This window comes from Callospermophilus lateralis, chromosome 16 (assembly GCF_048772815.1).
Source record: "Callospermophilus lateralis isolate mCalLat2 chromosome 16, mCalLat2.hap1, whole genome shotgun sequence".
NCBI lineage: Eukaryota > Metazoa > Chordata > Mammalia > Rodentia > Sciuridae > Callospermophilus > Callospermophilus lateralis.
Genome location: NC_135320.1, coordinates 21,149,508 through 21,221,596, shown reverse-complemented (window position 1 = coordinate 21,221,596; position 72,089 = coordinate 21,149,508).

Genomic DNA, 72,089 nt, shown 5'->3' with positions numbered 1-72,089 from the left:
GTTCTTTAAGCTAAATTTCTGGTATACTTGCAGATGTGTTGTAACCTTTCCCATCCATTTCTCCTAAGTCAAAACACCCTTATGATAGGTTCAAGTTGGGGTCACAACCTGGGGTCTGAGTGGCTGGTCGTATTGTAGTATGCATGTAGATGACAGAAGCTACAACTGTATTTGCAGCCGTAGCAGGTGACTTAATGCTGTTTGAATTCAGTGCCTTGCAACCTGAGTTTTCCTGGGTTTGCTCAATCTCTCACACAATGCTGCAGCATTTCTCCATACTTCCAGTGAGTATCGCATGTTAAATTAAGTGCCAGCTCTAACCAACCATCATGCTTTATCAGTCCTGCCTTCTGTTAGCCAACACCTGGAAAAGACCCCAGAGGACATCCCTTTGGTTTTCTTTTTCAATCAGGAAAGCAAATGTGGAGAATCTGATTGAGTTTCATAATGTTCCTCTCTTAATCACTGCCAGGCTTACTCTGCTTCCACGGAAATCAGCCACTGCTACTGCTTTCAGTCCAGTTATTATAACCCTTCACTCAAATTTTAGAGAGTCCAGTTTACAACTTCTCCATCTTTAATTTGTGACTTTGAAATCCATTACTGGTGGGTGACACAGTTTTTTTTTTTTTTGTCTTTTTTTATTGGTTGTTCAAAACCTTACAAAGCTCTTGACATATCATATTTCATACATTAGCTTCAAGTGAGTTATGAACTCCCATTTTTACCCCAAATACAGATTGCAGAATCACATCGGTTACACATCCACATTTTTACATAATGCCATACTAGTAACTGTTGTATTCTGCTGCCTTTCCTATCCTCTACTATCCCCTCTCCCCTCCCCTCCCATCTTCTCTCTCTATCCCATCTACTGTAATTCATTTCTCTCCTTGTTTATTTTCCCATTCCCCTCACAACCTCTTATATGTAATTTAGTATAACAATGAGGAGGGAGACACAGTTTTTGTTTGTTTGTTCCCACTTTTGTAAAAACAAAAATGGTGCACAATGTAGAGCAGCCATGTTTAAAATGAGTACAAGGGCACACATTTCTCCTTGGCTATACTGTTAAGTTTTCCCCACACGTCTCTTCAAACCCATCCTTGGAAATTTCTGCAGCAATATTTCTGGGTTGGGGTCAGTGAATTTTAAATTTAATAAGCCATATAGAAGACTCCTAGTGTCACTTATGTTTAGATAACACTAGGCTCTATGACCTACTGCCCTGATTCTTTCCTTGTTTGTCTTCTTCATCTGTCTTTTCTTGCTTCTTTTACATAATTTTTGGTAACTGAAAAAAGTTCTGCTCCTGCCAATTTGGAAAGCAGTATGGAGATTCCTTGGAAAGCTGAGAATGGAACCACCATTTGACCCAGCTATTCCCCTTCTCGGACTATACCCAAAAGACCTAAAAAGAGCATACTACAGGGATACAGCTACATCAATGTTCATAGCAGCACAATTCACAATAGTTAGACTGTGGACCCAACCTAGATGCCCTTAAATAGATAAATGGATAAAAAAAAATGTGGCATTAAACACAATAGAATATTACTCAACACTAAAAAATAACAAAAACATGGCATTTGCAGGGAAATGGATGGCATTAGAGCACATTATGCTAAGTGAAGTTAGCCAATCCCTAAAAAACAAATGCTGAATGTCTTCTTTGATATAAGGGGAGCGACTCAAAACAGAACAGGGAGGAAGAGCATGAGAAGAAGGTTACCATTAAACAGGGTCGAGAGGTGAGAGGGGAATGGGAGAAAGAAGGGGAATTGCACGGAAGATGGAAGGAGACCCTCATTGTTATACAAAATTACATATAAGATGGTGTGAGGGAGAAGGGAAAAAAGAGAGAGAGAAATGTGTTACAGTAGATGGGGTAGAGAGAGGTGATGGGAGGGGAGGGGAGGAGAGGGGAAGGGGGATAGGAAGGGCAGCAGAATACAACAAACACAGTATGTATAAACGTGGCTGTATAACCAATGTGATCCTGCAATCTGTACATGTGGAAAAATAAGAATTCATACCCCATTTGAATCAAATGTATGATATGTCAAGATCATTGTAATGTTTTGAGCAACTAATAAAAAAAAAGGCAACTAAAAAAAAAAAAGTTCTGCTCCTTAAGTATTAGCACAATTTTGTTCCTGTCCCTTAAACTATTCTAGGCCTCCTTCCATCCTTTCTTGTAGCACGAAAGTAAGAACCATCATCCTTCTAAGGTTAATCTTCTGTTCCCTGAGTCATTTATGCACTCAGTTACTTATAACGGGACTGTGACATGTCAGGCATTTGCTAGAGGATGGGAACAAATGTGAACAAATCAGGGTGTTCTCGGCCTATAGGAAGCAATTCTCTCTCTGAGAGGGACTTTTTCTGGCAAGTTAACTGTCCCAGTCATCAGCCACTGGGCCACTATTCGCCCATCTTTTTAATTACTACTTCTCTTTTTTATTCCTTCTCCTCCTCCCAAAGTATTTCCCTATTTCAAAAAAGAAAAAAAAATGCTTATTCTTAATGCCTCATTTAACTACTCCCTACTACTATCTGGTCACCCACTGTTCTTTCTGTGGTTTTCAGAAATTTGCCAGATGCAGCATTACATATTTTCTGATGAGCTTGTCTCATCATAAGGATCAAAAGAGGAACTTGTTATAATGTCAGTTCCTGAGACCATATTTTGAAATTTCTATTATGCTATGTCTGGGTTGGGACATCTGTAACTTTAATAAGCTGCATAGATGACTCTTAAAAATCACTTACGTTGAGGTAACAGTGGGCTCCACAGCCTGTAGGCCTGATGCTTTCCCTGTCTGTCTCCTTTATCTGATGCTTTCAGCCCTAAATCCACAGCTCCTTTTTCCTGTATCCTTACCTGCTTTCTTCCAGAGAGACCTCCCATATGCCAAACCCTTCACTTTATGATCCAACTACTGGATCCACATCCAGGACCAGAGTCTTTGAAGTCGTTTTATTTCCCAGAATTTGCTTCTACTCTTTCATCTGCTTCATGGGTATTTTCAATATGTCTTTAACCATCACTCAAATCTAGCCTGTCTAAATAAACTCTTCAATTACCTCATTCCCCAATTGGTTTCTCTTCTTGGTTTTCTGCTTTCTGTTCATGATGATCAATTTCTCATTTGACTGGACTTGAAATCCTGGTGTCATCTTTGATTCCTGCCCCTTTTCCATCCCATCCAACCACTTTGTCCTGCCAATTTTCTCCATATAATGTCTCTTGTATTTCTCTTTCTATTTTACTGCCATTGTTGAGGTCCTTTTTGCTTCATTACTGTGAACATAGCCACCTGCCTTGTCTCCCTGATTTCAGATCATTTCCAGAGACTCAAATTTATCTCACATTGTCCTAATGCTGTATTTTCCCTAGGATGCTAATGTTTCAATTTAGAAGAAGAAAGCTGAGGGGACATTGGCATGCTGTGGCTAGCTAATTTGTTTCTCAAAGGCAAGCTACAGGGAAGCCAAATTGTAATCAGAAGGATGTTTGGTGTGTATGGCATCAGAACAGAGGAGTTAATTATAAAATTAAACTGTCTTATGGCATGAAGAGAAACTAGTAGGATCTACCTACCTCCACAATGAAGATAAATGTACCACACAGATATCCTCTTCAGGACAGGATACTCTCTTCCTGGACAGTGCTTAGACGGACACTGCTAACACTGTCTCTGTGGTTCTTATTTTTCTATGCCTCTTTAGCTGACCCCCTACTAGGCTGCCCCTTAAAGACATCAACACATTCATTCAGTTCTGTCAAACTTGTCTTGGCGACAGTTCTTCCATTTATTCTACCTCTGCATATTCTTGCTTTTGTTACAGCGCACAGGACTTCTGCAAAATGGAGGTAGCATGAAGGCCCTCCTTCCCCCCCGATTCTTGCAATCATGCCCAAAAGATGCTCAGAGTAATAGACATGAGTTTATTAAAAGGGATTAAAAAAAAGGGAGAGAGGACACTTTCAAGGGAAAGAATGGGTCTCCACAGAAAGAAGAGGGATGGCACATTCCTACTGAGCTTCCAGTTTTATTAGGAGTCCCAAGGAAGTTTCCAGAGAGTTCCACCCAGGTCCACCTCTTGACTTTTGACTGATAGCAGGATGACATTAGGCTTTCAGGTCCCTATTGTGCATAACAACTGTAGGTCACTTTGATCCATGCTGCATTTCTAATTGGAAACTATTCTTAACAGATTTTATGGTCTCTCTGAGTTCTGGGATGTGGTCTGGACAAGGGTCACAGATCAAGTTCCTCCCATCAGGGTAATTGATGTTCTTCTTATCAGCATTTTGGGGCCTGCATTTCTTCTACAGAAAACAGGTGGTTTGCTGGGGAATGTAACATACCCTGTCGACTTCAGTCAGACAGGGCTACAGGTAAAGTGCTTTTTAAAAGTGAAAGCATAGTGGGCTCATTTTCTAGAACTACTCACTTAACCTTATGTTCCCACCACGCACATCTCTTAGTTCCCTTTCACCCTGATCCACTACACACTGATTATAAATTCATTTCGTGGGTAGTGGCCTGATTCTCCTTCTTCCAAGTTAAGAAGTGAAAAAATTCCAGTAGATACAATTTACCAAGAATAATAACATAATAACCTTACATAAAACTGAGAAAAAAAATCACCTACCATTGTATACCCTAATGTGATTATTATTAACCTTCTTGTACATTCTCTTTCTGTCTTAATATGCATTTTGTGTTATAATTATAGAATAATATCCACATATAATGCAATTTCCTTCGTTTTTAACTTTCCCAGAAAAATACAGTGACTGGAAAACATTAAGAAAGCAAAAACTGAGGAATGGGAAGATCAATAAAGGCATGCATAATAAAGAGATGATTAAGTAGAGAATTACAAACAAATTGTACATGAGATGTCTAACTGAAGCGATTGGCATACACTTTCCACAAAAATAATTAAAAAATTTGACAAATAAACAAAAACATTTCTGGGCTTTGGAAATTGATCGAAAGAAAATAATAAATTGAGTAGCATCTATCTGTGAAGAAAACTTCTGAATTTCATGAATGAACAGCAAAAGTGTGGAATTTTAGTCTAGAAATGGTCCTTTTTCATGGCAATTCTCCTCTGGTGGGGCTGACCTTGAAAACTAGCAGCTTCTCTGCTGGTGAGGGATGATTGGATGTAGAGTGGAAGGAGAGAAATCTGCTCTCAGTAACTACCAGTGAAAGTAGCAAATTGGATAAAAAGTGAATGGGGTTTACCTGAGTTTGCACCCTTGGTTAGGGAAGTGGCAAACTAATAGGATATCCAGAAATTTAAAAGGGAGATCCTAAAATGCAGCAAGCCATAGAGGGAGAAAATAAGCTCCTTTATTGGCTGGTTGGAATGCTATGCACTCAATGCAGGAATAACCTAAGAGAAATCCAAGCATTCCATACATCCCTGGCTGTTATGGTTTCGATGTGAGGTGACCCCTTCAAAAGCTCCTGTGTTAATGCAGGAATGTTTGGAGGTGAAATCATCAAATTGTAAGAGCTGCAACCTCATCTGTCCATTCTACTCTCTCATCTGCTAACTGTAGGCGAATGGGGTGTAGATGGAGGATCCCGTCATAGGGGATGCGCCCTGGAAGGGTTCATTTTTTTTGTGGCCCTTTTCTGCCCACCTGCTTCCTGATCATCTTGAGTTGAACAGCTTTTCTCCATTGGTCTTTTGCCCCATGATGTGCTGCATCACCTTGGGCCCAGAACAATGGAGTTGGCCCTCTATGGACTGAGACCACTGAAAACATGAGCCCCCAATAAACTTTTCTTCCTTTAACTTATTCTTATCAGGCATTTTGGTGATAGCAATGCAAAAGTTAACTAAAACGCTGGCTAACTGGAAAGCTATGTGCATGCTGGAGAAAGATGTGAGAAAGCACCTCCCACACACACACACCACACGCACGCGCACACACCCACCCACACACACACACACACACACACACACACACAGTAGAAGCCAGCAAACTTGAAAATACCTGAACTTCACATGTATTTCCCAAACCACTCTTGGATCTGTCGACACAGGGTGAAAACTTTGCTGGCTCAAGGTGTTTGAACATGATTTTTAACCAGTCATTGGCTACCTAATAAACCATGCAGACACTTGAGAAAACCATAGAGAATCAGGCTAGAATGTAAAACTAGGAATATAAAAATCAGAGACATCAGCAGCTGCATATCATGGGGCTACAGAGATGGCAAATGAAGTTTAGGGAAGTTACTAAAACCAAAGCAAACCAAACAAACAAAAACCCCCTAGCAATAACAATCCAAACACACACACATGAACTTAAACATACTAAGATAGATAATCTAAAATGCCCAATTCTCAATAAAATATTATGCAAAGACATTTGGAGAAACAGGAAAGTGCAAGCCATGCTCAGGGGAAAAGCTGACATTATAAATCATCTTTGAGTATGCCCAGATGTATTTAGCAAACCAGGAAGTCAAGGGAACTATTTTAAATATGTTCGGAGAGCAAAAGAAAACCTGGGAAAAAGAACAACGGCAAACAAATCAGAAACACTGGTAATAATGAAAGAGAAACTATATAAAAGAAACAAATAGAAAATTCTGGAATCAAAAGATATTAGTTGAAATGAAAAATGTAATACAATTCAACAGTAGAATTAAAATGGTAAGAGAAAGTATCACTGGTCTAGAAGATATATTTATCCAATTTGAATGTATCCAACTTAGAGATCAGTGAGAAATATTTAAGGAAAATGAATGGAAGCTCTGAGACCTATAAGAAAACATCAAGCTTATCAATGGGAATTCCAGAGGGAGAGGCGAGAGAAATGGACAAAAAAACATATATTTGAAGAACTAGTGGCTAACATTTTTTCCAAATTTGATAACCAAAATTCTGAGAATTTATGAGCTCCAAGTAAAACAAACAGAACAAATGAACAACAACAACAAAACAACTCTCTATTTAGACATACCCAGCCGTTGAAACAGTAAACTTGAAAGCAGAAAGAGAGAAAAAGCAAAACTTCCTCAGGTGTGGGAAAAATACATGAGTATTTCATGAGAAATACAAATCGAAGCTAAACTGCAGTGGAATGGCATGGGTGAAAAAGTAAATCAGAGAAATCGGAAAACACTTGAACTGAATGAAAAGGAAGACACAATATATTAAAATTTTCAGGGACACTGCCAAAGCAGTGCTTTGAAGAAAGTTTATAGCTTCAAATGCCCATTATAGAAAAGATAAAAGATCTCAAAGCAATCATCTGAGTTTCTATCTCCAGAATTTACAAAAGTAAGATAAAATTAAGTCCAAAGCAGGCAAAATCAAGAATTAACAAGATGGAAACCAATAGGTAGAAAACAGAAAAATATTAGAGAAAATTTGTGAAATCAGAAATCTGTTCTTTAAAAACAATAGAATTGATGAACCTTCAGCTACATTGATCTAGAAAAAAAGAGAAGACACAATTTATCTGTCTAGGGATCATACAAGGTTATGGGTTAGAAAAACTAGTTCAGGATGTCAGTTCTTCTCAAATTGATTGACAGATTCAACAGAATCTCTATCAAATTCCCAGCAGTCTTCTTTTTAAAAATTAAGAATTGTATGCAAAAAAAAGAGAGAGAGAGAGGTTATGTATAATGGCATAATTTGGTGTGAACATACTTTATATACAGAGTTACAAAAAACTGTGCTGTCAATGGATGATTATCAATGTAATGCACTCCACTATTATCATGTATATAAGAAATAAATGAAAAAAATGCAACCTAAAAAATTGCTAAGATGATCTTAACATATTTAATGGAAATGTAAAGAACTAGAATTGCCAAATAAATTTTGAAAACTAAGAACAAATTTGGATCATTGACCCTGCCAGATTTAAAAACTTAGAATAAAATCACAACAATCAAGAGAATGTGGAATTTGCATAAAGAAAAATACATAAATCCTCAGCACAGAATTCAGAATCTAAAAATAAATGATTACATTTCCAGTCAATTAACTTTTATAATTAAACATTTTAAATTTGAGATAATTGTAGATTCACATGTAACTGAAATAAAACAAAGAGATTCCAGGTTTTATTTATTTAGTTTCCCCCAGTAGAAACATCTCACAAAATTGCAGTTCACTATCACAGTTAAGCTATTGACATTAAAGTAGTGGAGCCCATCTGTAATCCTAGTGACTCCCAAGGGTGAGACAGGAGGCCCCAAGCAACTTAGTGAGACCCTGTCTCCAAATAAATTGTAAAAAAAGGGGGGGGGGCTGGGTATGGGGCTCAGTGGTTAAGCACCCTGGATACAGTCCCCTGTACCAAAAAGAAAAAAAAACGAATTGACATTAATAAAATCAAAATATAAAATCAAGAACATCACCACAGAGATCCCACCAATTGCCTTTTTTTTTTTTTTTTTTTTTTTTTTTTTGGTGGTGGTGGTGGTTGGGGTACCAGGGATTAAACTCAGGGGCACTCAACCACTGAGCCACATCCCCAGCTCTATTTTGTATTTGTGCCTTTTAATAATCTCAAACCCCCCTTAACTCACTCTATGCTTGACTTCTTGCAACAAGTAATCTAATTTTATAATTTGCTACTTCAGGAATGTTATATAAATGAAATCAGATAAATGACCATTTGGCATTAGGTTTTTTTTCACTCAGCATAATTCTCTGCAAATAAATTCAAATTGTTAAGTGTATCAGCCTTTTTCCTTTCCTTTTTATTGCTGAGTATTATGCAATGGTATGAAGGTACTAATTTGTTTTGCCAAGGACTTGTTAAATTTCCAATTTTTGGCTATTACAGAGGAAAAAAAACTTTTAAGAATATTTGTTTTTGTGTGAACATGGATTTTCATATGGAAAATAAATGCCCCAAATAAATACTGGTTTATATGGTAGTTAAACGTTTAGTTTTTAAAAGAATGGTTGTACTGTTTTCCAGAGTGACTGTACTATACTATTTTATATCCCACTGGAGTGTATATATGTTCTGGTAACGGCATATTATTCCCAATAGTTGGTGTTATTACTAATTTTTATTTCAGCCATTTTGAAATGTGTGATAATTTACTGTGTGTTATTTTGCAGGGAGGAGGGGTACCCAGGATTGAACTCAGAGGCACTCAACTACCACACCACATCCCCAGCCCAATTTTATGTTTTATTTAGAGAAGGGTCTCACTGAGTCACTGTGGTTTTAATTTGCTTTTCCCTAATGGCTAATGATCTTGAACACCTTTTCATTTACTGGTTTACCATTTGTATATCCTTTTAGCTTTGAAACACCTGTTCATGATATTTGCCCATTTTCTAATTGGATGATTTCTGTCATTGTTGAATTTGGAAAGCATCCCAATCTGCAATGGTTCAAAATAACCATTTCCAACTTTACAAGTTGCAAAAGCCATATGCATTCTGTAGAAACTGTACTTTGAATTTTGATCTGTTTTGGGGGCAGTGGGGGTACTGACATTGTCTTGTAACACTACACAGTAAACCCTATCTCCACAGTCACATGATCATATCGTGAAAACAACAATGCCCAAAGTTGTACTGGGTTGCTAAGCTATGATGTTCAGTAGGTTAAGTGTATAAATGTATTTTATTTTTTTTAGTATTTATTTTTTAATGGTAGTTGAACACAATCTTTATTTTATTTATTTATTTTTATGTGGTGCTGAGGATTGAACCCAGGCTCTCGCACATGCAAGGTGAGTGCTTTACTGCTGAGCCACAACCCCAGCTCCTAAATGTATTTTCAAGTAAAGATTTTTTCAATTTATGTTGGATTATTGGGATATAATTCCATTGTAAGTCAAGGACCATCTGTAATAGAAGAGACTGAAAATACCAAAAATTAGTGAGAATGCCCATGCACTGCTAATGAGCATTTAAAATTGTACAGCTAAACTGGAAAACAGTTTATCTTATTCCCCCACAATTAAGAAGAAATTGACCATCAATTCATTAATTCCTCTTAGAGTCTACCAAATAGAAGTGAAAACTAATGCCTTGATAAAGACTTGTACCAATATTTATGGTAACATTATTCATGGTAGCTTCAAACTGGAAACAATATAAATGTCTATGAAATCATGTCTGGATAAACAAAATGGGATATACAGTCATACAGTGGAATACTGTACACCAAATAAAAAGTAAAGAATTACTTTTTCCATGCTACAACATAGATGAATCTCAAAAACATTATATCACATGAAAGAATCTACACACAAAAGACTACATATTTTTTATTCCATTTTTATGAATTTCCCAGAAAAGGCAGGTCTAATGGATAGACAAAACAGCTCAGGGATTGCCTGAGCCTGGGGTGGGAATGGAATTAACTGAAATTAAAAGGGAGGAACGTTTGGGGGGTAATAGAAATGCTCTAAAACAGCATTATAGTAAGAGCTGCACAACTCTTCAAATTTACTTAAAAATCATTGGTTTATTCACCTATGATAGGTGGGTTTTTTTTTTTTTTGGTATATAAATTATGTACCATTGAAGCTGTTGAAAAAAACAGTGTGTGAAATGCCTTACTAATCCTATTTTTCTAAATCTTTCCTTATAGCATCAGTTTAACAGATTATCACCACCTTTCCATCCTGTTTTTAGAAAAATTAGACCGGGGAATGAGGACAATAAAAAACCTCAGTGATTTTGTTCTAGATTCTTCTATTGCTCTTCCAGAATAAGGAAGCACTGATTAATTTAAGGATTCCCCTGAGTAGTAGGAGTTAGTAAGCTGGAAGAATGAAGCCAGATAGATACCAAAAGACCACTTTTCTTTAAAGCAAACTTTCAAAGCTGGCATTTACTTTGTAGCCCAGCCTTTCCCAAGAGTGCTGAGCTGAAATACTGAAGAACCGCCACATCATCGCACCTCCCCATTGTCACGTGTGTAATGATAGAGAGCAAGTGATTATTTTTGCTTAGAGAGCTTACACTCTCTTGTGATGAGTAAATAATATTCTTAGAGTAAATAATATTCTTATTCTTAAACACAATTATTTACAAATCAATTACTTAGCATATCTACTTCCTTGCCTGGATAGATATCACATGACTCTGAGAGAAATGCATGATTATTTTTCTTTTTACCTGCATTAATTTAGAACACAGTTTTGTGATCATCAGTTTGAGTTCCTCACACAGAATAATCAAAGAGTTGGTAGCAAGAAATTATAATGCAGTTCTTGTCTGCTGCAAGCATATTCTGTATTCTGTTGATGATAAACTGTAGTCTGTTGGCATTAAAATGGTTGCTCAACAGGATGAATGCAGTAGATTATTTTCTGTTTATAACCATGAAACTCCTGTCTCTGAGATTGCTTTGTGTATACCAGTCGCCAGCATTTCCACACAGAGCCGCCAGTACTTATGGAATAATCATCTGTGCCCAATCACTTAAGGGCGACTTCGTTGGTAACCTTGTCAGGGGCATTTTGCTTGGCAAGCAGGATTGATGGAGTCCTGGCAGCACACAAGTGACAGAAAACACTTCTGTCACAGTGAATTCCCTTCTCTGATACACAAAGTTCACATTAGAGACCCAGCTGTAAGATATATTTGGCAGAATAGCAAATTATCTTCTGTGTACCCAGCTCAGTCCTTCCCAAGGTGTCTTGGGTGGTCTCTGTGGCTGAGCCTGGCAGAGTGACCTCCTTATAAAGACATAAAAAATTTCTGGAGTTGATGTTTTTGCATTTCACTCTCCAAGTGATAGTCTTTTCTCTTTTCACAGAAACCTAACTGATTAGATTGGCAATCTGGTCATTTTGGCAGGTCATGTTCAAGAGGGAAAAGGCGTGTGAGGAAAAGTACAAATGAAGATAAAGCTATAACCACACAAGTTCTGATGTTGGATATTCTGTCCTCAAAACTGCTCAGGCTTAATCCCTGAATAGTCAGGTTATCGCTGTGAGGTCAGTTAATCTCTCTAAGGCTTATCTGTGAATGAGGATGGGCTGCTATTTTATCCCCTCTTTAGTAAAAATCAGATACTATATGTAAAGCAGTTAGCATATGTCCTAGCCTACAGTAAGTGTTCAATAAATACTAGCTATCATTAGTATTCATTTTTCATGCATGAAAACTAGATATTCTCAGGCTAAATTATTTCCTTCACTAACGGATAAAGTCATAAGAACAGTGATAAAAGAATGGGCCCCATCTTTTTACACACCAGAGCTTTGAACAGGAAATTCTGCTTGACTTTATAGGTTGCACAAGATGTGTCTAATCCTCAAATTATAAAAAATTGATTAGCATATTGCTTGTATGTGTTTAAAAATTCATGTAGCTACTGCAAAGAGATTGGAAGTAACTGATTTGTCTGACCTCATAAAAACTCAAAGTAAATTTTTCATCAGTAATGTTGGATTAGTTGTTGTTTATCACATGACTAAATCAATAAGTGAACTGATGATAATATCAAAAGACTAAACCTACCTCATAACCAAATTTTGGAGATCATGAATAAAATTAATATCCAAAGGAGAAGGTAAGGGCTCTAGAACTTTGAAGATCAAATATATATACAATTAGCAATAGCTTCTGTGATGGTTAATTTTTGGTGTCAACTTGACTGGATTGAGGGATGCCTAGAGAATTGGTAAAGCACACCTCTGGGTGACTCCGTGAGGTGTTCCAGAGAAGATTGGCATGTAGGTCAGCAAAACTCAGTGGGGAAGAGTGGCCCCAAATGTGGGTGATGACCACCAGATAGGCTGGGGGCTGAGATGGACCTAGAAGCAGCAGGAGAAGGAAGTTTGTAATCTCTCTGGCTCTTCCTTCCTGAGTGAGCAAGTTTTCTGCTGGTGCTTTTTGTGAACTTCAGATTCTGGTCCTTCTGGCTTTAGACTCTAGGACTAGTTCCAGTGGCCCTTAGTGGGGCTCTCAGGCCTTCAGGCTTGGGTTAGAGCTGCATCATTGGTCACTCTTTTCCTAAGATTTCCAGTTCCTTGGACCAAGCTTTTAATTCTTGTATTGCATTTTAATTATTAAAATCCATATTATGACTATAAGTCCTTTATCACATATATGAATTGCAAACCATTTCTCTTGAGGTTATGCCCATAAAGGTATCTTTTGAAGAGTACCCCTTTAATTTTGGTGAGGTCAAGTTTGTCTTTTTTTTTTTTTTTTTTTCCATTTTCTTTTATTTTGGTTACTGTCATTTGAATCTTCTTTACAAAATGTTGTTCATGGTAGTAATATCCATTTTTTTTTCTAGAAGACAAAAGGTTTGCTTCTATGATTAGGGATATGATCCATTTTATGTAATATTTTATGTATGGCTTATTTTTCTCATATGTTTATCAAATTGTTCAAGCATCATTAATTACAAAGACATTTTTCTTTTCCCCATTGATTACATTGGTATCAGTTCCTATAAACACACAGGCACACAGACGCATACATGCATGCAGGTGTATATTTTTGGACTCTAGGTCCATTGATCTAAATGTTTATCCTCATGCCAACTCCACACAATCCACAGATTCATAGCACAGCCCTTGACCAACAACTTAAGATTTATATAGCTTTATGGGGTGACCTTCTGTATTGCTCCCACTTTTCTAACCTGTGAATTCCAGGTGCCTCAGGAGTTTGGAACTCTGTTCTCTTTATCTAGGTTCTTTGGGACTGCAGTTTTACAAGGTGCTGCAGTCCGGCTGCAGCAAAATAACCAGGGGGTGACGAGCAACTTGTGTACATTGATACAGCAGAAGTGGGAGCCGTTTATTGTAGGACAGGAGGGTTATATATACATTCCACACAGCTTATCTTAATTAACAAACTAGATAAGCAGTCAACCAATAAGGAATCTCCACACTTAATGGCTTGCTGGCGTTACTTCACAAACTATTCCCTCTGGCAAAATGCCAGGCATCATCTTGACTTGTTTACAGACCCTAACAACAAGGACTCTTTCAACATGAACTACAAAGGTATGTGCCCCCAGATAGAAAATTAGGATTATCGTGGAGCTTATTTTGTGTGATTTCCCTTTCCCACAGGACATAGTTCTGTGTTGTCTATTTTTCAATACCTGAAAATTTTTTCCTCATGTATTTTGCCTGTTATCTTTGGTGAGACAGCAAGTCTCTAAGTTATTTTATCAAGGATGGAAGTGAAAGTTCTATATTTAACTTCCATATTTTAATTCCAGATTATAAAAGGTGAGATGTAAATTTTAATATGATTTATACTGACACCTTTCTCCTTGGGCAACTCCCCGTCTATTAGAAGTGTGCTGTGAATAAAGATAAAAATATCTTAAACACTGTATTTTCTTAAGAAAAAACAGTTGACAAGATAAATCTATGAAATATTATAAATATCAAAGCCTAGCATTAACCACTTTTACTGTTTTATTTCTTGATTGCTATAAAGAATGAGTGTTTTATTCTAGGTACAATTTCTTTCTCAGACCTTTTGTTAAATGACAATCTTTTTGTCCCCTTTTATATTTGATAATAGTCTTCAGTCAGAGGTAGATTTAAATATCTACTCATGTAAGATTCACCAGATGAATGCTCTCACACTACTTGTATGGTCCTATAAAAAGACTAGTCTTTGTGTAGATCAGAATTAATAAAACCTCAGATTATAAATTCAATATTTGCTGTAGATTTCACCTTCTCGGCTCAGTGGTGGAACATATTGTCTTCCTAGAGTTTCCAATGAAGCTTGTAACCAGTCAATCTCGTTAATTGTAGACTTTTGTTTGTCTAAGACAGATAGGATGCTGAAGCATTAACATTAAATTTATTTTTGTACCTTGCTGTACACATTAGGAAAAGAGGTTGAATTTCATTCAAATTCAGTACATCAGTATATTGGATCAAACGTATTTTCATATCACTCGAATTGCAGATTTGCCAGACTTTTACTTTACTGCTCTCTTCCTATGAGTCTTTTAACTGCATGCTTTTCTTGGTTCATTTCTCATGTACACTTTTGGGTCAATTACAAGTCTGCCTCACTGCTTGCCTTGTTCTCTGGCAGCAAGATAAACAGTGAACAGAACCTTTTATCTTAGCAGGGCCTCTCCACATACAGCATTCAAATGAATTTTCTCTCTTCAATGTATTATTTATGGGATTTGAAGTTATTCTTTCACTTTGGGTGTGAAATCAAAATTTCTCATGTGATGTAGCAGATGTGGCAATAAGTACATGTGACTACCTGTCTTCCTGTGACTAAGGCTGTGGTACTTCCTCTGGTTAATCACTTTCAGCTGAGCTATTTTCCAACATCAACATTATGAACTGAGTTTGTGACTGAGCAAAAGTGTTAAACTCTGGCATGTTGAAGAGTGACTGTTATGGTTTATATGTGGTATCCCCACAAAGCTCACATGTGAGACAATGCAAGAAGGTTCAGAGGAGAAATGATTGGGTTGTGAGAGTCTTAACCCAATCAGTGAATTAATCCCCTCATAGGGATTAACTGAGTGGTAACTGAAGTGGGAGGCTGTGGCTATAGGATATAGGAATTGAAGGCATGGCTTTGGGGTATATATTTGTATCTGGCAAGTGGTATTTCTCCTCTCTCTCTCTCTCTCTCTCTCTCTCTCTCTCTCTCTGCTTTCTGATCACCATGTGAACTGCTTCCCTCTGCCTCACTCTTCTGCCGTGATGTTCTGCTTCACCTCGAGCCCCTAGGAATGGAGCTGGCCTTCTAAGGATTGAGACCTCTGAAACTGTGAGCCCTCAAATAAACCTTTCCTCCTCTACAGTTGTTGTGGATGGGGTCTTTTAGTCACAAAAGCAAAAAATGCTGACTAAAACACTGACATACAACTTTGTTGGACAGAGGCTGTTTATGGTGACAGTGAACACTGTCACTCACCATTGCATTCCATTGCTCTACTTGCCTAGATAAGCAGTATCTAGTATTTGCCTAGATAACCACACTAGAATGCACTGCATCCTACTTTTTGGTAAATAATTCACTCAATGATGTTTATCAAAGAATGTCTATTAACATCTCCATCAGAGTCATTTTGGGGTAGTTGGGATAAATTCACAAGTATACCAAATCTGTGGGGTTGGATCTTGCAATTTGCATTTTAAATAAACATCCAATGCTAGGAGAAAAATTGAGAAAAGTGGGAGGATATCATAAAAATAGAATAAGTGGAATAGAGAAAGGAAACTAGGGGAAAGGAGGAGGAAGAGGGAAATATTGGAGAGTGAAATCAATCGAATAATATGGTATTCTTGTACAGATAGGTAAATATGAGTCCAACTATTATGTATAATTAAAGCATCAAGAAAAATGAGAGAAAAAATAAGTATCCATGGTGGTCCCCATGACAGGCAAAAATTTTAGAACCAATTTGTTTTTTTTTTTTTTTAAAGAGAGAGTGGGAGAGAGAGAGAGAGAGAGAGAGAGAGAGAGAGAGAGAGAGAGAGAATTATTTTTTAATATTTATTTTTTATTTCTCGGCGTACACAACATCTTTGTTTGTTTGTGGTGCTGAGGATCGAACCCGGGCCGCACGCACACCAGGCGAGCGCGCTACCGCTTGAGCCACATCCCCAGCCCTAGAACCAATTTCTTGAGAGGATGCACCTTAAAATCTGAAATGACAAAATGCTTATTAATTAAATCTGTGATCTGATGAATTCATATACCAGATTATTGAATGTTAAATTTCTGGTCTAGAACTTTGCATATATACCTATTGTACTTATAGCAGGAAAGCTTTCTGTAGCCTGGACTAAAGGATGTCTCCTTCACACGGTGGGAAAATTGGCATTGCCTGTTTTGCCTATATTATCAGTTGCAATGAACAGCAACACCATTTCCCTGCTTTCTAAATGGAATATAGCAGTGTCACCCTTAAGTACTTTGTAAGATGACAGTTTTCTGGGCCAATTTATTGTTGTTATTGCAGCAAGTGATCATGATGTGTCTTTCTCTGAATCTGGAATGGTGATACCTCCTGGGATCCTTGTAACTTTCTGCAGATATTCTCGTTGATTTTACAAATAATGGGATCCTCTGATAGATGCTCTGATGCCGTGATAGGAATACTTGAAAAGTTTCTTTGGACACTGATCAGGCTTCATACACTGCTTCCTGTATAATTTTGTAGATAGTGCAAGGCCAGGAACCCAAAGTTGCCACTTACCTCCCAGTTGGTCACCTTGCTCCCAACCACCATTTCTCAGTGCAGCAGCCAGAATGATCTTTAAAGTTGTGATTCCAATCATTTCGCTCCCTTGCTCAAAACTCAGTGGTTTCCTGTGTCAGATGCCCAGGTGCAGTACCCAGTTACCCCTCTCCAGGGATGAAGCACTGATTTCCCCAGGTGCCGGCGCTAAAAACCCTTAGCTGAATCTCTATTTAGACTCATTTCTGCTAAGGAGATTTGTCTGATCCAGGTCACCCTCATGGCAGCCTCACCAATGATGGTTGATGCAGAGCTATGAAGCCTGCATCTTTTGGAGATTCTAGCTCCAGACTCCAGTGAGACAGGCTGCATCACAATTCAATGTGTTCCACTGCTCAGTCCTGCTTTCTTCACACTTCTGTGTGTGTAGATGTCTGAGATCTCTTCTTAGAAACTTCCCACCTCAGAGTCTGCCTCAGGGGACTTTTATCTCTCTCAGAAAAGATGCACACTCCTTCCCTACGGGGCTCTGTGTGGTCTGAACTGCCCTTCTTTTCTGCCTGTCTCCTGTCTTATATGTTCCATCATGGCCACCATAACTTCCCTGATGTTTCTCAAACACTCCAAGTTTGATTCTATCTATGGATTTTTGGAGTTCACTCTAACTGTCCTAGAGGTAGGACCTAGTTGAAGGGAATGGATCCTTGGATATGTGTCCTTGGGGACTCCATCTTGTTTCTGGCCCCCTGTTCTCTGTTTCCCAGCAGCCATGAGCTCGTCCAGGCCTTTCCACCAGGTAAGGATGTTCTTCCTTACTACAGGTCCTGAAACTATAATAGAGTCCATTCACAATGGACTGAAATATTCCAAACCATGAGCTAAAAATAAATCTTTCTTCTTTGGAGTTGTTTTTTTCAGATATTTTTGTCACAGCAATGAAAAGCCAACACAAATTTTACCCCCCTCATCCACCCATCTTTTCTTTTCTTCATAGCATTATTAAGCTTGGCATTTATTACATACATATTTTTTGTATTTCTCTGACTTGAATAAAATGTCTATGTGGCCAGCTTTGTTTCAGGCTTAAGAACAGTGCCTCATGTGTAGTAAGTACTCAATAAATATTTCTGAATGGATGCATAGATGGACGGATGCATGATAATCCCCAATTGACCCAATCTGCTCATACAATGTAATGGGGATAAGAGCATATACCTATTTTTCTCTCTGCTTTTAAATCTTCATATCTAATGTCTTTTCACACATCATTACATGTGCATTTCTTAGCTCTGTTATTTACTGGCCATGTGACATACTAATCTCTCTGCCTTGGTTTTCTTATCTGTAAGGACAGATAACAGAATTGTAAAGATGAAACTATTTAGAACTGCTTGGATGGGGCAACTGCTCTGTAAGTGTTAATGATTATTTTTTAAAACAATTGTTATATTATTCAATTTAAAACTAAAAAACTTATTTTAAATGCTTAAAATAATCTATCACAAATATATTTTACTTACTGAACTGACTCTGGTATGATACTTAGGTTGTTTCTAAGTTGCTTCACAATCATAAATAATGCTGCTACACGTGATTTTTTTGTTATCTTTGATTATTTCCTCCAATCAATGCCTGTTAGGAAAATCATTGTTATATTGCTATATATTTTTATATAATAGGATGGGTTATCTGCTGTAACATATAGACTAAAAAAAAGCATGGTGACTGAAATACAGCAAAAGCTCATTTATTGCTCAGATTTCAAAGTTTGTGTTGTAGATTTCCTCTGTAAGCAGCATTGAGCTCCATCTTCTTCAGGATGTGGCCTCCAGGTTATCAAGCTAGTGTGCCTGGGGCCAGCGGATAGAGCGGATGAGAAAGGAACATCTCTTATGCTGCTTGGCCCAGAAATTATGCTCTTCATATCCGCTTTTATTCTACTGATAAAAGCAAGTTATATGGCCTTGCTCAGATGTTACAGGAGCTAGGAAAAAAATGGCTTTGGCAATCTTGGCCACTCTTCCTTAGGGGAGGGAAGCAGAAATCACTGGTGGACCTGTAGCTGTCTGAGCCACAGTGCATCTTTAATATTGTTGTTAGATCATGTCAAATAATTATCCATGTAGCACCTTGAAGCAGAATCTATATTTTTAAAGCAGATATAATGTAATTAAATAAATACTTATTGTATCTATAATTTTTATTTTTGAGAAGTTGCCTTTTTGTTGCAAAATATGCCCTAGCTATGTACTCAAAGATGAGAACAGATTTTGATTGATGTTCAGCTGTCTCTATTATACTAACTTGTATTCCATTCTTTCTCCTGTAACATTGATTTGCTCTTCTGAATTACTCTTTAGTAACTCCTGCCCACCTAAGTGTAGGGATATAGGGAGAAGAAAGAATATTTCTCCTTCTTCTTCTGCTCTTAGAATAATTTCAATACTGCTTTAAGGTAGGGATGATATTAAATGCTGTTGGTCACTATGGCCGTGTTTTACCTACTAGATTTGGAAGGTGAAGCTTGTACTTGGCAGACTCACTAGTTGTTTCTTGTTTTTCTATTCCTTAAGTCACAAATATGTGGTCTAGAAATGTCCAGTGTCTGGATTCAGTGCCTCAGTCAACCTGTGGAATATTAATCTGCTATGAAAATTTTTGTAGGAAGTAAGAAGTGTTCATTAACTTACTAATGCATTCAAACATGGATAATAATTTAGATAAACCTTTTGTAGTTAAGAATTTATCGAGAGATATTCTAGGAATTCAATTCCAACAAGGATTCTTGGTATAACTAGGGAATTGCTGGGAAACTTTAAAACAGAAGTACTATTCTTGCTCTCAAATAGCTTAGACTTTAAGTTTAAAAAGTCATTTATGGAAAATGAAAAAAAACCTGTCCATTTTATAAATTATATAGCATATAATCTGCCTCTACTTGATGATCTTAAATAAAGTTATTTAGCTTCTACTTTTCTTAAACAGAGAACAATAGCCATGAATAATTTTAAGACTTTGAGTATCTTAACCACTCACACAGATGTCAATGAAGATAAGATTTTATTCTGAGCAGATGACAGCTGAATGATTTGCAAGCCTCAGGCCTAAGTTTCATAGGATAAGCCAAAGTGTGGACAATATTTTTAACTGTAAAATAAACTTTTATCATTTTCATTTGGAGTGGCCCCAAAAGCTTATTTCAAATATCTCCATCATGAAAATAAAATATTTTATCTGTGAGTAAAATTATTTCCTAAAGGTAATATTACTAAACATAGATCTAATACTCTACACACTTTTCAAAGTGATTTAGAACTATAAATGCTCTCAAGCATTAAAAAAATGCCCACAGCTATGTTATTACTGACTATCTCAAGTAAACACTCATGTTTCATAGGTAAGGACCAAATCTATCCTATTTCTGCCAGAGAATCTATTGTGATAATGCTGTAGTTTGAATCTTGAATTGTCCCTCATGACCCATGTGTTAAAGACTTGGTCCCCAGGGTGAAAGATAGTGGGACCTTTAAGAGGTTCAGCCTAATGAGAGGTCACTAGGTCACTGTGGACATGCCCTTCATGTGGGTTGTGGTCTCTTCCTCTTTTTCTTTTGCTTCATGGCCATGACATGAATGGTTTTGCCCTACCATACTCTCCTGCCATGGTGCGCTGCTGATGCACAGGTCCCTAAAATGGGGCCAATTGATCATGGACTGAAACCTCTAAAACTGTGAGCCTAATCGGATCTTGTCTTCTTTGTAAGTTGATTGTTACAGATAGTTATTATGTTGACAGTAAGCTGACTATCACAGGTAAACTCACTCTTGGATACTGGTGAGGGATTCTGTATTAACCACAATTTTGTGCTGGATATAGGCATCTCCTCGTGGACCTCTTTCAGACTCAGAAGCCAGTTTAAAGAATAAACTGGGCTGAAAGGAGAATCCTGGGCTCAGCAAAAAAATGCAATCCTGTGAAGCCTTTACTTTCCTGCAGATCCCAGAGTGACTGCTTTATTCTAATACTCCAACACTCACTATTAGTATTCACCCTTGCCTTTGAAGACATGTTAGATCATTCAGGAGGAATGTCTAATAGAAAGAAATAAACTCTTGGAGTGTGTTAAAGGATTGCCTAATGATATACCTTAAGTTTACCTGGTAAATATTTGGCCTACAATTTTCTATATTTAATGCTATTAGAGTTTCCAAAAATGGTTCATATGTTTGCAGAAAAAACATTTAATATTTTTCTTGAACATTTAAGCTATACTATGCTAAATATAGAATATAAGAATATATTAAACCTTTTACCCCATTATTCAGTGTTACTTATTGAGCTTTAGAAAATTAACTATTTGGCTCTTAAAAATTTGATCAATATTACAGTCTTCCTCAACAAACACAAATAGTTTTGAAATTAGTGTGATCTTTGATATTTGTGTATTCAATTTGAATGATTTGTAAGGTGCTGTTTATATTTAACAAATATGAGGAATCCCATAATTATAAATGGTGAACATCTAACTTATCTCTACCAGGATGCTTTTGAGAGTAAAAAGGGATATATTAGCAATTATATTGAGATAATAGGCATGTACTGAGACTGTCCTGGCCAATCTGGAAGATGGGAACTCTGTTTAATCTTTTTGTAAATTTACTTTGCCTGCATATATGAAGTGATTGAGTTGGATTAGTTCAGTGGTCTATAAACTTATAGACCATAGGCCAAATCCAGCCTGATGCATATTTTTACAAATAAACTTTTATTATAACATAGCCACATCCATATATTTATATCTTGTCTGTGGCTGTTTTCACTTCATACCAACAGAATTGAAGTATCACCACAGGAACTTTGTGCTTCCCTACACCCAAATGTAAAATATTTACCAACTGGCCCTTTATACAAAAAGTTTACCTGTCCTCTAACATTCTGCAATTTTTTTATTATCTTTGTTGCTTCAATTCAGATATTGTTTGTTTAATAAAGAAGTAGCTGTGCTTGGCAAATTTTATTTCAAAATTGCTAGAATAAGCTTTTGCAAAAGCAGCTGGTAGATGTGCAAGCCTGGGAAATTCACCTGCTGAGGACTTGCTGCTGTGTTTCAGGGAAGGTATGGCAGAGGGGCAGCATATGGGATGAAGGGCAGAAGTGGATCTGAGGGAGGAGTGGGAAAATGACTCATCAACAACCAACCTGGGTGGGAAGGATTCCTTGATCCCAGGGCTCTGAGAAATTTGAGGAGGCAGTCATTCATCAAACTTGGCCTTCTATGAGAATATGTAGATAAAAGCCCTGTGTCTTGTTTACTGATCTGAATTTTAAAGTTTTTTTTTCCTAAAACTTTGTTTCAGTTATAACCTTCTGAATGCACTTGAATAATTAGATTCTTTTGCAGCATTAGCCTTGAAGAACTCCAACAGTGTCTTGGAAGTAAGTTTCTGTGTGTCTCAGGAAGAGGTAGTCAGATAACCGATCATGTAGATCCCTGTGTAGACTTTGACTTTGCTTGCAGTGAGCTGGGAAACCACTGCAGGGGCTTATACAGATGCATGATACATCTGACTTGTGTTTTAAAAATGTTAAATACAGCCAATGTGTGGAAACTAGAAAGAATGGGTTCAAGATTAAAAGTAGTAAGAAAGAATGAAGTTATTGCAAGAAGCCAGGCGAGACATAATAACAGTTCTGACCAGGGAAGTAGCAGTGGAGATGATAACTGCAGATATAATCCAGGTCTCTTTTGAAGGTTAGTTTGATAGGTGTGGAGTGATATAGAGTGAAAGCACAGAGATATATCAAAGATGACTCCCAGGACTTAGGTCTGAGCAACTTCATTCATGGGGATGTTATTCACTGACATGGGTAGGGTTGCAGTGTCTCACATTTTTAAAAGGAGAGAAATATCAGGACCTTTGTTTGAAACTTTTGAGTTTGAGATGTGTATTTGACATCTTAATATGGATATGTTGAAAAAATAATTGGACATATGAGGTTGAATTTCAGGATGGAAGTCTGACTAAAGTGATAATGTATTCCAGTTGAATGGAATGAATATTGAATCAATATGTATTTATTTCAGTTCATTGAGCTTTTCCCCAAACATATATATGTATGTATGTATGTATGTGTATATATATACAGTTCATTAATTAATTTCTCACCAAACATATGTGTGTGTGTATTTCAAGATAGAAAGAATGCATATACACACATCAGAAATAGCATAAATCATATTTAAAAGCATGACACTACAGATCACAAAGGGAATAAGCACAGGTAAAAGCACAGACCTAAGCCCTTGAGGCATAATCTAGGAAAAGAGACTAAATAGGAGTTACTGGTGAGGAAGGAAGAAAATAAGGTTTCATAGGAGCAAAGTGAAGAACTATTATCAGCATCAAATGCTACTAATTGGTGAAGATTAATGTGAGAACTGAGATTGGCCTCTGAATTTAATTGTGTAAAAGTCATTGGTGATAGGAAGAGCAGGTTTAGGGGCATAGTATGGATGAAAGTCTAATGGACATGTATTTAAAAGAAAATTGAAGAAAAGGAACAGAAGTCATTGTGTATAGACAATTCTTTTGGCTGAAGAACATCAAGAACCCAGCAAGTCAGGCATTTGCCCACTAAGATAGGGGAATGATACATCATGGAGGAGAGTGGGTATCTCAGAAAGAGGATGTTCAGTAATTTGGGAAAAGTTTTAAGAAAAAAAGTTCTTTGTTTTAGAGTAAAAGCTGTCTGAAAGCAGAGATGATTACATGATTGAATTTCTTAATAAATCTTATCAGTGGGGCAAACATAAGGCCAAAGCTGTAATTAATAAAGAAGTAGCAACCACTCATATTAGGAGGGTGTATGGTGCTTTGTATAGTGACCTTGTTTTTATCTGTGCTTAGATAAGATTGTGAAGTGGACTGTTTTTCAAGTCACTTTATCATAACAATATCACAGAGTAACCTTGTGTGATAGTGATGTTCTGTAAAGTTGTTTATGTTCCAAGGGAAAACCCAAGGTCTTGCAGGGGATGACTCAGTAGATCATCACTGAGCAGGAATCAAGAGAACTCAAAGGTTTGAATTTTGTAACTAAATTGTATTATTTTGTGATTCATTCATTGTTCAAAAAAAATTAACATGTTTGGTTTTATTTTGCTTTCTTTGTTACTTTTCTAACTCCAGGGCTCCATGTTTGGGGGTTTAGCCATTACCTAGTACGTAGTACTCTAAGAGTTATAAACAGGGCAGATGATGGTGGTAAAAATTTATATGTCATAATGCAATGACTTGTTAGTTTTATTTGGCCATAGAAACAAATAGATCATCCATTCCAATCTGATCAATAATGCATCTGAGAACATTTATTTGAATACATTGAGGCCCAAAGTCTCTGGGTATGTGGTCTGTCTAAAACTCTACCCTGCACTGTCCTCCAGACTGTTTCTTACTTATGAGAGATGTGTTACCTTTCCTGTACTCATTACCAACGCATTTAGCCTATAGGTCAGTGCCTATTAGCTATAACTAAATTTTACTGAATGTTAAATTGTTTATTAAAAATTGTTTTTATTAAATTAATTGTTTGGTAACACCATCACATTAATAATAGTTCTGGATAGAAACATTTTTATCTTCTTCATCTTTTTTTGTGCATTTGATGAGCAAATCCAAAAACTATATTCAAAAAGTCAAAATTAGTATAAATTTGCATAATCCCATGTAAAGTTTAATTTTATCTACCACAGTATAAGTGATTTTTTTTCTGATTTTTCTAGTTGGACAAAACAAGAGTAATTACCATAACAACTGTAATTATTACCACTGAGATAAGTGATTTTTTTCTTATGACACATTTATCAATATGTTCATAGTACAAAAGTTAAAAATTCACATTGTGGAAAAAAAGTCTCCCTCATATTCCTTAGCCACCCAAGACCCATCTGTATATACACTCATGGTTATAAACTTTAAACATCATTCAGAGATATTCAGTACTTAAGCAATATACAAGCATTTATAAATTGCGCTTTTTATTTTACTAAAATGCTCTACACTTTCTTTTTTACTTAACAAAATATCTTGGGGGCCCAAGGATTGTTCCATTCAAAAATATAGAGTGATGACATTATTTTAGACAGGTAATATCTGTGTATAAATATGCAAAAATATTTCAATAATGTCCTGTTATTGAATATTTAGGCTATTTTTAAATTTTTGCTATACAAATAATTCATGCACACACACACACACACACACACACACACACACATATACTTTTTTTGTGTGGTGCTGGGGATCGAACCCAGGGTATTGTACATGAAGGCAAGCACTCTACCAACTGAGCTATATCCCTAGCCCAACATATATTTTATTCTGAGGAAAAATACTCCAGGAGTGAAATTTCTGAGTGAAAAGTGGTAGACATTTTTACATTTAGTAGTTATTATTGAATTTGTATGTAAGGAAGTTGTACCAATTTTTTGTCTTACTAGCAGAATATGAGGGTGTCTGTTCCCCACTCCATTACCAAAGAATTTTATGAGCAAACATTTTTGTTATTGCTAGTCTGTTGAAAGACAAATATTACTCCAATTTTATTTTTCTTTTGAGTTTCTAGGCTTTCTTCTAGATATAAAATTGAATTGTTAAGTATAATATTTTCCACAGTTTGTATCTTTTGACTTGGTGATATTTCTCCTATGGAGACATTTTTTAGTTTTATGGAGTTGATCAATTTTTGATTTTGTGATTTTTGCCTTTTGGGTTATGTAGTTTCCCAATTCTACAGTTATCAAAAATGAAAGAATCAATAAGCAAAATGTCTTTTATGATATTTTCTAGTATTTTATTTTATTATTTTATTTTTAACAAATGGTTTTTTCACATGGAATGTTAAGGGGCTATAAAATGTGAGACATGGATTCAAATCAAAGTTTTCCAGTTCCTATTTTATTTTTCATTATCTTTTATTGACTAATTTATCTTTTTATCATATAGAACGACTGTTAAAATTTCAAGAAATATTTTCGCAGCCAGCATCTATCCAGGTGATTCCCAAGAGAAAACAATTTGTATATTTCTAACACAAATGCTGCTTAATCAGATATAATCTTCTTTTATTATAAGCATAGGTTCTGTTGGCTAAGTATATTTTATAACCTTTTCATAAATATTTATAAGTAAGATTGATCTCTAGATTTATTTTCCTGTGCTATCTTTTATGATTTTAAATATCAAGAGTTAAGAAAAAATTTTCCTTATAATAATGGGGAGATCTTCATGTCATATGCAGGAACAGCTTAAAATCACATTAGAATTATCTGTAGAGTTTGCAAATTTCCCCTGAGAGCACATCTGGACCTATTACTTTTTGATGAGAAGAAACGTTTTGAAATTTTACTTCTATGAAAAATAGTATGTTTATGATTTTGCTATGTATACTGAGATCAATTTTGTTAAATTATCATTTCAAAGAAAGTGATCCATTTCAAAATGATCCACTTTGGGTGGCAGAGTTTAAGTTTCTGAGTTTGTAACTGTGATCTGGTGTTGTATTATTATCATGGGTACTTACAATGAAAGGGAATTCTCTTTTCAGTGTGAATATGGTAACTAGAGCTATATGATTATGCTATTTAAGTTTTTCTCTTTATCTATATTATACATCTGATAAAAATAAAATTAATGGAGTTGAACAAAAGCTCCCACTGTTAATATATTTTTCCCAATTTACCACAAATTTTATCTGTTTTATTAATGTTAGAACTATCTTATCAGACAAGTAGGCATTTATGACCATCAAGACTTTCTGTGTACTCTATCTTTTATCAATATAAATAATATTTTAATTTTGTCATTGTATAAGTCAGTGTTTGGGGGACTTTCTATTCTATTCTTCTGTGTATTTTTATCTTATTGCCAACATTGTGACATCTTAGTTACTAGAGCATTATAATAGCCCTTTTAATAGGGTAGGACAGTTCCCATGCTACCTCACTCATGGCAGTCATTCTTCAAATTTTCCTTCTCTATTTTTCATGATTTACTCCTCAGTATATCTTTTTAGAAGTGATTTACCACGTTTCAAGACATATGTATTGGAATTTTGATTAGAATTGCATTACATCTATAATCTCTCTGAGAACAATATAGATCTTTACAATATTAGATATTCTTATCTATGAATATAGAAATCTCTTCCTTTGTTAAACCTCTTTCAGTGTCCTTCAGTAAAGTTTTGTAATTTTCCATGTGTGGGTCTAGAACATCTATTTTAGATATACTCCTGATAAGTATTTTATAAATATTTCTGCTATAGTATCTTTTAAAATCTTGTTTTCTTATTGTTTGTTACTGAATGATAGAAATGAAATTGACTTTTACATATTGCCTTCATATCTTTTCATTTTGCTGTCCTCTGCTAATATTTCTGAGCCCTACTCTCTGCAAATATTTATATTCATATTTTTCATACTTTTCTTGGCTTTGTGCTGGTAAAAACCTCCATAAGGAGCTAAGAAATAAATCAGTGGATATTTTTATTGTATTCTTGATTTTAGAAGACCACTTACAATGTTTTTTTTTTATTTAAGATGGTTATTCTAAGTTTTTTTCAAATAGATGTACTGTACCAAGTTGAAATGTTCCCTTCTATTTTCAGCCAATTAAAAGTTTAGTGATGGATCATTGTTAAATTTATCAAATGCTTTCTCTGTGTTTACTTAGATAACCTCAGTTTTTTAAAAAATGTGCTAATATAATAACTCCCCTATGCAGACAATTATAAAATTATTATATGTCAATAACCCTCTCTCTTCCTTTTTCTGTCACTCTTAGTTGATATTAGTTTTATGTTTCTATTTGAGTTTTTAAAAATGTTTCTACTACCCTTATTTTTCTCATTTGTCTTGAACCTCATACACTGAAGATGAAAAATTCATATAATAACACTCTCTTTCATCTTTCCTCACTATCCTTTCACCAAATTTTTACTTATATTTCTTTATCATTAGTCTTTACACACCGCTTTCTATAAGTATAGTGTGATTTATTTTAGTATTTAGGTAATAGTTAAGTAATGCTACAATTAAATAATCACATCCATTTTCTTTTCCACATTCTCCTTTCATGGAATGTATTCTTTCCTATTTTTTTTTCAAGAAACACTTTTTTGAAATTATATTACCTATTGCCTTTCTATTTCAATAAATGCTTGACTATGTTAAACATTGTTGGCTTAAGAACTTTGTTAGCACAGTTTAATTTTTTGATAGTGCATTATAATTCAACATAATAATGGGGTCATTTTGACAAATTCATATATGCCACATAAAATAGATTGCTCTAGTTCATTCCCCAGTACTACTTTTCCCCTCTCTTCTTCTCTCCTCTCTCTCCTCTTTTGGTTTTTTTTCTGTTTATTTATGAATAAATTTTAGAACACTATAGTCATGCATAGAAGTGGAATTCATTCTGATATACCCATACATGCAGATAGCATAATTTGAATGTTTTTTTTTTTTTGATGGAAACTCGCATGACTTTTATTTTTTCTCTCTCTCTTTTTTTGTTCTAATTAGTTATACATGACAGCAGAATGCATTTTGATTCATTGTACACAAATGGAACACAGCTTTTCATTTCTCTGGTTGTACACAATGTAGAGTCCCACCATATGTACAGTCACACATGTACCTAGGGTAATGATATTCATTTCATTCCTTTATCTTTTCTGCCCCCATGATCCCATTCCTCTTCTCCTCCCCTTTGCCCAATCAGAGTTCCTCCATTCTCCTTATCCACCCCACCCCCACATTATGGATCATCATCCACTTATCAGAGAGTACATCTGGCCTTTGATTTTGGGGATTGACTTACTTTGCTTAGCATGATATTCTCCAACTCCATCCATTTACCTGAAAATGACATCATTAAAATTTCATTTTGTATCTATACCACAGTTTCTTTATCCATTCATCTATTGAAGGGCATCTGGATTGCTTCCACAGTTTAGCTATTGTGAATTGAGCTGCTATGAACATTGATGTGGCTGCATCACTATAGTATGTTGATTTTTAAGTCCTTTGGGTATAGACTGAGGAATGGGATAGCTGGGTCAAATGGTGGTTCCATTCTAAGTTTTCTAAGAAAACTCCATACTGCTTTCCATAGTGGTTGCACCAATTTGCAGTGCATGAGTGTAAGTTTTTCCCCAAATCCTTGTCAAGAATTATTGTTGCTTGTATTCTTGATAATTGCCACTCTGATAACGGTGAGATGAAATTTCTAATTACTAGAGAAGTCAAACATTTTTTTTCATATATTTGTTGATCAATTGTATATCTTCTTTTGAGAAGTGTCTGTTTAGTTCCTTAACCCATTTATTGATTGGGCTATTTATTTTTCTTGGTGTTGAGTTTTTTTGAGTTCTTTATGTATCCTGGAGATTAGTGCTGTATCTGATGTGTGTGTAGCAAAGATGTTCTCCAACTCTATAGGCTCTCTCTTCATATTATTGATTGTTTCCTTTGCTGAGAAGAAGCTTTTTAGTTTGAATTCATCCCATTTATTAATTCTTGCTTTTATTTCTTGTGCTTTAGGGGTCTGGTTAAGGAAGTCAGGACCTAATCGAACATGATGAAGAAAAAGAAGACTTTTTCTTCTACTAGGTGCAGGATTTCTGGTCTAATTCCTAGATGTTTGATCCACTTTGAGTTGAGTTTTGTGCATGGTGAGAGAGAATGGTTTAATTGCATTTTGCTGCATATGAATTTCCTCTTTTTACAGCACCATTTGTAGAATAGGCTATCTTTTCTCCAATGTATATTTTTGGCACCTTTTCTAGTATGAGATAACTGTATTATATGGGTTTGTTTTTGTGTCTTTTATTCTATAGCATTGGTCTAATTTGATTGATTTTATTCCTTTGTTCATCCCCTTTCCTCCTTTCCTTCCTATCCCGGTCCCCTATCTCTAGTCTACTGATCACCCTTCTATTTTCATGGAATTTACTTTTTTCTAACTTTTGCATATGAGAGAAAACATTCGACACTTGACTTTTCTGAGTCTGACTTCTTTCACTTATGATGATGTTATCATAGTTTACATAATAGTCTCATTTCGTGCCTATTATGTAAAATATGAGGCTGAACTGATTTTTTGTAATTATAAATGAAACTTGATCTTTCTGCCTAGCTGATCAAAAACTTCTCAAGTATATGTCTTGTTCTTTTTTTTTTTATCAATGCTTTATTTTGGAAATGTTCAAACACATAGAATAGTAAGAATGGTAGAATGAATATCTATATATACTTCATATAAACTCACCAATTTTAATATTTTGTCCCATTTGCAGTATCGCTTGCTATCTCTATTTCAACACATACACTTTTTTTGGTTGAATGATTTAAAAGAGAATAGAAGACATTATGAAACTGCATATATAAGTACTTCAATATATACTTATTAAGAACAAAGGCAAATGGATTACAGTAGAGGGGGTAGAGAGAGAAGAGGGGAGGGGAGGGGGGAGGGGGGATAGTAGAGGATAGGAAAGGCAGCAGAATACAACAGACACTAGTATGGCAATATGTAAATCAATGGATGTGTAACTGATGTGATTCTGCAATCTGTATATGGGGTAAAAATGGGAGTTCATATCCCACTTGAATCAAAGTGTGAAATATGATATATCAAGAACTATGTAATGTTTTGAACAACCAACAATAAAAATAAATAAATAAATAAATAAAAAGAACAAAGGCATTCTCCTGCATAGCCATAAGACCAGTACTACATTTAAGAAATGCAATAGTAATTTAAAATATTTTCTAATGTACAAACTACTTTACTGATAAAGATCTGTCAGGAAAGACATTTCCCATGCCCACTCTGACAGCTATCTGGGTGGATAACAAATTCTTTCAAGACAGTAATGCTTCTTATTCTTAGTTCCATAGCTCTTTAAAAAATCTGATGCCAACCTTATCTTCTGAAAAATGTCTCTGCAGGAAATGATACAGAACTTCATGTACATTCAAAGGGCTCCAAACCTCCTGAGTTCTTGCTAGAAAACACACCCCAGGGGATAGGCGAAGTCCATGTACTTCAGCTTATGCTCTTTAATGCCCTATCTAAATTCTTATCCCTTGTTTCATATTTTTAAGATCACAGTACTTGGAAAAGATGGGCAGAAATTAGCCTTTAATCCACCAACAGGTTGTTCTTATGCATCCGTCAAGGAATGTGGAGCTGCTGCTTTTTCTTCCCTTCTTCCTCTTTCTCTATCACTCCCTTTCTCTTGCTCCCTAAGCATGACATTCATACATATATCACTAGAATGGAGTCTCATCATTCATGAATTTCATATTTGAAAATTTGCTTATTTGCTAAAATTTATTCATAACCCCCAAATTAATAATCTGGGCACTTTTGTGGTTTCTTGCAAACACTTCCAGAGTTGTGAAGATTTTGGGTCACTTGATGTGCCTGTTCCAGAAATCAAAGAGATACACTGTTGTTGTTTTTTGGTTTGTTTCAGCTCTCAAATTATAAACAAGTACCTATTGGAGTCTCATTTCGTGCCAGATTTTGCATTTTTGTCCCTTTTTTGTTGATGGTTTCATTGTCTAAAGTGGCCCCCAGTCATAAAGCTGAAGTGCTTTCTAGGGTTCTTAAGCAGAAGAAGTATGACTTATGCTACTTGTGTGTCCTTGTGATGCTTCTTATGGAGAAAATAAGTGTGTTAGGTAAGCCTCAGTCAGGCTGGAGTGACAGTGTGGAGGGCCATCTGTTTGCTGCTTTCATATCAGCCATATATATTAAATAAGGTATTAAAAATACACAAAACACAATATTATGTATTGATCAATTGTGTATTCATATTGTGACCCACTGGCTTGCAGAAATCAAAAAAACCTCTATTTCAGTAGTCATTATTCAGGGATTGTAATGACTTTATAGAACATTAACTACCCTGAATAATATGAACTGGCTGCACCTATTTATCTATCTATTTTTTTCCCAGTATGTGGCCTGCCTTTTCATTCGGTTGCTGATATCTTTTTGAGGAGCAATTTTTTTTTCCAGTGCTGGAGATGCAACCCAGGGTCTTGCACATACTAGCAGTGTATGGTCTACCCTGGGCTCAATGATTTTAATTATAAGAAGTACCAATGATAATTTTTAAAATCACTGTAACTTATTTTAAAATCAATATTACTTTCTACAAGATAGCCACATAATCAAATCTCTGCCTACTTTAAGGTTTCAAAGATATTCTCTTGTGCTTTCATCTAAGATCTTTATAATTCCATCTTCTAAAGCTTGTGTGTACAACCCATCTTGAGTTAATTTAGGTGTCTAAAGTGAAGAATAGGTTATGACTTATGTCCAGATGGCCTTTCTGTTCTTTAATGCCATTTTTTGAAAATACTTTTGTTTCTCCATTAAATTTCATGGGTCCCTCTGTTGAAAAGCAGTTGACCACATTTGTGTAGGCTTATTTTTGGATTCAGTTCTGTACCATTTATCTCTTTCTTATACTTATGCCAACAGAGCACTATCTTAATTACTCCAGCTTTACAGTAAGTCTTAACATGAGTTTTTGTGAGCCATCCTATTTTGTTCTTCATTTTCAAGATTATTTTGGCTATTCTACACCTTTCTGATTTTCATGTAAATTTCAGTACCAGCCTGTCAATTTCTGCATGTTTACTGGCCTTTGGACTGGAACTTCATTGAATCTAGTGATCAGTTTGGAAATAACTTACATCCTTTCTTCATTAGTTCTCTCAACCTGTAGATCTGGTATAACACAGTTTTTTTTTTCTTTATTTTTTCAGATCTTTTGATTTTTCTTTCTGAAATATTGTGTAGTATTTAGTGTCAAACTCTTGCTCATCTTTTGGTAAATGTATTACAAAGAGCTATACCAATGAAGAAGAGAGTGAAACAACTAATCAATGTTAGAATAGGCAAAAAGACAGCATTACCAGATTCTCACTTTATTATATAATTAAGAAACTTTAATGACTAATATATTTATTGTAAATACATTCTCAGAATCATAGAACTTGATATAAAAAAAGAAAACATTTGTATATTTGTTAAACCAACTATTTGTATTTTAAAAAGAGTGTTAACAAGGGAAACTTCAGACCTAACTGGCTCTACTGGTGAATTATATCAAATATTAAAAAATAATGAAAATATTTGGAAAAATTATTTGAGAAAACAGAAAAGAGTCCTTCCCATTATATGAGATCAGAACAACTCAGATACTAAAAATGGATAAAATATCATAGTAAAATTACAAGTCAGCTTGTGCTTAATGGAAGAAAAAGTAGGCCCAAATCTCCATCATGTTGGATAAGGCCCCACCCTTCTTAATAAGACTCCTGTAGCACAAGAATTAAAACCAAGAATCAATAAATGGGATGGATTCAATCTAAAAAGCTTCTTCTCAGCAAAAGAAACAATCAGTGAGGTGAATAGAGAGCCTACAGAATGGGAGCAAATCTTTACCACAAGCACATCAGATAGAGCACTAATGTCTAGGATATATAAAGCACTCAAAAACATTAACATCAAAGAGAATAACTCAATCAATAAATGGGCCAAGGAACTGAACAGACACTTGTCAGAAGAGGATATGCAATCAATCAACAAACATATGAAAAAAATGTTCAACGTCTCTAGCAATTAGAGAAATGTAAATCAAAACTACTCTTAAGATTTCATCTCACTCCAGTCAGAATGACAGCTAAGAATACAAACAACAGTAAGTGTTGACAAGGATGTGGGGGAAAAGGCACACTCATACATTGCTGGTGGGACTGCAAAATGGTGCAGCCAATCTAGAAAGCAGATGGAGATTCCTTGGGAAACTTGAAATGGAACCACCATCTGACCCAGCTATCCCACTCCTTGGTTTATACCCAAAGGACTTAAAAATAGCATACTACAGGGACACAGCCATATCAATGTTTGTAGCAGCACAATTCACAATAGCTAAATTATGGAACCAACCTAGATGCCCTTCAGTAGATGAATGGATAAGGAAACTTTGGTGTATCTACACAATGTAACATTATTCAACATTAAAAGAGAGTAAAATCATGGCCTATGCTGGTAAATAGGTGAAGTTGAAAATATAATGCTAAGTGAAACAAGCCAATCCCCCAAAACCAAAGGCTGAATGTTTTCTTTGCTATGAGGATGCTGACTCATAATGGTGATGATGTGGGGAGTGTGCATGGGAGGAATGGAGGAACTTTAGATAGGGCAAAGGGGAGGGAGGGGAAAGGAGGGGACAAGTGGGGGTAGGAATGATGGTAGAATGAGTTAGACATCATGACCCTGCCCCTAAGTACATGTATGAAGACACAAATGGTGTGAAAATACCTTGTGTACTATCAGTGACTTGAAAAATTGTGCTCTATATGTGTAATGTGAAATGAATTTCATTCTGCCATCATATATAAGAAATTAGAATAAATAAATAATTTAATTTAAAAAACTGCAAGTCAGTATCAATAATTAGAGACACAAAATGCTAATCAAATATAATCTGAAAATCTATGACAAATAAGAATATATCAAGTTGGGTTTATTATTTAAAATGCAAATTTACTTTCATATTTTAAAATAATATAATTTTCTTCATTAAAGGAATAAAAAGAAAACATATCTTTGTTTTAGTAGATGCAGAAAAAAAACATTGATTACAATTCAATATTCACTCCTCATAAAACCTCTCCACAAACTAAGAAAAGAAAGGAACTTCCTTAATTCAAATGTAAAGCCAAAAAACAGAAAGTGCAAATAACATACTTACTAACATGTTAAAAGCTTTCAAACTGAGACCAGTCTGAAACACAAATACTTAGTATGATTGCTTTTTAAAGAATTTTTTGCAGTGGTTGGAATTGAACTCAAGGCCTCACAGATGGAAGGCTCTTCCAATGAGCTACATCTCCAGACCTATGTTTATTTTATTTTAAAGAGAAACACACATCGTTTATCTTTGTGTGTAAAACATAGTTTTGCAAATTTACAGAGGCCAGCTTCAAACTTGGGCAATTCTCCCAACTCAGCCTCTGGAAGAGCAGGGATTATAAGAAGGCGCCAATGGTTCTAGCCAACAGGACATCATTTGAAAACATTATGTAGGAGATCCTAGGCAATGCAATAAGGCAAACAATAAACCAATTCATTAGAAAAATTAGAGTATAATGACTGGAAAGGGAGAGAAGTAACTAATATTATTCATAGATCATGTGAAAAAGAAACGTAGAAGATTGAAGAGAAAAAAATTAGAAAAATTTACAGATAAATTATTAAAATTAATAGGTTATTTAAATAAGATTCTGAATATAAAGTCAATATACAAAATAAATGTTTGCATAAGATATACTCCATGTTTGAATACATATGTCAAAATATACTCTATTGTCATGTATAACTAAAAAGAAAAAATAAAGTTTTTTAAAAAAAACAAAATTAATGTTTGCTTAATGGAAATAGAGAAAACAAAACAAAAAATGATAGCCATTTGCAATAGCATAAAAATACTACTTATTTGACAGTAAAACAAGCAGAACATATTTAATACCTCCTTTACGTAGTAACTACATTATTGAGAAAAGCGAAAGAATGACCAAGTTTTAGGCATTCTACTTGTATAGAAGACTCAATATTTAAAGATGTCAATTAATATCAAATTTATCTATATAGAGTCAAAGCAATTCCAATCAAAATGACTGTGTGCAAATGTCTGTGTGCATTTACTTTCATGTGTATTAGTGTGTGTGTGTGTGTGTGTGTGTGTGAACTTGATAAACTGTTCCTAACATTATGTGAAAATATAAAGGACCCAGAATAGTCCAATCATGATTGAAGAGGAACACAGTAGAACAAGTAGAAAAAAGTAACTTACTGGAAATCAAATATCATTTGAAAGCCCCAGTAGTTAGAACTCTGTGGGGTTTAAACTTTGTGGGTCACAGATAGATCCATAGACCAGTGGGACAGAATGAGAGCTCCAGAGCTCACCTATGAGTGATATGGATGTGGGATCAGTGACTAAGGGGTGCTCCAGCACACCTTGTAGCTCCCATCTCTAAGAAGGAAGCACAGTGCCTGCTAGGCCTTGACAGGTTCTAGAGACACCAGATTCCACACATGGGAAAACCGTTCTAATTCATACACCTGGAGACCTAGATGCTGCTATCTCTGAATAAAGCTAAAACAGCAAAAGACTCAGCAGCAGATCTAGACTTCAGGACACACAGTCCTGCCACTTGGTCCATATCACCCAGCCAACTTAGCCTATCATAGTGAGATCTTCAGAGGTAGAGAAAGATGCTACATAATATTTATGGCTCTCCAAATGGGAAAATAACCACATAGATGCTGGGGGGTTCTAAAGCCAGGCCATTTATGCACAGCAGAGGATTACAGACCTTTTGATAAATAGTCCAGGTATTGGGCCTTGTGTGAGATAGGATACCTGACCTTGAACAGCAGCTGAGTGAGCAGGTAGCCCAGATCCCCACATCATAAACCTCTGCTGCATCATCATCTGAGTTAGTCTTATTTGCATTCCATGACCAAAACACATGGCAAGTTCATCTTAGAGGAGAAGAAGTTTATTTTGGGCTCATGGCTTCAGAGGTTCAGTCCATGGTTGGCCACCCCATTACTCTGAACCTGGGGCGAACAAGAAGATCATGACAGAAGGGTGGAGGAAAGATATTCAGCTCATATTAGCAATCCAGGAAGCAAGAGAGAAAGAGGGTTAAGCCAGGGGAACAAGATATAATCACTAAGGGCTTTGAACCACACCTCACCTGCCTACAGATGACCTCCCAATACTCAATCAAATTATTAATCTGTCAAATGGATTAACTCACTGAATAATTTAATAGTTTCACCTTCTGCATTAACACGAGCTTCTGGGGGATACCTCATACCCAAACCATAATATTACTTCTCCCTCGGCTCATACATGTCACCTAATGAGCAAACCATATGAGCAACTGATGTAGAAAGAAGTCCACACTTGGTACCTTGGATGGATTGCCTCAGAAGATAGGTGGAAGTTCAAAATGATGGCAGATGTATTGAACTGCACTCAGAGACAGCACTGAAAACAGGCCTAATGAGAGAATTTCCTCTCATAGGCAGCACATCCAGCAGAGCGCCCGGTCATCTGCTTTTTGTGGAAGGAGAAGCTGTTTGAAGTTATAATATACATTCAGATTCATGAGCAAATGGCCTACCCAATTGGTCAGGCCTGGAAGAAATAAGATGGAAAGATTGCAACTAATTTTTCTTTCTTTATTCAAGTGGAGAATTTAACACTCCATTTAATACCTTCATCATAAAGTGAACATAACTTAAAACTCCTACCTAAATTCATTTCAATTGAAAAAGAAGGCTTAATAGTTATGTTTGTAATAACCATCCCAGGATTGTTACTGTCAAGGTTTTCTTTTAGCCATGTTATTATAATTGTGACAAATAAATACTGGTGAACTAAGCTAATTTACATTTACTGCTTCATTGCATCACATATCCATGATGATTTACAAATCTCCCATGCTATTTTCAATAAGAAGATTATGTATGTAATCAGGGTATTTTTTTTCTTATCCCCCAATGTCCTCTGGTTAGTCTCCAGAGGCACAGGATATCTTGTTGTTTATCTCTGTAATAGGTGTATGTTCTAATCAAATACTCCTCTGGGGAAATTACAGACTGCATCTTTTCTGATGGCTTTATAAACACTGTATCACAAAATTTACTCATAAAACAAGAACATTAAATCTTAGTTTATTATATACCTTTGGGAAACCAGAAACTAGAAATATAGAAATGAGGGGAGTTGAAAAATTATACGTTCTTTCAAACATCATTCAGTGTTTCATATTTTTATAATAAATTACTACCTTGATATTTAGATTAACAACTATTAGTTTCCAATATTTAATACTTGCATCAAGAGCATTTCTTGGTCTAGACCTGCACTGTCCAATATGGCACCCTCAAGTCACATGAGATTTAACACTTGACATGAAATCCATCTGAATTGTCTAACTGTGAATTACAAGCTGGATTTCAATGACAGCATGTAACAAAAATTTAAAATACCATATTCCATAATTTTTATATTAATTACCTGTGGAATAATAATACTTTTATATATTGATTTAAATGGCATATTGTAAAATTTAATTTTACTTATTTCTTTTTACCTTTAAAATGTGACTATTAGAAAGTTTACAATTACATGCATAGCTCATATCTGTGGCTTGCACTGTGTTTTTATTAGGCTGACCTGACCAATATGACTAAAGAAATTGTCAGGATATTGAACATGTGGGTTCCAGGAATAATCTTTGAACTACAAATAGAGGTAGAAATTGGTATTATAATCGTGGTTTCTGGAAATACTAAATGTGTCTTAAATGTTCATCTGGAGCTACATAAGATTTGAATTAGTGTGCAAGCTTCTATATTTACCATTAATTTTATTGTTAATAAATGTATAATGTACAAGATATCTGCATACATGGGATTCAAATCATGATGCTGTTATTTCACCAAATTTCCCACCATTATTAACTGCTTGTTCAAATTCTTATGACCATGGTTTGTGTCTTTGCTCTTTCATTCCTGTTAGACCACCACTGTGCTAAGTGAGACTTATAGAAAGCGCAGAAGCAGAAGCCGTGAACAGAACAACTGTAACAACCAGCATGCAGAGCATGGAGCTCTAACTCAGGGGAACAAGAATAGAGAAACACAAATACCACCCAACCACCTATTCCAAAGAACTAGGACTCTCCTGTTTTTGCTTTTTCCCTTCTGCATTCTCTATTCCCCTATTCTGCCTCCTAAATAACTCTCAAACCTCTCTCAGCATCCTCACATCCATTGCTACTGCCTTGGCAAAACCCCTTATCATCCTTCCTGGGACTATTGTGGTGTCCATGGCTTGGATCCCAAATTCTGATTCCCTTTGTCCTATTATTTATTCTTCAAATAGGAACCAACATATTCTTTTTTTTTTCTAAAATGCAAATCTGTTCAACTCCTCTATTAAAAGTTCTGCCAACATCCTGACTGCCCACATGACAAAATACACTGTGCTTAGAAAGCATTCCAGATTTTCCTTTCTGCTCAGTTCTCTCCAGTCTCCGCTGTGTCTGCCATGTTGGACGACTCTGCATCCCTCTGATGCACCAGCTCTGGTGAAGTCTTTGAATCTGTGAACACTAGTATATTTACCTCTCTGCCTCAACTACCTTCACTTGGCCAATCCCTATCATTCTGAAGGTGTTAGGGACTGACTTGTGTCCCCTCAAATCCATATGTTGAACTTCTTGCTCTCCTGTGACTGTATTTGGAGATAAGGATTTTAGGAAATAATTAAGGTTAAATGAGGTCTTAAGGGTGACACCCTAATCTTTTACTCCCAGGTTCCAGAACTGTGAGAAAGTAAATGTCTTGTTAAGTCACACAGTCTGTAGTATTTTGCTATGGCAGCCTGAGTTAACTAACACAGAAAACTGGGCTCAATCCTCCATTCCTAGAGAGTATGTTCCAATGTCCACAGCTAGTGACCCTCCCTCTGTTTACACACAATCTTAGATACTTTCACCAGGGATCACATTGTGTCGTGGTTGTTGCTGTTTTTATCTCCTATATGCCTTTATGAACCCTTTGGCAACATGAAAAGTCTTTGATTTATTTTTGTATCAAAACCCCAGCACTTATTTTGTTTAATATTGAAAGAGGTGAAGGGTAGAGGCCATGTTTTGATGATTAAACAGTGTTCTGCAGAAATCTTCCAAAACAAATAGAGTTTGAGGGGATAAGTTTCTTACAGAGTTCTCATAAGTAACTTTGAGATTGAAGCCACCTGGATAGGGGAATGATTGGGATCCTGAGCTGGCCAGCTGGTGCAGCTAGAGAGGTCATAGTGAGGCCTGTTCCCTGGGAAAGGTAGCAGCCACCACACTGAGTCACTGTTCTCAAGAGGAGCCTCATCCCAGAGACATCCCTCTCAAAGGGATTTGCTCTGTCATCTGGGACCTCAGATGCAAATGATTAACAGCAAGGGCCTAAGGAGAACTATTCTACAATACAGAAATCCGATTCCTCTGAGAAACACCAGGGATTGTGCATTTCAGATGACTCCATTTCTGCGGAACACTGCTTCAATTGTTCAGTTTCACACTTTCCAGTTGCAAAACTAATGGGGCTGCTTTTCTTGTGTTTTACTAGGGCTGCATCATTTATTCCTCCCCTTCAGATTGGTTTTGTCAACTGAGTCAACTCTGACATTTCATGAGGCCCAGGTAGCAGAGATATAGTCATGGCATGTTTGTATGTTGTTTGTTTTTTCTTTCTTTCTTTTTCTGTTTCTATTTTATTTTCCTTTGCTGGGAATGGAATCCAGGGCTTTAAGAATGCTGGTGAGCCATACCTTCAGCCCTAGTGCATGTTCTCTACTTGTTTATTAGTTATCTTTTTTTTTTTTTTTCCTATTTGTGGCCTACCTAATTTGTAATTTGCAAGGAATACAGTGTGAAGTTGGCTGGAAGATTTTTGAGGGTGTTCTGGAGAGTTTTCAGGGGTGGGGTGGAAGTCTCCAAGGTATCTGGTAAAGTCTTCCTCCCACTTTTATGGTTTAGACATGAGGTATCCCCTAAAAGCTCCTGTGTAAATGCAGGGATTGAAATGATTAGATTATGGGAGCAATAACCTGATCAGTGGGTTGATCCATTTGATGGATTAATTTGAAAGGACTATTGTGCTAGGTGGTAATGGGCAGGTAGGGTGTAGCTGGAAGTGGTAGGTTACTGGTGGTATACCCTTAGGGACTGTATCTTGTCCTTGTTGTTTCTCCTGTGCTCTCTGCTTCCTGGCCACCAGGAACTGAGAAACTCTCCTCTGCCAGGCTCTTCTGCTATAGTACGCCATTTCACCTGAGACACAGAACAGTGGAGTTGGTCAATATGAACTGAGAGCTCTGAAGCCATGAACCCCAAATAAACTTTTCCTCCTCTAAATTGTTCTTGTTGGGTATTTTGATGGAAAGTTGACTAATACACCCACTGAAGGTTTATCTATGAGGCCTCATTGACTTAGACATACATAGTTCTGGGTTAGAATTCTATTACTGATTAACTGAGAATTTTGAAGTTACTTGACTTTTCTGAACTTCACATTCTGTAACATGAAAGTGACGATGCTTGCTTTGTATTGTTGCAAAGGTGAGAACAAAATGTATACAGCACTTGGTGAATGTGAACCCTCGACATGTGTACTATTATCAATAATACCCTTGTTGGCCTACTGTCCTTGTAAGGCATCTACCTCTGTTGGCAAGAAAGAGATAAAGAAGACTAAGGTGCATTGTAATTCTGGGACAGGGGAGCCTGTTAACAAACTGCTACTTTTATCGAGAAGAATGTCTAAATCATTCATGATAGATAGTTTTTATTTTCTTTTTTAATATCTCTGGGAATGTTAACACTTCACCAGGAAGTTTATTCTGGTGTTTCATCATTGTAATGGTTAAGAAGTTCTTGAAGTCAGCAGAAATCTGTCTGGTTTTCTTATGAGTTAATTTTCTTGCATTTAGTCCACAGAGGAAAAAGGAGAAAAGTGCTTTACTCTCTCAACTGAGGAATCCTTCACAGGCTGAGCCCCAGGTCTCACTTCTTTCCCATTTTTTTTCTCCAAGGTACAATGACCACAGGGCCTTTAACTGCTCCTCCTGGACCCATCCCTTTGTCATATTGGATTCTTTTATATGAGGCAGGTTTATTTTCTTCACATCTGGTTAAGAAGCTTAGCAGAACTATTACAGAATGTAAAGGAAGTGATGTCTTCTCAAGTCTACAAACATCCAAAAAAACAAAACAAAATTTAAAAAATTATATTGATGATATGCTAATAAAACCCAGAAAAACTTCCCTGTTGTAAACAGGGGATATAAAAAGGATTCTAGTTGTTCTGTGATGAGTCATAGTAACGCAGCATGGTAGTTAAGGACATGAGCTCTGGGATCTTAGAGACTTAAGTCTGGAACTCCAGTTCTTCCTCGTGCTAAAAATATGATGGCAAGTTACTTAATATGCCCAAGCTTTCATTTTTCTCCTCTGTGAAAAGGGACAACTATAGAAAGTATTAACCTCAGGTTTTCCAAGGTGATCACGTATCCCAGTTATCAACAGCACATCACCACATTGCTCCTTAGCATCAAGGTTACTTGCCCTGCCATAATGGATGGCATTCCCTCACATCTCCCCTTCGCTGTGGACACTGTGGTCATCCTCCTCAGGACAGTATACTGAGAGGGCGGATACTGTAGGAGAAATGGCTGTAGGCAATCCATGGCAGCTCTGCCCTCGTCTCATGCTCAGAACCTCAGTCCAGCCTGGTGATCATCCCATGACCTCACAACACAGAAATCAGCACCCCAAAGGCCTGTCATACTGCATCTCCCATCCCTCTATAAGTCCATGTGTACATGTTTCCTTCTGAGATGCTGTTCTCTCTGCACGTGCACATCACTGGCTGCTGATCTCCTGCAAACCAGAGCCCTTCTTTCTGCTCACCTGGTGACAGCATGTGGCAATGCTAGAAAATGTCCCTGCTATCAAGGTCTAAGCTATGTCTGCAATGAGGTCTGAACCTCAAAGCCCTTCCAAGTTTGGCCTTCCTTTCGTATTCTCCCTAAGCCCTAAAGTACCATAGAGAATTGCTTTGTATCTTGTATCACTGTTTATTGAATCTTTATATTAAACCTCTCTTGTTTACATGCTGTTTCTCTCTCCTGATTGGATCCAGACTGAAGAACATGGAAGCAGCCTTCTCAGATCTCTGACTGCAGGAGGTGATCCTGACTGAAGACCTTCCCAGCTGCTTTGTCGACACATCCCAGCCTTCACACACAGATCACGCTTCTCATGGTGTTCCCAGCTGATGATGGAGCCCAATGGAGATACTAAGGTAGACCTGCGTTTGGTAGATGTGGGTACCTTTAAGAGCCAACCTTGACTAAGTATGCTCCAGAGACTTTCTTAAAACTGTACTGTCAGCTAAAATTTTTCTACCCAAACTTCTTTTTCTTCAGGTCTACCATAGCAGTTAGACCTGCATTATGACCTCTCCTACCTTCCTCTCTGTTCCCCTCAAAACTATGTCCCCATAAATCTTTTGTAGATTTAATTCAATTTTGATGTCTACTCCCTAGAGCACCCAAACAAATACACTTGCTATAGGAATTAAATGAATCCACACAGGTTAAGCCCATAGCAAATGCTTGATAAATGTTGGCTAGGAGAACATTGAGGGACTATCCAAGGTATCAGAATGCTCACCTCTCAAGCTATCAATGCTATGAAATATTTTGGTTTCATTCTCTGGTGAAGAAGTAATGATCGTTCTGCAGGACAAGCCTCCCAACGGCTTTGGTGACCCAGTTCTTCCCACCTTTCACTTGTAGTTCTCAAGAATAATTGTAGAATCTGCTGGAACGGAAACATCCTGAGATAAGCACAGTAGTCCAGGGTTTGTTTCCATCCCTCAGAACAGCGTGTCCTTCAAAGCTTTTATCCAGAGTGTCCAGTGGCTCCTGGGTATAAAACTCAGAATGGATTACTCTTTTGATGACACTCAGTTGAGATGTGATACGAGACAAGCATGGACAAGACTCCATCTGTCCTAGGCAATTTTCTTGAGCCTTGAAAGACCAGTTTGCCAAGAATCCTAGGCTTTAATTGTTCCCTTGTTGCCTATCTCTGAGTTACAAAGTTGCTTTACTTAACTTACTGTAGAAGTTTTCTGTCTCACTGGACTTGTGAAAGTGAATTGGTACTGTACATGATATTGGCAAGGTGTCGGGAGTCTTCCCCTGGGTTTGGTATCCATGCACAGTGAACCTGCCTCACATATTGGTCTTCTGACTACTGTCAAGCAGACACAAAGATGCACTATTCAATAACACCTCTAATTGGTAATATTTCTAAAATTTTTAATTTGTCTTTCTTGTTTGCATCGGGTAACAAACACAGTGCAGCAAAAAGTTCCAATAAGTAATTTGGAAGTGTTTGGATTTCTGTGCTCATTAACATTTTGTTCTAATAATGGAAGACACATGTAGTGAAGTGGCAAGAATCATCTTAACATGTTGCAGGCCACTCTTCCTCTCAGAAACTTTTTCTAATTTTTGTGCCTTGGACCAAATTCTAACAGAAGTAACATAAACTTGTCTCCAGGTTCTAATTCACTCCCAGCTCCCATGGTCTTGATCTGGCATCCATAGATGATAAGGAATTGGTATTTCTTTGTTATTATGAGGGTTGAGGAAAGCGTGGTAGCTGTTCACAACATTTTTGAAACTGATGTAAAAATTATTTGCTAATATGGTTATAATTAAGTGTTAACAATAATGGAATTTTTCTTCATCTTTGGAGACTGTATGCTGATTTGAGAATCCTTTTCATGTGTGATTGTTGCCCAAAGTCAGTAGAGAAAAAATAGCAGATATGAAAATGTGGGAGAGTCGATTACATCCTGTTTCATGTGAGTCTGTTATATGACCCTGACTGCTTTATTATTCCCAAGACTTCTCTTTTGTTTATAAAATAGTTTTCAAGGACTCAGGCCACTGAAGGATGTGCAATAGCTCTCCCTGCCCATTGTGACATGATTTGTTATATTTACCACTGCATGATATTCGTATCTAGTGGTTTGGTGGCCTCTGCATGTGATATATGGCATGCCTTGAATAAATGGTGCCAATTTCCTCTCCTCTCTTCCTATCCTCTCCTTTTCCCTCCCCTCCCTTCTTGTCTCTTTGTCTTCTCCCCCTCCTCCTCCTCCCCTTTCTTTCTCCTCGCCTTCTCCTCCCTCTCCTCCGTGCCAATATATAACTAAAGGACTGATTGCAAGAGATTTGCTGCAAGTAAATAAGGAGTACTTTTATAAGGTTTGATTCTCCCAGGTGTCCAACTGGATGCATTTAGGACCTTCCAAATCAATTCAGAGGCAGATCCAGAGAATGTGGCTAAACATCATGGTTAATTCAGTCATAGCCTAAGTGTTATGATTGACAGTATAAATTCTATAACTGATTCAAAAAGCAACAATTGAACCTTAGAAAGGTAACCTGAATGGAATGTGCTATTAGGATAATTTATTGTTTCAATTATATTCTTGTTGTTGCAGAAGAGATAAATTTGGTAATCAAGAATATTTCTAGACTTGTATGCTCAGTCACACATAATATTAACATAAATACTTCATTTCATTCAAGCCCTGGAAATAGTAGCTGTAATTAATATGCTCATCCATATGCCTTTTATTGTACCCTTTAAAAGCAAAAGATGATTTTTAAGAATTAAACATGGATTAGAATTCATTCTGTAATCACACTAGCAAATGGCATTTTAAAGGATATAGCAGAAAAAATATTGTGCTAAGCAGAAATGGCAGCTAAGAAATTGATTTCTTATGACACAGAGAAGCTTTTGTATCCTCGTTTTCAATGAAATAGAAAGAGAATACTAAAATATGCAATATAATCAGGCTCCTTCTTGTCTTTGGCCAGAAGCCAAAACTATAGTTTTACATTGTCACACTGTATTCTCCTCTAATCCTCTGCTCTCTTTCTCTTCCCCCACCTGAGCTGGCTCCATGGTGATCCTCTCTCCCCAGGCAGAGCATGAGGGATTTGCAGAAATGCCTATCCCATCATGTCTTTACCTGGCCAACAAAGAACAACAGATGTTTCCAAGCCATTAAAGGAACTGGGATCCTCTGGAATTTGAAGCTCTCCTGAGTGAGCACAGCCCATCAAGAGTTCTGTGGGGTGCCGAGAGACACAAGGATTCCTAAATACTTCTTGAAAGTCCACAAATAGATTTCTGCTGAAACAGTTCAGATGGGCAAACCACATTTTAACAATTGACTTAAGAGTCCACAAGATATATATTTCCAAATACATGTTTTTATGATTTTTTTAATGCTAAAGGTTTGTGTGCCAGTTTGTTGTTAAGGTGACAACATTTATGTGATACTGTTTCTAGTAGCCTATTATAAAAGTTATGTGTTGTTGGAAAAGTATGAATTAAAGGAACAAAACTGACAAAACATTTTTTCAATTTGGATAAATAATATTCCACAAACAGAAATATGTGCTTATGACAGACCCTAGTTTTGTCATATTTTTGTGTGCATGTGTTGTATCCTTATATGAGAATAGTCTGTGATTTATTGCTATGTAGATTAGGAAGGGACAAGCCAGAACCTCCTCATATGAGAACATGAGGAGGCATAGAAACTGGAAAAATTAATGCAGTTGCAGGTGTGTAAACTCCAGTCTATTGTACAAATGAAACTTCCATTCAAAAGTTCCTCAGGAGGGTTCAGCTGAACCCTGTCCCTGGCCTAGGTCAGCTATCTTAGTACTTATGGCTCTCATTTTATGACAGTGGTCCTTTTGTGTCATTACCTGTCCAATGTCAATCATATCTGAGAGATTAACTTCTCATGAAAGCAGGACTCTGTTTTGCTTGTTGCTAAATCCTTACAAAGAACGTGTCTGCACATGGTGCTGAATTCACAAATTTAATACTAATTGGCAGTGATCAATGAGGGAAGAAAGGAGTTCAGAATAGAGATCGTGAGTTGGAGGTTGTTGGAGTTTGCAGGTCAATGATACCTACCCAAGTCACAGTTGGAAGCCCCTAACCTAGGGATATCTAGAACTCAAGATGTAGGCAGGGACCTGTACCAGGGTGGTGGTGATGTGATAATCCAAGGCAAGCCTAAGATTATAGGTAGAGTTTAAGGAGACCTTTAGGTTGTGAAAGAAAAAATAATGTGGAAGCTAAAGTCCAGATCCAAATTGATGCTCTGTCTGTAATGAAAAAATGCATCTAAGGAGATACTACCACACTGATTATCAACCACTGGCTAGGGTGCTGACCTTGTGGTCTGGTCTCTCAGCTCCTGGTCCTGGTTCCGTCACTTACTGACCACAAGTGGGTCAATTAGCTACTCCTAGTGTCAAGTTGCTCCTTGGAAAAATTGTTATAGCAAAGCTTTTCTTGCCATATAAAACAATAGCTAAATATCTATTATCAAAATTAGATAAAAAGTCATAAAGAAAAAATACATATTAGGAAAGTACTTTAAAATATTAACCATGATTGGCTCAATTATTCTTTGGCAGCCCCAACTGGATTAGAGATTAATTTGTATAGGATCAGCTTGGAAAATTGCCTGAACCCTCTGTGCCTCTGTATCTCATCTTCAAGTGCAGAACTAACCCTTGGAAAGTATATTAAGAGCCTGGAAGAGTAGGAAGGAAGATCAGCAAAGAAAGTCACATAACCTAATGCTTGAGTCATGTTCCCAAGGAGCAGCCCCAAGGAACCTGGGTGCCATGGCCTATACAGGCTTTACCCCATGCCTTGCTGGGTCCCTTCAATATCTGCCATTAAGCCAGAGAGGTTTTGAAAAGAGCCCCATTGGAGGCAAAGACAGAGCCAGATGGAGTCCATTAACACCATACCTGGGACTTTCCCCACCCTCAACCTCCAGACACTTCCAGCTCACCAGTCTTGCTTTTGCTTTAGGGCTTTTGTGCTCCTCATTCTAGGGCTGTTGTGAGTTAAGGTGGCCAGGAAAGAGTTCCCAGACTGATTATGCTTCACAGCAAATCAGAAGTCACATAATGATCTTAAGCAACTGCAAGTCCTGGGTGCCCCATATTTTCTTCAATGGGTCAGACTTTCTATCAAAGTACCATGATCCAAATGCTATCTTGTCTTCTTGTATGGCTGTTCCTTGGCCTTCTGCAGCTCAAATGTTGTGTCCCTAGAGAAGTGGTGGGAGGTGATCTGTGAAAAGGGATCTGTGAAAGCCTTTGATGCTTGCCAGAAATTGCAACTGGCAATCCTGAATCAAGGAACTCTGCTGACCTTCTAGCAGACCCCACATCTCTGGCCAGGGTTCACCTTGGTGCTCAGGGGCATGTTCCCTCTTCCCCAGGCAACATACTAGCCCTGTGGATAATTATGGTCCTCTAAAGAAGGAGACATATGAAACCAAGATTTAATAGTTTGGTACCTTAATAAATGGAGACTTGGATTTGAGTTCATTTTCTTCAGAAAAGAAAGGATTTGATATTTCTCCCAACCAGAGCTGTGGAATACAACACATACCTGCCATAAATGGAATTTGAGGGCAGAACTTGATTTTGGTTGAAGTTGATGGTTGTTTCCCTTTGACCAGAGCAGAGCCTGCATCCTATGGTCCTTCAGTAGGAAATGTGAGAATATAATAGAAGTATTGAAATCATTTGCCTGTAATAGTTCATGTGATCCTCTAGTGAAGTCCTACATGGTAGATGTCATCATCACCCCCAACTTTATAGAGACAGGGCCCCCTTTCTTTGATAGAGCACAGAGACCTAACATTCCTCAGATCCTGCCATACTGACAGCCAGGAGGCAGAGCTTGGTCTTCAGGTCTCAGAGTCTGAGCTCTCAGCTCAGAGATTCTCTGCGGGTCCAAGATTCATTTGCTCATTCGTGTTTTCACTCACATATTCCACAAATATTTATGAAACCCTGCTACATGGCAGGCTCTATGGTAAGCCCTGGTGATATCATGTGAAAGCACCAGCAGAGTCCTGGTTTTGTGAGGCTCCAGCAAACATCCTTTGTTCTGAGTCTCTTCGCCAGTAAGTTGACTCCAGGCAGAGCCTCGCTCCTACTGACCATCTCCTGTCTTTTTCTTTTCAGGATCTTGAGCTCTAGTTTGGGTTCTATCACTTATCAAATCAAGTTATTGCACTGAAGATTTTCCCTCTTTTACCCACTCATACTTGTCCCCTTAATGCTCCCTCTCCTTTTTCAATTTCTGCCCAGTTATCTGAGTAAGCATCTCTTTCTCCAGTACCCTTGCCTATAGCTGCTAGACCTAAGAATATCAGTAATGTGGTATCTGTGTCAAGGGACAAGAAGTTCATATCAGATGAGCAGGAAAAATACTTCAAAATCCTATAATTAACTACATAGATCTTATTTTCTTAATAGCTTTTTATTACTCTAATTTCTTCCCATTTCAAGAACCAGACTTCAAGATAAATATTAATCTACTCAAAATATAAATTTTTTTTTGCTCAGTTGTATTTTTGTTTTATTTAAAATAAACAGTATTTTGGTGACTTCATGAGTGGGTCAAGGGTTTTAGGACTCCCCAGAGGGCCTCAAGGATCATTTATTACCTTCAATGAATAGAAAAATGTGTTTTAAATTTGAAATGCATGCCAGTAGCTAGCAGGATTTTTAACTCATTATAGAATACATTATATAACTTATTTGGAAATTCACAATTATAAATCAATAAAACACTGGCACTTCGTGCTATTTGAAAACAGATATTTCTTTCATTTCTTTTATTTTCACATTCCTTGGGCCCCATAAAACTCCATGCCCTAACAGCTGGGGAAACAGTAGGTTCTGGGATGATATGATACCCGAGAATAGATTTTTTTTTTTTTTAATTTCAAGATGCAGTTTGCCAAAGAATGTCCCTGATACCCTCCAAAAGGAAACAGCTGGTGCTGAGCTAGACTTTCTGAATTGATCCTTAACTTGCATCCAACAAACCTACAGCACATGATTTCCTAGCTTTTCTGTATATTTCTCTCCTCCAAATAGATATTTAGGAACTATCTGAATTTTGTCCCTTCAAAACTGAAATTGCAGGTGTAATTTTCCAAGTTTCATAATGCCCATCAGATGTATTTTTTTTTTATTTAACAAACAGTTTAAGACACGAGAGACACTGAAACAACAAAGCTTATCCTAGGGAGTTTTCATCATTCCTTCTTTCCAGATGGATCCCAAAATATTTGCCAAGAACACTGCCTTCTCATGACTTAGGACAGAAATACATAGAGAACTGTAACAATTGTTCCCACTACAAACTATTTTCTGCAATTACCAGCGGAAATAACAGAAACGCCAGGAAAACACATATTCATCAAAATAGCAGATTTTTTTCTTTGTGAACTGTAATTAGTTCCTATGCCAATTTCCATTCTCTGAATTGCATGCTAGATGATAGGCAATTTGTGTGTGTGTGTGTGTGTGTGTGTGTGTGTGTGTGTGTGTAAGAAAAATGAATGTATTAGCTCATAAGCACATCCTGACCAGATTGCAAATTAGTTTCTCTGGAAAATGTATCAGTAAATAAAGAAAGCCTTTCTAAAAGAGAAGTTCATTTTTCCAGAATCCTTTATTGGGAAACATTGGTTTTTACTCTTTGTGTTCCTTTGTATTATTTTGTATATGTTAACCCCTGCAATGCCATGAGGAAGACCTTCTGAGTGGACCTTCTCTCTCTGCAGAACACATGCATTTTGTGGTACTCATTGCAGGTGAAATTTGAATTATTTCATTTCCAGGGCTTCCTTTCTCTCTCAAATGCCAGCAAACCAAAATCCATAATTAATATAGAAATTTTGGTTCCATTTTAAAACAAAGGTCAGTGCACAATTCCTATGTGCTATATACTAGATTTAAAAATGAACACATAAAATTCCTGCCCTAAACATATAATAAAATCCCTATTCCCTGCCTGAGGAGGATGGTGCTGACAGTCCACATCCAGCACATAAATAAATGTTTTGTGGGACTATAGCCCAATGCTGCTAATTTTCTGATTAAAAAAAAATTAAAAAGTGGAATTTTTTTAAATGTAGAGTTATAATCCATATATACTTTAACACAGATCCATATCTCTTTTTTTAAAGATACTTAATTTTTAAAAATAGTACATGTGCAGTGTTCAAAGTTTGCAAGGTTATATAGTGAAATCCAAGTCTCCTTTCCTTCTGCGATCCTCAGCCACCAGGATGCCTTCCCCAGAGGCAATTCCTATGTCCAGTTTCTACAGATCTTCCAGAGATCTTCTAGCACATGCAAGCATATATGAGTATAATGTTCATGTGTACACAAATAGTGATATTCTATCTATACTTTCTGCACCTTATTTTTCCCACTTAAAAGCATTCTATTTTATGTTGATAGATCCAAGTCAGTGTACACAGAATTGCCAGATGCATAGAATTCTACTACATAGAGACACAAGAGATTTATCTAGTCAGTCCCTCATTGAGAGATATGATACATGCTGTACTATCTGTAGTTACTACTGCAAACCAAGCTGCAAAAACAGTTCTTTCCATTTTATTTTATGCACCTGGGCATAGATACAGGCTAAATTCCTTTGAGCAGTAATTCCCCAACCTATCTGCACACTGAAGCCACTTGGTGGCTTTAAAATGCTGATGTGTGTTGGGGCTGGGGTTGTGGCTCAGTAGTAGAGCACCCACTGAGCACCTGCAAGGCCCTGAGTTCGATTCTTAGCACCACATAAAAATAGATAAATTGGGGTATTGTGTCCAACTGCAACTAGAGGGTAAATATTTTTTTAAAAATGCTGATGTATGGTTCTCCAAAGATTCAGATTATCACTGGAGCATTGGAAATATTTTTAAAACTTTACTGGTGAATATTAATTATACAAAATATTTTCATTGTAGCATATTCATTCATGTACGTAACATAATTTGATCAATTTTACTTCCTAGTACCTTCCCTTGGAAATTTTTAAAGGTTCCATGTGATGCTAAAGGTTGAGAAACATTAATTTTGAGACCCTCAAGTCATAAGGGCCAGAAGCACATGTGTTTTCCTGCCCCCAATCCCCACCCTAGATAGGGGGTTACTGTGTGGACATTTTATACACCCAAATGTGAATACCCATATGTCAGGGCAATTCTAAATTGTATTTTGATTGTCATAAGTAATGCTAAACATATTCCTCCATGATTAAGAGCATTTATATTTGCTTTTGTGGTGAGCTATCTATTCTTTCTTTTGCCCATTATCTCTTATGTTGTTTGGGTTTTTTTTTTTTTCTGTTTATAAATTAAATAGCCCCTTGCCTGTGAAAAAAAGCTTTGTTTGCTTTTGTTTTTAGCTTGTCATTGTCTTGTGGCATTTTTCTCTGTGAGGAATTGTTTTATGTAATCAAATTCATCCAAAAGTTTTGCCTTGGAATTTTACATCATATTGAGAGAATTTCTCCTTATTCTGAGATTATTCTTGCAAAAAGAAAACTTTATGACATATTCTAGAATTATCATGCTTTTATTTTTGAAATCTTAAAACTTTCACTCACCTCAAATTCTAGCATTTGTTCTGGCATACATTACATGATATCCCAACTTGTTTATTGTTCTTCCAGATGTTCAGGCATTACAGACTGACTATTTAACCCCCTCAATGATTTGAATGCTACCTTATCATATGCTAAATTACCATATGAATTTGAAACTAATTCTAGACTTTCCATCCTTTGCTTTTGATCAGACTAGTCATGCACCAGTTGCTGCAGTTTAGATCTTGAATTCCCCAAAGGCCCATGTGTTGAATGTTTGGTCCCTATTCCATGATGCAAATAGGAGGTGGTGGAATCTTTAAGAGATGGGGCCTAGTGGAAGGGGTTAGGCCACTGAGGCATGACTTGAAGGGGAGTTTGAGACCTTCGCCACTTTTCTTTCTCTTTTGCTTTTTAGCTGCAGTGAGGTAAAAAGACCTCTCTGCCACACACTTCAAACCATGATGTACGGCCTCATCTCAGGCCCAAAAAGCATGAGGCCAACTGACCATGGATTGAAATTTCCCAAATTATAAGCCAAAATAAAATTTTCCTCTATTTTAAATTGATTATCTCAGGTATTCTGTTACAGTAAAATAGAGCTAATACAGAAATACAATGCTATTCTTTATGATATTATAGATTTGTGATAGAAATTTGTAATATGTTAGTTATAATAAATGATTCCCTAATTACTCTTACTTTTCAGAAATATTCTGGTTTTCTCACCTGATATATTCCATTATTAACTTTAGAGCTTTTCTAATTCCAGTAATTCTACTGCATATTTTTGAAGGATTATACTGAATTCATTTAATTAGAACTGATAACATATTCCCTTAATGACACAGCTTTTGCTAACATCCACCCTCACTTTTTTTTCACTCCCTTATCCTGAAAATCCTGCCCCTAACAGTATACCTGAAGTTCCAGAAACAAATCTTGTGTCCTCTAAACAGACTTGAAAGCAAGATCAGGAATCCCCTCTCCTTGTACCCAGCAACCTCTCAGGTTTCACTATTGCTCTGTGCCTCTCATCTTAAAGATGTAGTGTCTTCTCAGAAGACTGATAATACTCCACGGACCACCTAGCACATGATATTGCAATGGTCTATTTACTGATGTGACAGAGGAGGGTTAAAAAAATGCATGTTAACATTCAGATCTGCAAAAAAAATTGAAAGCTAATTGTCTAATTTTCTATTACTTCATTTTACTTTCAAATTTCCAAATCAACTGGGAATGGGGAGGGGGAGAAATCTTTTAAACTTACTACCTAACATATCACTTTTAATTTCAAAAAATTTGGGGGATATTCTGGCACCTCAACACTCAAACTCTTTTCAGAACTCTTTCTGGTCTCTCAATATTGTCCCTTTCTTCTGTTGCTGATGGTGTCTCAGCACAGGCGGAGTTTACAGCAAAAGCAGAAGGAGGGCCAGGGTGGTCCTCAGGGTGGTCCTCTGTACAAACTGCTGCATTTTCTGGGCATCCTCTGGAGTCTGCTGAAGGGTGGCGGTTCCCCTCTGCTCAGTCTCATCTTGCAACAGGTCCATGGTAACTGTGCACGCCACAGGGCCCCAAGTTGTGGGGTTCCTCACTTTGTACCCCAACCATAGGCCTCTTTCTGTGATATTTGCACCTCCTCTCTAGGGTAGATTGAGAAGATTCTGGATGGTCCTTTACTCCCTGTAACTGTTGGTAGCATTCTGAGGGCTTGCTTTTAGCCACCTCTATAAGCCATCATTAATTTTCCCATTTTATCCTACTTTTTGTCATCATGCTGGGACTCTCCTTCAAAGCTAAGTGCTGAGGAGCAAGACCAGGCCTTGTGGGGCTTGGATTCCCTGTAAGTGCCCAGACTCCTTTGTGACCTAGGTCAAGTTATTAATTTTCCTGCCTCAATTTCTTCAGGTATAAAACAGGGATGGAAATGTACCTTAGTCATCATTAAATGTAAGCAATCAATAAATGGTGGTGGTTGTTATTGTTATTATCTGCTTCCACCTTGAGGTGGAACTGAACTGAACTGAAACTGACAAAAATAAATTTGTGGTTCAATTTCAATCAAGAAAATTAGGGGGCTGGGGTTGTGGCTCAGTGGTAGAGCGCTTGCCTAGCACGCATGTGGCACTGGGTTCGATCCTCAGCACCACATCAAATTGAGATAAAGATATTGTGTGTCCCCCTACAACTAAAAAATAAATATTAAAGAAATAAAATTACCTATTAACAACAACAACAACAATAAAATTTTATGAGAGAAAAATAACATTATCCAGTATCTATTAACATCTATAATGACTAAGGTATAATTCAGAATTATCCAACATACTAAGACCCAAGAAAATGGAGCATCTTATCAAGAGAAAGATGAATTTTGTCTAAACTAGAGATGAAGCAGATGTTGGAACTGAAAAATAAGGATATTAAAGCAGCCATTACAATAAAATAGCCAACAAAATAAAACAGAACATGTTTTCAGTGAATAAAGATCTCAGTAGAGAATGGGAAATCTCAGCTGAGAAATAAAAACTATAAAATGAAGAAATGGAACTCACAGAAATGAAAGTTACAACTACAATAAAAAAATTTTACTGTATAAACTTAATAGTCAAATAGACATAACAGAAGAAAAAGAAAGCAAACTCAAGAACTCAAAGAGCAACAGTCATTATCCAAGATGAAAACCAGAGATTTTGAAAAATTAACTGATTCCTGTTAGACTTGATAAAATGATCAAGCATACATATATTAGGGATATCAGAAGAAGAGGAGAGAGGGAATAGGGAAAAATATTTTTATATTACTTTATTAACATGTATTAATTGTATAGATTAATGAGTTTCATGTGACATTTCCACGCCTGCATATATTATATGCTGATCATGTCTGCACCTCCTCCTAATGTTTCTCTACCTTCCCTCTCTTCTTGTTCTTCCCAGCCCCCTTAGATTCCCAATAGTTCATTTGCTATTTCCTGTCATCTTTCTTTCTTTTTTTTAATTCCTATGCATGAGAGAAAATAAAGAATACTTTTATTTTTTGATTTGACTTCTGTCTCTTAACATGATGTCTTCCATATTTCCATCCATTTTCCTGTAAATGTCAGGATATTATTCTTCTTTATGGTTGAATGATACTCCATTGTGTATGTGTGTGTGTGTGTGTGTGTGTGTGTGTGTGTGTATATATATATAAAATATGTAAATACACACACATACACAATGGAGTATCATTCCATTATATATGCAACAGTGGCATAATTAGATCATATGGTAGTTCTATTTTTAGTTTTTTAAGAAAATTTCGAACTGTTTTACACTTTGGGTGTACTATTCACACCAATGCTTCTCTACATAGTCCCCAGGATGCTTCTGAAAACATTAGTTGTAACTGGGGAGAGATGGAATATCAAGGTAGTTTTTATTTGCTTTTATGTGATGGCTAGAGATATTAAGCATCTTTTTCATATATTTTTTGGCCATTGGTGCTTCTTTTGAGAAGTGTCTATTTAGATACTTTGCCCATAAAATTTTTTCAAAGAATAATAGCTGAATATTTTCCAGATTTCATAGGAAATATTTAGATACACAATGCTACACAAGCAACAATCATAATGAACACAAAGAAGTCAAGGCTAAGAAACATAATTGTAAAATTGTGGAATGACAAAGAAAAAGAATAAACCTTGAAAAGTGAAATAGAGAAACAACAATGATTAAAAATTACTTTCTCATCAGAAACTGTGAGTGACAGAAAAAAGGGAAATAAACTTTTGAAAATGCTCAAATAAAAACAGCTGTCATGTTAGAATTCTGCATCCAGTAACAATATCCTTTAAGAATGAAAGTCCCAGAGCAGTAGTATGCTTGTGTCAATCAGTTTTCTGTCACTATAACAAATACCTGAGATAAAGAAAAAAATTTTATTTTGGCTTACAGTAGTGGAAATTCACTCCATGATTGGTTCATTGCTTTGGGGTCTTCGGAAAGCACATCATGGTAGGAACCACATGGTAGAGAAAAGCTGCTCACTTCATGGTCAGGAGCAAATAAAAGTAAATAAAGAAAGAAATATAAAAAGGAAGTGGAGTCCCACATTTCCCTTTAATGAAATGCATCCCCAAACCTAAAGAACTCCCACTAAAGCCCCACTTCTTAAAGTTTCCATAACTTCCCAATAGGGCCTACCTGAGGACTACGACTTTTACCTCACAGGCCTTTGGAGAACATTTCAGATGCAAACTAGAGCAATACTGATATTCTCTCAGACCTCTTCGAGTAGACTAATACTTGGTACCAGGGCCAGACATTGAGCTAATCAGGAGGTGGCCTGATTAGCTCCTGAAGACTTTTAAACTTATACTGAGCATTCTGTTTTTTAGAATTATCATGGACAAAGGACCAAATGCACTATCTAGTACTACCTAGAAGAAGGGAAGAGAGGACCATCTATGTAAATCCTGGAAAGGTGAAAGAATGCAACAGACCTTCAATCAAGGACTTCATAGAAAAAGCAATGGGAAATCTCATGAAAAACTCCTCAGCATTGAGTCACATAATTGGATCAACAAACACAAGAAAAAGTATTACATGCTGAAATTCTAAGTGGAGGTTAAATGGATACAAAAGTAAAAAGAAATGTTCAGATAATATATGCTCTCACTTAAAAACACCCTCATCATCTTGCTTATGATTTATGCCTTTCTTGAGATTTAAGATTTTGGGGAGATTTAATATGTTATATTAAAATACAGACTAAGAAAATAACCTCTTTTTTTGCTAACACAATGGGCAGAGCAGCAAACACTTTTCAAGATAATCAAGGATGATTTCATAGAACACGAGATATTTGAAGTGTATGTTAAAGTATGAAAATAAAATTTCTATTCAAACAAGAGGTAGGGCGAGGTGAAAGGGCCTATTATCCAGGAGAAAAACACAGAAAGCACAAAGCCTTTTCAATTAGGCACTCCTTATTTTATTAACAGGATTAAAATGTCTTTAAAGGCAAGTCCCAAGTTATCTACTTATTCTGTATTCCCCCACACAATATTTTTTTTTAAATGAGGCCAAAGACATTTTCAGATAAAGGAAATTTTTAATAATTTGTTGCCAGTAGACCTCAGACTCAGTGGCAAAGGCTTACTACTTTCTAGTTTGGCATGAAGGCAAAGATTTTAATTCTCAGCATTATATTTAGCATTGTAGTTGAGAACTTGGCCAGAAATTTAATAAAAGCAAAAATGATAAAATGTATACATGTTGGAAGGAAACAGTAGAAATCTACTTATTCACTGATGACAGGCAACCTACTTTAAAAAAAAAAAAAAAAAAAAAACCTTATGAAAACTAAGAAGTGAATCTAGCAAGCATTCAGAATACCAGGTCAATATATATAAATAATTGAATTTCTATGTACTAGCAACAATTGGAAATTAAACTTTTAAAAATGCACCTCCATTTATAATTGCACCCAAATATATTGGTGCTATATACAGGAATAAATTTAATGGAGGTATTGAAACCTTTATACTGAAAACTAATCAATGAAGAGGCATACCATTTTCCTGAACTGATAGTCAATATTGTTACGATGGGAATCCTTCCCTGCTTGATTAGTAGATTGGATAAAATTCCATTGAAAGTCTTAAGTGACTGCTCTTAAAGAGACGGATAAGCTAATTCTCAACATATATGTGCAGGAAGCCATCCATGAAATACACGAGGATCTTCTCTCGGCATGGAAGCCAGGGAGAGAGAGGCCTGGCGTTGGGAACTTTCCATGGCTCTCCCACGGGAATAGATTGCCCAGTGCACATGACCTTTTTCTCTGCTCTGGTAGGAAGCTCCTTCATAGTAGCTCTGGAGATGGGCATAAACCATAAGAACTGAACATCCCAACTTTATAGAATCTGTTTGATGTTTCCCAATATAAATATAGCAGGCACAGGCTCTATTTTGTCTAGAAGCTCAATCAGTCAGATCAGCTTGCCTGTCTCCCCACCCCCCACGGCCCCCTGCTTTTGAAACTACTTTCTGTGTTCTGTGGTTTTTTTGTGTGTGTTTTTTTTCTCCCACCATTTTATTTCCCTTAGCATTCTCAGCTAGCCCATTCCACCCAGGGAAACCCATTCCCTCTGCCCCTGCGGTACGTGGGCAAGATGTATGGAAAGGAAAAATATCCCAAATTACCAACACACACACACACACACACACACACACACACAAAGAACAAATTTGTAGAATTCAAATCACTTGATTTCAAATCTTAGCATATATTTATAGTAACTTAGACAGTGTGACTTTATTTCTAGCTTTAATGTTTAAGGTGAGGAATATAGATACATGAGAAAAAAATAGCAAATCCAAAAATAGACTCATTTCATGTGATCAATTTTTCCTATTTTTCTTTATTTCCTTTCTCCTCTTCCTCTGGCTTCTCTTCTTCTTTGGCAAAAGTGCTGAATTCAATAAACAAAGGATAATCTTTGAAAACATTATTGTTGGAATAATATAGGTAGGGAGGGAAATAATCATTGCCTGTTGAATCAAATCACTCATTCAAATTAAGGCAAAATAGATCACATGCCTTAATGTAAAAACTAAACTTTTTAGGCAAATCATTATTAAATAGGTATAAAAAAACAAATTGTAACATAAGAAAAATTTTAGTGGATTTCATTAAAGATTAAAATAATTTTCTTTTGAAATTAAGGAAAAAACAAACCATGATCAGATTCAGAAGGAGTAATTGTAAAACATATATTTGACAAAGGACTTGTGTCCAGAATATGTCAAGAATTCATACAATTCAATAAAAAGACAGACAATGGAACAGAAAATAGACCAAAAAAATTGAAGACATTTTTAAAAGATGATATATCAATGACCAAAAAGCACAAGAAAATATATTCAACCTCACTAGTCATTTGAGAAATGTAATTTAAAATCAACGAGATTCCACTGTACACCCATTAGAATTTCAGAAGTTGAAAAATCTGACAATACCAAGTGTTGGTGAGGATGTAGAGCAATTACAACTCACACATTGCTGGTGGGAATGCAAAAATGATTTAGCTCTTACAGAAAACTGTTGTGACAATATCCTATAAATTTCAACATAAATTTTCTATCAAATTCAGCAATTCCACAACTAGACATTACCTAAAATAAATCAAACTATATGTTCTCACAAAAATAGGTATACAAATGTTCATAGGAAAATTATTCATAGCAATAATACTGTGAGCACAACAAATATCCATTTACTGATGAAAAGATAAATGAGGTGTGGTATGACCAGTAGTATGGAACAACTAAATATTAATATATAAAAAACCATGCATGAATATCAAAAACATTTTGCTAAGTGAAATTGTTAAACACAAAAGGCTAAGTAATGGTGGATTCCATAGATATTAAATTTCAGGAAAACCAAAACTGTATGACTACATGTAGCTGAGTGGGGGAAAAGATGAGAATTGCAAAAGGGACAGAGGAAAACACTGGAGCAAGAAAGAAATTTATATCTTGAAACTACACAATTGCATAGAGTTATCAAATTTCATCAAATTCACTTGAATTTGGTGAATTAAGCTTAAAGAAAAACCCTTACACAACATATTTGGTGAAACAAACAAAGACCTGTTTTTTTTTTACTGTTTATTTTCATAACTCAAATGATGATTTGTAGCAAAAGTATTTAAATGTAAAAGGTCACGCTCAATTAATAATGTATAAACTATTCAAAAGGTATTAAATTTCATGTAGTAAAAATCCATGAATTTACATGGAATTATATTATAGACAGTAAAAATATTAATGGAGTGACTTGAAATAGGCTCTTCACTAATCAGACCAGATATATGAAAAATGTCTCTCTAGGGAACATCATGGAATTTTTACTCCACTTCACTGGAGATCTGGGGGTATTAATCTCAGAAACCCAAGAGAAATGATTGTCACTTTTTAAAGAAAGACTTCCATACTGAAGTCCATTTGAATGTTGAATCTTCAATGTGGGCATCTTCTGTTCACTTGAATCCCAGTGGTAGTGAATAGTTTAGGTTCAGGCCAAGGCTCTTTTTGCTGCCTGCAACACAGCTACACAAGATGAGCAAAATATGGAGAAAGATGAGAGAGAAAAACATTATATTTGCTTATATGCTAACATTTATGATTTTGCCCCATTTTCTACAAACACAATGCATTTGTATGATGCCATTATGAGAAGATGTGACACTAGCAGAAAAAAATTCAGTTTTTTTATTATATATTGTCTTTCACATATTAATGTATTTTCTGTATAATACCATTTGCCTCTTACAGAAAACTGATTATGTTCAGGGCATGAAAGTTCCTGGCTTAAATATTCACCTCTACAGACTCTTTTGCCACTTTTTAAAATTTTTTTTTTTTTAGTTGTAGTTCGACACAATACCTTTTTTTTTTTTTTTATTTTTATGTGGTGCTGAGGCTCGAACCCAGTGCTCCGCTCATGTTAGACGAATCTTTACCACTGAGCCACAAGCCCAGCCTTTTTTTTTTTTTTTTGCCATTTTTAGCTGTGTTTTTTTATCTTTTTCTTGCTTCCCCCCCCCCCCCAGTACTGGGGACTGAACCCAGGAGCATTCTACCACTGAGCTACATTATCATCCCTTTTTATATTTTATTTTGAGACAAGATCCTGTTAAATTTCCCAGGTTAAACTTGAACTTGTAATCCTCCTGCCCTACCCTCCAGAAACACTAGAATTTCAGGCCTGTGCCACCATTCCTGGCTTTTTTTGCCATTTTTGATAATGAGATAACAAATGAACCTATTTACATCTAATAGGGAACTTTTGGAGAACTTCTGTTTTCTGATAAAACGTGGACATATTCACATAATGCTTTTCCTTTGCATTACCCTTCCACATTTTGTTCTGGAATAAGGGATGAAACTAGAAAGAGAAGCAGCCATGCTTTACACAAGGGAATGAAAGTCATACCCCAAGAGTGTGTGGGCATTTGAGGGACTGGGGAGCTGATCAAAGTAAAAAAATCCACAGAGACAGTAACATGCTACCAGCCTTTTTGGGCATCCCTGGGACAGGGTTGCATAGAAAGGGAAGCTCTTATAATGTGACACTACTCAGAAGCTCACAGTGAGAGGACTGGCATACAGAAGCGATGGAAGGCAAAGACATTTCCAGGAGAGAAAGGGATTAGAAAGAAGGCTTATGTATCTCTGTGCTATCACCCAGTTGCAACTCTCTGGATCAGAGAGTTCCAAAGGACCATAGCAGCTTTGGCTCTCATTACCAAAAGGCTCTCATCTATGGCTAACAGATGTGTGGTAAAGTTGTACAAGGATGAAAAATATGCTCACTGGGGCTATTTTAAAAGTAATTGTAAAAATTCAAGATTGGCACTGGTGGACTCTTGAGCTAATGAGCCCCAGCCTGCAGTGAAGAAATAAACTACCTAGAGGCCAAGACATAGCGGGTAGTTTAAATAAAGAGTGACAGAGTAAGAAGCTGAGGATGCTGTATCCTGCAAGACATACTTAGGCAGTTCCACTCACCTGGACTGTGGACTTGTAGACCTCTAGTAACTTAAGTAAAATAAAACCCCTATTTGGTTAAACCATGCATATGCAGGTTTTTTTTCTTCTCTTACTTTTAAAATATATGTAGATATATAGATATAAATATTTTTATATGACTATTTTAGAAATATTGCTAGACTATTTAGGTGTAATATTTAATTTAATCCTCAACAAGTCTATTCCATAACCACTCCTATTACACCTTCAGGAAAAGAAACTGAGGCCCAAAATCTTGGAAGAAACTTGTCCATGGGTGCAGTTATAGAAGCCGTTGGAGTGAATGTCCAGTTTACTGAAAATGTAATGATAAAAGAATATTGAATAACAATATGTAGAAGCAAATAAACCCAGATTGTGGGACACAGTACAGGCCAGTTGATCCCATTTCACCTAAGAGTCAATTGGGGTCGGTGAAAAATACAGGAAGGACTTTCTATATCAAAGGAGGTAACTTCTAGTGTTGACCAAGATAGCCTAAGCTAATAACAACCCATTTCTACCACTGATAACATCAACTGGTCAGAATACAAGAAACAACAACCTGAATATCCCACAAAGTAAACGACAGGTAGATTAGGGACAAAAGTCAACCCTTGAAAAATGGCATATAACAGGGCAGCTCCAGTCAGGTAGAACTGCACATCAGTAGGAAGCTTAACTCTGGGGAATGGAAAAAGAGAGGGTGGGGCCTGGAAATTATAGAAGAAAGCCCAGATTTCAGAAAGCTGGCGAGCTGTATCCCCTACCTTTGAGTATGAACTGATGTCCCAGGGTCACCCCTGAGCTATGTGTGCGGAATGGACCAAAGACACACAGCAAAAAGTTCCAGAATGGAACTCAGAGAAACCACTGCCTGAATTCCAGACTCACCCTTGCATGGTGCACATGCTGGGAAGACCTAGGTAGCATAGTAAGGACTTTGAAAACTGAATTAATCTTGAAACTTGGACTTTCCCAAGGCAAGCTACAACTTTGTTTGACCTAACTGGAATGTTTTTCTGTTAAAAGACTAACAGTCTCCAGAGGACAACAATGAATAACTTGAGTGCTTTCTCCCCAAGGCAAAGAGCAAGGAAAGAATGTTTTCTCCCGCTATTCCTATTCACATCCAAGTCCAATCCAGTGCAATAAAGCAAGAAAAAGAAAAGACATAACATAAAGATAATGTGATTGTCTTCAGAGAAAATCCCACAAAATCTGTAGGGAAAAAAAAAACTCCTAGAATTAGTAATTGACTTTAGTAGATCACAGAATATATACAGTACAACCTTAATCAATTATGTTTCTATATATTAGCTGAAATAAATGAAAATTAAAATTGAAAAATCAGTATTATTTATCAGAATGCCAAAAAACAACATTAAAACACATACCCTATTTGTATGCTAAAACTGCAAAGTGGTGATGAAAGAAAAAAAAATTTAAATAAATGAAGAGATTTTTTTCAATATATTTATATATTGAAAGAAATAACATCATTTAGCATGCAAATTCTCCCCAAAAGGATCTATAGAGTTAATGTAATTCCAGTCAAAAATCACAGAAGGAATCCTTTTATATATTTTCAAGGTGATTCTAAATTTTATATAGAAAGCCAAAGGTATTGGAATAGCCAAAACAATTTTGAAAAAAAAAGAGCCAAGTTTGAGGACTCACTGTCTTATTTGAAGACGTACTTTAAAACTACAGTAATTGAAACTGTGGTTGGTGAAAGGATAAAGTTCAGATCAATGGAGCAGAATAGAGTCCAGAAATATATTCACACAAATGTGGGTAATTGATTTTTACAAGATTCCAAGGCATTTCACCAGGGAGGATAGGCTTTCCAACAATCTGTGCTAAGACAATAGGACATTCATTATACATAAATGTAAACCTGGAATTATACAAAAATCTTGGAGCTTGTACAAAAATTTACTCAAAAAGGTCACAGATGGATCATAGACCTAAATGGAAAATGTAAAGTTATAAAACTTTTACAACAATAGAGGGGAAATCATTGTGACTTTGGGTTAGACAAAGTGTTCTTAGATACAACACCAAAAACACAAGGCATCAAATAAAAAACTTGGTAACTTTTACTTCATTTAAATGAGAGTTCTTGGTTCTGTGAAAGATATTCTTAAGAAAGTAAGAGTACAAGCTACAAACTGGGAGAAAATGTATGTGAACCACTATCTGACAGAGTGTGTACATCTAGAATATATAAAGTACATTTAAAACTCAACAATATGTAGAAAATCAGACTACTAAAATTATTGGCAAACATATTTCACCAAGGAAAATATAGTAGGCAAATGAGCATATAAAAATATCCTTAACATTATTAATTGTGAGTAATATGGAAATTAAGATACGATGACAGAGCACTACACTAACATGTCAGAATGGGTATAATAATAGTGATTACACAAAATCCTAGTGAGTAAGAAGGACATTTGGGACACATACATTTTAGGAGGGAATGAAAAAAGATATAGTCACTTTAGAAATTAATTTGTCCATTTCTTAAAAATTTAAACATGGTCTTATATGATTCAGCAATCCTATTCTTAGGAACTTACCCAAGAGAAATGAAAATATGTACATGAAGACCTATATGTGAGGAATTATAGCAGCTTTACTTATACTTTACTTATACTTTCCCCCTCTAAAAAACTTGGAAACAGTCTAAATGTCTTGCAGCTGATCAATATAAGAACAAATTGTGGTATACCTAAACAATGGAATGCACTCAGAAATGTACTACATACTGACAAGGGCAAAATTTTAGGGATAGACAATTGCTCAGTAGCTGTTGGAGACAGGGTTTCAGTTCAATGGGGCAGCAAGAGGGACTTTTTTTGTCATGATGGAACTATCTTATACTTTTGGTCATAGAAATTTATGCATTTGTCAAAACTCAGAATTGTACAGCAAAAGAGTGAATTTTCCTGCTTGTGAATTCAATAAAAAAATTTAAGACATTCAAAAGATGCAACCAACAAATTCAATGTGTGGTATCTATTTCAATCGTGATTTGAACAAACCCACAGGAAAAAGATATTTTTAAGATTTCTTGAAAAACTTACATTTGGAGTACATATAAATGATAACAAGGAAATCACTGTTGCTTTGGTAAGGGAGTACCATTAGCACTGTGATCAAATAAGAAAAAAAGTCCATATGTTAGGGAGCTGCGGGTATGGCCAACAGGCATCCATCATATTGATTTATTTTGGTTATGTCTTCAAATATTAAAAAACAAAATCCAAAAAGAAAGAAACTGGTGTGTGTCAAACAATAAGCAAAGATAAATTTTTAAAAGTGTGGCTGCAGAATTTATACTCATTTCTGAATTCTTCTGAGATTTATACTTTTTGCTAGTATGCTATGCAGCTAGCTACCCTGTGTATCCCATCTCATTTGTGGCAATATGTCTATTTCTATATCTGAATATAAGCTGTGAATAATCTAATGACTATTGATATTGTTCAGGTAATATTGATGCACAGCTTTATAAATTGATTTAATATGTGGCCTTTCCATTGAAAAACTATTTTATTCTGAGTGAGTGCTATTAAAATGAGCTTTTTATAAATAATGAAAAGTAATCAACAATTTCAAATGCTCACTTTTTATAATAACCTCACAATATACCCATTGTTCCCTTCTGTTTTTGTAAGTCAGTTAAAGACAATCATTTTAGAATTATTGCAGTGGAATCAAGTGGGTGGTAGACACTTAAAAAATGATGGGAGCCTTAAGCTAATCCATCCAAGGATGGAGCATGCAGGATACGGAAGGGAGGGTGACACTCAGCCTATAAGTGTGGTTGCACCATGCACCTGGCTAAATCAGAGAGGGTTTGGCAAACTCTAGGCATCCCCTCAGGTCATTGTAGTGCCAAGAGCATTCTGTATAATTCAAGGTGAACCCAGAAGGTCTCCACCAGAAGACTGTAGAGAAGCCATCTGTACCAACAGCAGAAGGACCATCTGTATGCACCTTCCAAGTTGCATTTGCTGCTTGGCTCATTAAGATAAAATGTGGCTCAGGAAACACTGCAGCAATACAAGCAAAAAGCATCTCATCTTGGCCTTTCTCTCTGTGAGAGTATGATTTTCTAAGTGTGTGTGTCTGTGTGTGTATGCGTATATCTACACATATATAATGTATGTGTATTTTATATATAGATATAGATAGATTTTATACACCCACACATCAACTATACATCAACCTAAATCTGTTAAAAAAAAATAGCAAGATTTACTGAGCATTTGCTATGTATCAAGCATTGTTCCAGCACTCTATATGAACCAAGTCATCTAACCTTCACCCACACCACAGAGCATACTACATTCATGCTCCACTTACAGAGGAAGACACTGATTGACAGGCAGGTAAGCAACCAGTTCACACAGATGATAATGGGTTATGCCAGGTCTTGACACTAAGCACTCTGATTTCAAGCCTGCTCTACTTAGACGTGGTGTGTATTTCAGTCTGCAAACTTTCCACTCTCTCTTTCCTCATCTGCCTTCAAGCATGCAGATAGGTAGTGAGAGGACTGAGAACCACAGGAAGCACCAGTGCAGAGGTGCTGGAGACCGAGACAAAGGCATGCACAGGAGGGGTCTGAAGTGAGGGTGAACCCCACTTGGACAGAATCAGCTCTAAACACAGACCTGGGTCCTGAATTGATTTTCTGCAGAAACAAAGCCCTGGTGTGGCATCTACCAAGGCTTCCTTCTGAAATGAGGCCAGGTATAGAAATCTAGACAATGCAACAGAAAGACTGACAGACAAATATTGATTGCCCAGGACTAAGAGGTATAGTTTGAGGTTGAAATGTAAGAAGTGAGGTAAAGATCTGGGTGAGGAGAAAAGAGAATAAATCCACAAAGATAGTGGATGCAAGAATATGGTGAGACCAATTACATTGAGCTTTATGCTGGAGGACATGAAAGCCCCGCAAGTTTAAGCAACTTGTCTAAAGTAACCCAGCAAGTTATTGCAGATCCATTCCTGTTTCCTCAAATATCCTCCTTCCTGCCCATTGAGTATTAAACCAGTTGCTTCTCACACTAAGTAGGTCAGGATCCAGGAATTACACATGGAAATCTAAACTTGTGTCATTAAAATTTGCCCTACGGAGCTTTTGTGTTACATTAAAAAAAAAATACATTTAAAATGTATAAAGCAAAAGACCTCCTGTAATGGTTAATTTGAATTGTCAATTTGATTGGATTAAGAGATGCCTAAGATTAAGAGGTTTCTGGGTGTGTCGATGAGGGTGTGTTCAGGAATGATTGGCATGCGGGATAGCGAACTGAAGCGGAAACTCTCCCTAAGTGTGGGAGGGAATAAAAGTTGGAAGAACAAGTAAGCAACAGTAGATGCAAGCTTGATTTTTCTTGAACGTGTGTGTTTCTATTTTCTATTGTGATCACCCGAGGACATCAGACTCTTGCTCCTTCACTTTTCCAAAACAGACTCAAGCCAGTGATTCTCCAGGGAGTTTCCAGAAGCCTTCTGTCTTGGACTGGGGTAGCACAGTTGATCCCTCTTCTTCTGAGGCTTCAGCTTCTTGTACTGTGCAGCTACTGATTCCTTCAGCTCTCCAGTCTGCAGACGGCCATTGTGGTCGTATAAGCCAATTTAATAAATTCCTTTTTTATAATCATACTTCCTATTAATTCTGTTCCTCTAGAGAACCCTAATACACCTCCAGTTCTAGAAATGATTTTTAATGCTTGAACACATACATGTACCACATCATGATGTGGTGGCCTCTTGCTGGCCAGTTCCCTCCACCATGAGCCCCTGTGGACAATGACCCCAGCTGAGGCTAATAGGTTACAGGACATCTGATTCAAGTTGGGCGAAACACAGGCTTCTGATTCAATCAGTGTACTTATCCAAGAATTTGGTTATCAAAACTGATAGAGAATAAACCCCTCTGTTGTGGAAACCTGCAGAATATGAAACTTGGGGGACAAAGGCAGCCATTTCCTGCCACATGATAGAATTCAGTCTTCCCTGGGAAAAAGAAAAACAGCCCCAAAGTCAATACCCATGGGTGTGAGGGAATTTCAGTTGAATCAAGACTGTTTTCCACTGTTCTTATAACCAAGAGATGTGTCTTCCTTGCCCCTGGTTAGGTGACTGCCATGCCCTGTTCCTTTCTTTGATTAAATAGGATCACCAATTTGAAATCTCCCTTTCAACCTAACAACATGGAGTGTTTTTTATCACTTGGTATCTTAGTTAAATTGTATTATTTTCACAAACCCTAGCTCATCCCATTTAATAAAATATCCATATCCTTCACCAAGTGACTTGACTTTCTCTTGGTAGGGAAGATATATCCCTGCAACATTGACTTTGTCCTTGAACATAGGACTCACATAAGATGTGCCAGAGTGGCAGTTGGCACACAATATTTAATAGGCAGTTGGTATTTCCATCGCTACTCGAGCTTCTACCCTCTCCTATGGAAACAACATATACCAAATATCAGCCATCATTCTAGCCTGGCTCTTTGAATAACCTGTAAACAGGTAGAGCAGACCCACTGTCCACCTGCTACCTGCAGCATAGTCTCAGCAACACAGAATGACAGTCAAGCAGCTCCTGACCTCTAATCTAAGTAATGCATAAACCTTTGTTTTTCTAAATTTTTGGGATTTCAAAATTATTACACAGCATTATCTTTACAAGGACTGACTGACACAATATCTTTATTGTCTTGATCAATTTTCCTTGTGCAAAGTTATTTTATATGCCATAAGTCTTTAAGAATAGGACTATTTTTATTCCCCCCTCCCCTATTTTGCAGTTAAGACTGAATTTTAGAACGTATCCACAATATTCCCCAGGCTACTGAAAGAAGTGGGAATCAAACATATCTCTGCCTTATTCCAGAGCCACATGCTCTTAAAGATATTTATACTGCCTCAAGCTGTATTAGACTTCTACAATTTGCATACATAGCATATTTAGTTGGGAAAATACGACCTGACTTGGAACATATCTAAATTGGCACTGTATCATGAAATTCTAGTAAGTGACTACATTATACACAGATGCTGTGAATGCATGCATCCTTACAAGGTTATGCTAGTCTTCGTAGGTGTAACTAGCATTAAGAAATACTACTGGCGAGGATGCGAGAAAAAAGGTACACTCATACATTGCTAGTGGGACTGCAAATTGGTGCAGTCAATTTGGAAAGCAGTATGGAGATTCCTTGGAAATCTGGGAATGGAACCACCATTTGACCCAGCTATTCCTCTTCTTGGACTATACCCAAAAGATCTAAAAACAGCATACTATAGGAACACAGCCACATCAATGTTTATAGTAGCACAATTCACAATAGCTAAACTGTGGAGCCAACCTAGATGCCCTTCAATGGATGAATACATAAAAAAATGTGGCATTTATACACAGTGGAATCTTACTCAGCAATAAAAGAGAACAAGATCATGGCATTTGCAGGGAAATGGATGGCATTAGAGCAGATTGTGCTAAGTCAAGTTAGCCAATCCCTAAAAAACAAATGCTAAATGTCTTCTCTGATATAAGGGGGGTGACTCAAAATGGGATAGGGAGGAAGAGCATGAGAAGAAGATTACCTCTAGATAAGGAAGAGAGGTGGGAAGGAAAGGGAGAGAGAATAGGAATTGCATGGAAGATGGAAGGAGACCCTCATTGTTATACAGAATACAGGTATGATGATGTGAGGAAAAAAAAGAATTGTGTCCCATTAGATTGGGTAGAGAGAAGTGTTGGGAGGGGAGGGGAGGGGAAGGGGAGAAAGGAAGGACAGCAGAATAAAATAGACATTATTATTGCTGTATGTTACGTGACTGTATGACCAATGTGATTCTGCAACCTGTACACTCAGAAAAATGAATGATTCAAATGTATGATATGTCAAGGTCATTGTACTGTCATGTGTAACTAATTAAAACAAATAAAAAAAATTTAAAAAGAAATACTAAAGAGTAGATATTAAAACTATTGAGCAAATAAAGTAGGTAATTCTTGTTTAGAATATTGCATTCTTGCTCCCTGTTTTCAAGGACTCTTTTCCTAGGTAGAAATCTCCCCAAACATCTTAAAATGTCATGTGAATTACAAAATTAAATCTGTGTGCATTTTTTTTCAGAAATTGCATAAACATGAGTTACATCTGTGACAGAAAATAATTCTGCAACCAACTCTCAACAAGGGAGGCTCTATGTTAATTAACAGGTGGCTTTAAAAAATAATTGATAATTCAATAACATTCTTGACTATTATTTTTGGAATAGCTTCAGACATTTTAACAAGCAGTTTCAGGGGCAATTGTACTGTTGTTATTTTTAGAAACATGGTAGAGTCTAAGTACCAATTTGTTCTAGTGCCACAATTTGCCTGATTTCTACACATGATGAAATTTATCTGTGCTCACTGAAATTGTTCATTGGTGATATGTTGGGGTTTAGGGGAGTAAGAGGAAGAAAAATTTGTCTGGGACAGAACCCCCTCAGAATACGTTGGCTTGATACTTGGCTATCTCCACACCCATTTGTATACACTGTATTTTAGTCAGCTTTTCATTGCAGTGACTAAAAGACCCAACAAGAACAATTTAGATAAAGAAAATTTCATTTTTACTCATTGTTTCAGAGTTATAGTCCATGTTCAGCCAACAGTCCATGTTGAGCTCTGGGCCTCAGGTGAGGCAGAACATCATGGTGAAAGGGTGTGGCAAAAGGAAATTGCTCAGGACATGGAGGCCAGGAAGCAGAGACCTGGGGAAAATGTCTGCAAGGAGAAGAACACTTCCGGGGCACATGCCTAGTGACCCACCTCCTCTAGTCATGCCCCATCTGCCTACAGTTACCACCCAGTCAGTCCCTTTAAACTAGGATGGATGGATTCGTTTACAGCTCTCACAATTCAATCAACCTACCTCTGAACATTCCTGCATTGACAGGAGCTTTTGGAGGACACCTCACATCCAAATCATAACAATGCACTTCTTGGAGTGAAAGTACAAATGGGTCAAACAGCTTTATAGTTTACAGAACAAAGAGCTGAATTCTGCAAACAAAGTTTAGGACTTTTTACTCTCTAAATCTTTTCCCCAAGGTATTCGGTTTTTTTTTGTTTTGTTTTGTTTTTTCAGAATGTAACTTTTAAGACTGCCAGAGAGGCCTTCTTTGAGTATTTCACTTTTTAGATCGCTAGAAGGTTGACTCCAAGGTAACCAAGACAGTATATTTTTATGCTTTTATTTTGTGGCACAAGGACTGAGCCCAGAACCTTGGTCATGCTAGGCAAGTGCCTTACTACTGACATTCCTAGCTCAACAGCAATTTTTTTTTTTAATTAATTTTTATTGTTCATTGTTCAAAACATTACATAGTTCTTGATATATCATATTTCACACTTTGATTCAAGTGGGATATGAACTCCCATTTTTACGCCGTATACAGATTGCAGAATCACATCAGTTGCACAACCATTGATTTACATATTGCCATTCTGGTGTCTGTTGTATTCTGCTGCCTTTCCTATCCTCTACTATCCCCCCTCCCCCCTCCCCTCTCCTCTTCTCTCTCTACCCCCTCTACTGTAATTCATTTCTCCCCCTTATATTTTTCCCCCTTTCCCCTCACTTCCTCTTGTATGTAATTTTGTATACCCCTGAGGGTCTCCTTCCATTTCCATGCAATTTCCCTTCTCTCTTCCTTTCCCTCCCACCTCTCATCCCTGTTTAATGTTAATCTTCTTCTCATGCTCTTCGTCCCTACTCTGTTCTTAGTTACTCTCCTTATATCAAAGAAGACATTTGGCATTTGTTTTTTAGGGATTGGCTAGCTTCACTTAGCATAATCTGCTCTAATGCCATCCATTTCCCTGCAAATTCTATGATTTTATCATTTTTTAATGCAGAGTAATACTCCATTGTGTATAAATGCCACATTTTTTTATCCATTCGTCTATTGAAGGGCATCTAGGTTGTTTCCACAGTCTTGCTATTGTGCTATTGTGCTATTGTGCTGCTATGAACATCGAT